This window comes from Dipodomys merriami, unplaced genomic scaffold, assembly GCF_024711535.1.
Source record: "Dipodomys merriami isolate MVZ:Mamm:240054 unplaced genomic scaffold, mDipMer1.0.p SCAF_211, whole genome shotgun sequence".
NCBI lineage: Eukaryota > Metazoa > Chordata > Mammalia > Rodentia > Heteromyidae > Dipodomys > Dipodomys merriami.
The window spans coordinates 234,571-306,659 of NW_027203505.1; the positions used below are offsets into that span (position 1 = coordinate 234,571).

The following is a 72,089-nucleotide window of genomic DNA, read 5'->3' on the forward strand; positions in this document are numbered from 1 at the left end:
ATTTTATATATATTTATTTATATATTATATATATTTATAAACCTATATTTATTTATATATTATATATTTTTATATGTAAATATATATATAGGAAATAAAAAGAAATATGATCTTTGCCTCCGGTTCATTGCTAGTATAATCCCTTCTCTTTCAAGATGGACTTTTTTCCATTAAGTCCATTCGCTTATATCTGACTTGCATGGAACCAGAATCATTCTTCTATTCTACTTTTTACAAATTTGCATGATTTGAAGTGTGATTTAGAAAGGGAATGGCCTCATACTTCATGTTCCACTTAGGAGAAATGCTTTCTCTATATCACTTCTGTAAATCTACATACTGAACTTGGATTCATTGTTTCAATGTTGTCTTATTTGTAGAGTCTTCTATATTGTATTGAACCCTTAAACACAGAACTTCTCTTTCTCCTATTATTGCTATTGTTTCTCTTATTGTTAACTCTTGTACACTTGGAAAATAATGCACAGCACATACACTCACAAAAAAATTATCTGAGAACCTTCTTCCCATTTAAAATTCACCTTAATTTACAGAGCACTTATGATGTTTGAACTCAATGTACTCATGGATAATGTATTTATAAGCAATTTAAATTTCATATTTTCTCTTTACCAAGTTGTCTCTGAAAAACTGCTACATGATGACCAAAGGTGTCCTTGTGCTATTTCAATGAAGCCAGCAAACATTCATTATACCTCAAGCAGCACCGTAAATTGTTATGGGAAATAACTATTACTGAAGGTGGAAACTGATCCCAGGAGAGGAATTGAATGTAAAGGTATGACAAAGTTCAAGTTAATTTGTGCTTTCCTTTTTACTGTACAAGAAAAGGATCCAAGGATTGAGGTAAACTCTGTCCCTGACTTTTCGAGTGTGTATTTTACTCATATAAAACTTGTTTGTAAACTTCTGGTCGAGAATATTACAAAAGGAAATAATGTGCCATTTGAGGGCCAGCATAGAACAAAAGGAAATAACGTTGTTTTAAAAGTGTTCTACTGCAAAGAAAAAAAGACATGGAGATTTTAAAGTGCTTTATGGATGGATATTTCACTCCTGAGATGATTCTCTTGTTGCAGGATTTAGTTATCCATTCCTTTAGTCTGGTCCTGAGTTCTCCATAGCAATAAGAATTCCACAAAAGCAGGATTCAGTGAGTATAATCAGCAAAAGCAGTCTCTTCTCAGACCAGTTCTCCTTTAAGGAGGGTCCCAAAGAAATACCTGTTTTTTTTTTGTTTGTTTGTTTGGTTGTTAGTTCAGTTTGTGCTGATTCTGGGGCTTGTTCGCAGAGGCTGGACCATGTCCCTGAAGAGATGTCTTTCCTGTCCACCTGCCCCCAAAGCTAGTACTTTACTGCTTGAGCCAAACCTCCACTTCTGGACTTTTTGGTGGTTAATTAGAGATGAGAGGTTGACAGACTCTCCTGCCTGGGTTTGCTTTGAACTGAGATAGTAAGAAAACCAAGTGATTTGGGCTGAGAAGGTGGCTCAGGAGTAGAGTGCTTGCCTTGAATGCATGAGGCCCTGGGTTCGATTCCTCAGCACCACAAGAGCAGAAAAAGCTGGATGTGGTGCTGTGTCTCACGTGGTAGAACACTAGCCTTGAGCTGAAGAGCTTAGGGACAGTGCCCAGGCCCAGAGTTCAGGCACCATGACTGGCAAAAAAATAAAGCCAAGTGACATCAACTGTATCAAGACTTCTGTTTTGAACCAAGAAATACTAAATGAAGTTTATTATAAAGCTAATATTTGACAATTTTTAAAAGAAGAGAATATGTCCAGCCAAGAAGCCATAACTTAAATAACTCAGCAAAAGTAAGTGCACTGTATTATTTTGGTATTATTTTTTTCTGCTTTGGAAGATTACTATTGACCTTGTCCTTCCTTTTGGGGAAACTTAAAGTCATATTTTCACTTTTTGTTGGTCCTGGGGCTTGAACTCTGATCCTGGGTGCTGTCCCTCAGCTATTCAGCTCAAGCTCAGTGCTCTACCACTTTAGCTATGTCACCACTTCTGAGGTTCTGGTTGTTAATTGAAGATAAGAGTCTCATGGACTTTGCAGAGCAGGCTGGCTTTGAACCACAATCCTGTGGTCTCAACCTCCTGATTAGCTAGGATTACAGGCTTAAGCCACCAGCACCCAGCTCATATTTCCATTTAGTGCACTTAATGACACTATGTAGACAAAGAATGGAAATTTGAATCAAATGATGACATGGCAGCTTTCAGAAAATTGAGGTAGCAATAAATAAGTCCTCCTATTCCATTTTGTTACATTAATGACTCATGAGCTATGGGACCCTTACATTAGCAACCCCTTGCCATCTGTGTAGGTGTATTTAGTATCAGGAAAGACTGTGATTTTTAGAAAGCAAAAGAGATCAGGTATGGAAAAACAGCATAGGAGGAGATACATTTATCACACAGAGATTAAGAACTAGCCTAAGATATTTAGAATGCTAAAGGCAATGAAGAATAAGCCTGGCTGATAACTAGTTCTTCAATAACCAAAAATGGTTCCCTAGAATGGTTTCTGGTATGCATTAGTTACTATCATTTGTTTCTTCCATCTAGAATTATTCCTTCTCTTGTCCCAACTGATAATTTGCCTCTGCCTTTTTGGTGCCATGAGTGACCAAAAAGATTTCCAAATCTCACTTAGACTATCCTTCTCATTGTGATTAGCAGTGACCACTCAAAAGCCTGGAATCTTTGAATTTCCAGAATTAATCTTCACCTGACATCTAAGCACATTCCTAGCATTAATTGCTGTGACTTAATGAACAAAACTTTTTTTTCAACACAGTATCCTAATATAGGTAAAGTACATGGATTAGGGAGTATTGTCAGGTATTAGTATGGAAGAAGCAATATATATTCCAAGTATGGATTATTTATTTTGCATTTACTAACTAAATTTTTTTATGTTTTTGGTTTTTTTTTTTTTTTTGCCAGTACTATAGTCCTGGGGCTCAAACTCAGGGCTAGGGAATTATTGCTGGGCTTTTTCTTTCTCTCATGGCTAGCACTCTACCACTTGAGGCACAGCACCACTTCCAGTGTTTCTTTTTCTGTTTATGTGGTACTGAGGAATTGAACTCAGGTTTTCATGCATGATAGGCAATCACCGTACCATGAAGCCACATTCCCAGAGTTCTAAATGACTTTCTTAAGATGGTATTATATTTTCATTCCATAACTATGCATCATAATTTTGGCCAGTTGCTAGAGAAGGACATAGAAAACAATACTAAGTCCAATAAGGCTGGATGGACAATAAGGCTGGACGGTCTAGCCAGGGCACAGAGGGGTTTACCTCATGGGGCTGGTTCAACAGGCTGAGTGAGACAGTTCCTGACCCACAGCCCACCTCCAGAATGAGAGGGCCACCTTAGGTTCCAGCCACATGGGGACACTGGGCCACCTCTTCAGCACCGATTCAACCAGTTCCTGTGAGAGAAAGAGAGAGAGAGAAAGAAAGCCAGAATTACAATTAAGCCGGGTGCCGGTGGTTCAGGACTATAATCCTAACTAAGAGGCTGAGATATGATGAACATGGTTCATAGCCAGCCCAGGTGGGAACGTCCATAAGACTCTTATATCCAAAGAACCACCAGAAAACTGGAAGTGGCACTGTGGCTCAAGTGGTAGAGTGCTAGTCTTGAGCTGAGGAGATCAAAGACAGCACCCAGGCCCAGAGTTCAAGCCCCACGACTGACAAGAAGTGGACTTCCCACCACAAGAAGTGTACTGAATACCACTCATTCTCCTAGGGACCATGGCAGAGAAGTCAGGTTGAGCTTTCTGTCAACTGGAGGTCATGAGTTGGTCACCTATCTTCTCCGTGCCTCATTTTCCCCAGCTACAAAACTGAACACAGTGAAGGATCTCCTTCCTCATGGGAATAGGATAAGGATGAAAGAGAACCATGTTTTGTTTCATAATCCTGTACATGTCACACGACTAATAACAGGCCCCATCTGAGCCCTTTCCCAGTTATCTTCCTGTCATATGCTCCCAGAATTGCCAAGAACCATATCTGACAGCCGCTCCCTCTGTGCCAGGCCCTGCTCCAGAGATCCCCCTATATTGATCCCTTGTTTCCTCACAACTGTCCCAGGAGGAGACTGAGGTACAATGGTGGAGGCCCAACCCAGAGCTTTACGGCTGCTGTAAACTAAGTTTAGGACAATCATCTAAACGGATGACTGAGCATGGCGCTATATGTCTACCATCCCAACTAAGGAGGACCAGGCCTCGTGGCACATGCCTGTCACAGATCGGAGGACCATGATCCAGCCCAGCCTGAGCACATATTGAGTGAGTCTCTATCTCGGAAATGCCCAAGACAGAAAGGCTTGGCTACCGTGGTAGAAGACCTGACTGGCAAGCCTAAGGCCTTGAGTTCAACCCTAATACACCAAAAAGAACGAGAGTCCCGGTGCCAGAGGATCATGCATATAATCCTAGCTACTCAGGAGGCTGAGATATGAAGATCACAGCAAAAGATTTAAAATAGGTTTGGCCTCACCCATCAGAAGTCAAGATGAGAAAACCCGGAGTCTGACATATGCTGGTGCACTCCATACCATCAGGGCTCACCTCCTTACTAAGTGCTGGCCATGCTCTCTGTCCCCCTTGGAAGCCAACCCCTGTGGGCCCCAGCCCCAGGTCCTCCCAAGCTCCAGCTGCCACCAACCAGGCCCAAAGGAGTAGAGAGCTCGAAGGCACACAGTTCCCTTGGTCTTATAATTTAATGTTGCTGAGTCCCCTTCAAGCATCTCACACTTCCAGGCCCCCAGACCTCAGCCACAAAGCCCATGCATCCCCCAAATGTATCAGGCACAAGTTACCAAAGGACCCAGCCACCTTATTACAACCCACTTCTACACACACACACACAAATCCAGACCAGTGACAGAAGACTCGTCCATGCAGCACCTGCAATTTTCCAAATGATCACTCACCTGAGCACAGTCAGGTTATACAAGGAGAAAGATGGTATCTCTCTCTCCCTCTCTCTCTCATGCACACACACAGACACAGACACACACAGACACACACAGACACACACACACACACATACACACACACATACACACACAAACAGACTCAGAGTAGTGCCTCTTCAGAGTTTGTTGGTTCCTCATCTGGCACAATGTACAAGCTAGTGCACGGGGCTTCCCTTGGAGGAATCAGGAGCTCCAACCCAAGGGGAGCACCACTCTAATGATGCAGCACCACCCTGCCTATCCCTTTCTCCAGGGCCAGACCCTTGACTCCCCATTCACCAAAACCCTAGTCCAGGACGCTGGGTGAAGGAGTCCCAAGACAAGCAGCTCCTCAGAGCCAGGAGAGGAAACAAGCAGGGGGTCATGGTGACCCCAGAGGGGTGTCTGACCCCAGGTGGGGGTGGTGTTGGGGAAATGGATCGGGTCCTAAAGGCTACATACATGGACTTACTCCCTACTTCCAGCCTACATGCTTCTGGGCCACATGGCAGATTCTTGGGAAGGACAAGGAGACCAGATAGACTGGGAGCACCAGCAGAAGCTGGCAGAGCTGGGAAATGTGATCACTCTGTGAGAACTGTTGACAGTTGGGGGGAAGGGACAGGCTGGGTGTATGTGTATGTGAGTTTGTGGGGGTGTTCCTCCCAGATATTCACATTCTGCTCTGACCCCCAGCACTGTCACTTCCCTACTGGGCTCTTCTGGGACCCTCTCTTCAGGTGAAAGGGTGACTGAGCACAGAGGACAAGGGCTCACACAGCAAGAGAGACCTATTTTCTGCATCCAACACCCCCAGCCCTCAGAAAAAAGGAAAAGACCCAAGAAGGCAGGTGTGGAGGTGCTGCTCCCCACCTCTGACTAAAGCCACCAGGTTCCCACCAGGAAGAGGAAGGGTGTAGATGCGTGGCTGTGTGGTTCCCACTGCTCCAAGCCAGGGTCTCTGTGGTGCCCCCTCCTCACCCATCCCTGCATTTCCCTGTTTCCTGGGACACTGGCAGCTAGGGATGGGCGTGGGATCCCCTGGTCAACACCCACTCCCACCCCCACCCCTGGGGCACATTTGTTGCAGCGCCCTGGTCAGACTGTAGGGCATAGGGGAGCCGGAGGTCCAGTCGGGAAGGGGGGGGGAATCGCATGGTGTGGGGGTCATAGGGTATGGGCCCAGGAGGAGGCCACTCACATGTGCTGCTGGGAGAAGCTGTTGGAGGCAGCTCCTGGTGGGTTCGAGCAGCGAAGGCAGTAGCATGGCAAATACTCAGGCCTAGAGCAGAGACAGGGGGGCCTTGACCAGGTCAGGGCCACAAGCCTGCCTGTGGTGTGCCATCACCTGAGGACTCCAAGAGGTACCATGGGTCCAAGCAAGCAGTGCTAGGTTTGAAATGCAGTGCCACGGAATGCTGAAGGGGACCGGGGCGTGGGCAGGTGTGTGGCAGGGCTGAGCAAGGCCTCTCCTCCTACAGCTTGAGTCTTGATGACCACTCAGCCACCTCTACCTTCCTCAACTGTTGGTAGTGTTGTCAACCAACAGAGTAATCCCAGTGCTATCAGGCAGCATGGAATGGGGTGTGACCACCATTCTTATATCCCATTGGTCAGAAAGAACCATGAAAGAATGGGAGTATGGCCGGAATCCAGTGATGCAGGCAGAATGGGCAGAGTGAAGATGACAGTGGCTCCCCAGCCCCTTTCCCAGGGAACTGTGTCTAATTCAGTTGGGGACAAGAGGGTGACCGGCTTTAGATCGTTGTGTATGTCTGTTTGTTGCCAGTCCTGGACCTTAAACTCAGGATCTGGGCATAGTCTGTAAGCTGCTTTTGCTCGAGACTAGCCCTCAACCTCTGGAGCCACACAGCTCTACTTCTGACTTTGTTGGCATTAAAATTGGACAGGGGTCTCAAGGACTTTCCTGCCTACGGTGACTTTGACCATTGTCCTCCTATCACAGCCTTGTAAGTATCAAGGAGGACTGCTGAGAGCCACTGGTGCCTGCCTAATCATTGGTCTTGCTGATGTTCTGGCACAGACCTGTGAGTTCCCTATCCTGGGGTTGAAGTGGTGGGAGCTGGAGCTCACAGTTGGAATCCTGGTCCTGCCACCTCCAAATGGCAGGGGAACCTAAGAAACTCATTCTTATCCATAAGATTACCAATGGAATGTGATCAATGTCAAGATTGAATGAGTAGTTCTTGAATGATTCTAGGATCAAATTATACACAATTATATCCTAGGACACCGATCAATTTTAGTTAATACTTCATTAAACATTTAAACAATCACATTCATTAAATGGAGGCAGAACGAAATACCTAAGAATTGGACCTCACATAGGTGTAATTTTTTCTGCCAAGATTGGGATTTGAACTCATTGTCTGGATAACTCTGTTGCACTGTGTGGAAGGGGAAGCTTGCCTCCTTGAAGTCAGGAAATTCAAGTCTGTTCCTTAGGCCTGAAATTGATCCCCAGCACTAAAAAACATCCTATTAATGTACATTTTAAATATATGATTTATATTCATATACAAATGTTCACTCCATATTACACTCAGTATAGTTATTCATTTTTGTTTTTCTTGTATTGACCATTTATTTTATTGACTATTATGACACATAGAACATTGATTACATAGAATTATAGGTCTGCATATGTATTTCACTTTATGCCTGACACCCAGGACTTTCACAGAAAAGGAAAAAAAAATGTGTCACCATCAGCTTCTTACTCCACGATTAATTGTTTGGGAGTGCTGACATCTGAACTCATGGCCTGCAAGACCAAATTCATGAATGAGTGAGTGTCAACAGGCCATCCTGGGGAAAATTGAGCTGACAGGCAGTTTCCAGGACCTGAGATCGAGCCCCAGGGGTTGACAAAATATGAACAGATTGACATGTGGATGACAGTACACTAATAAATATATATGTTTATAGAGTGCCAGAGATGTCTATACATTATTCAGTTATATAGACTCATTCCTACAAATTCTGGGGTATTTATTATGCCTCCATGTAATTAATGTTATTGTTTTCATCCTTAATAAACTATTAATTAAATCAGTGTCCTGAAATTATTGCATTCCTGTAAATAATAGTATTCTTTTAATGTTTCATAAATATTAAATAAAATCAATCAGCTTCCTGAAATCATCTTGTCTAATTTTATAGAAGAATCATTCACTATCAACTCATTCAACCGTGACATTGATAACATTCCTATGGATGGGAACGAGACTCTTAGTATCTCCTGCCATTGGTAGATGTCAGGACAGGGATTTGAAATCAGGGCCTATGTTGCCACGTAGTCCTATGGCTTCCCCGATAGTCCACCAGCCTTCAGCAATGGAAGGTAAAATACCCTTTGCAACAGTGTCATTCGGACTCAGGAAGGTCACCTCACAAAGGAAGAAAACATAAAAAGGCCATCTTGCCACATTTTTCCTGTGATTTTTTTTCCCCTTCAAGGCCTAGGGATCTAGGATCCCAGGATCAGCTGTGGGTCCAGTGGCTGCACTTCAGCCTAGGGTGATCGAAGCTGAAGCAGAGTTGCCACGACCCGAGTGCAAGCCCCACTCTGGGAAAAAATAAAATAAAATAAATTTAGCTCCCTGGCTTGCAATTCCCACCATTTATTCTGCCAGGTTTTGTATTTGAACTCAGGGTCTGGGTAAATCTGCAGTGGATTTGAAGATAAGAACTTCAGGCTTCTTGACTAGGACTGAATTCAAGCCCCAGCCTTTGAAAACATACTATTTATATAAAGACAGGCTTTGTACTTACCTATAGATGTTCAGTCCATACAAGTTTGGTGTGGTTTTTCCTTGTATTTATTGTTGTATTCATTTATTTACCATTGATTTTACTGTCTATGATGACACCCATTCCGTTTATTACATTAATTCTATCACATAGCATCTAGATTTGTAGACGTGTTCTCCATCATACCTGACACCCAGGACTCTCAGAGAAAAGGAAAACAAGTTTTACACTCAGCTTCTTACTCCATGATCCAATTGTTGGTAGTGCTGGAACCTGAACTCAGGCCCTAGCACGACTAATTGGCAAATAGGTCAATGTGAACACACCATCCTGTGAGCAACTAAGGAGGAAGGCCATTCCCAGGATATGACATTGATCCCCAGGGTGGGCCAAAATAGTTATAAATTCATTGTTTAAACATAGGATCTATATTTACATATATGTGTGGACAGCATCTCGTGTTCGGTCTACTTCTTATCCATGGAGGTATTGTGTATTTTACTGCGTATGGTTACAGATATAACAGTGTTTACATGGATGACAACATATTGCCATGTCTATAGGGTTACTTATGCATTCTCCATCCTAGTTGAGACCCAGGACATTCGCAAGACAGGAAAATATGTGAATCGATTGGCTTCTCACATCAGGATTCATATTTTGGCTGTGTTGGGGTTTGAACTCAGAGCCTAGCAGGCCCAATTGAGGAAAGGGTCAATGTGAGGACACAGGTCTGTGAGCAATGAAGGAGATAGGCCATTCCCAGGACCTGACATCGAGTGCCAGAGAGGGCCAGATAGTCATAAATTCATAATTTAAACATAGGATCTATATTTACATACATGTGTGGGCAGCATCTTGCATTCAGTGCACTTCTCCTTATTTTGTTCCTAATTCATGGAGGTACTGTGTATTTTATTGCTTATAGGTATAACTGTGCTGACATGGATGGCAAGCTGTTCCCATGGTTATAGGGTTGCCTATGAATTCATTCTCCACCCTAGTTGAGACCCAGGACTTTCACAGGAGAGGAAAATATTTGCAATGACTGGATTCTGACATCAGGATGAAACTTTTGTCAGTACTGGGATGTGAATTCAGGTCTGGGTAGCTCTGTTGAATTGTGGTGGAAAGGGAAGCTCACCATCCTTCAAGACTAGAATGTCAGGCCAGGTCCCAGGTCTGATTTGAAGCCCCAGCAATGGACAAAATAATAAGCCCACCTTTTTAAACATAGGATCTCTCTTTACCTACAGGTGTGTTATGCAACTTGCATTCAGTGTAGTTATTCTTTTTGTTTTGTGTCTTATTCATGATTATTGAGTATGATGACAGATATAACTGTGATGACATGGATGACAACCTATCCCCATGTCTATAGAGCTGACTATATAGTATTCTCCATCTGTGCTGAGACCCATGACATTCACAGGACAGGAAAACAGATGGATCAATTGGCTTCTCACATCAGGGTGAAGCTTTTGGCAGTACTGGGATTTGAACTCAAGGCTTAGCAGGCCCAATTGGTGAATGGGACATGGTGAGCACACCAGCCTGTGAGCTACTAAGGAGCTTTGCCGTTCCCAGGACCTGAGATCAAGCCCCCCAGGGTAGGGGCCAATATAGTCATAAATTCCCTATTTAAACAGAGGACCTCTATTTCCATACATGGGTGGGCAGTACCTTGCGTTCTGTATAGTCATTCTCATTATTTTACCTTATTCATTGATGTGGTGTGTATTTTCTTGAGTATAGAATGACAAATATAACTGTGTTGACCTGGATGACAACCTATTCACATAAGTAGAGAGTTGCCTATGCATTCTCCATCCTAGCTGAGACCTAGAACATGCACAGCACAGAAAAAAAGGTGCAAAGACTGGCTTCTCACATCAGGGTGAATTTTTGGCAGTGCTGGGATTTGAACTTGGGGCCTAGGAGGCCCAACTGTCCAATGGGTCCACGTGTGCACTCCAGCCTGTGATCCATGAAGGAACTAGGCAGTTCCCAGGAACTGAAATCGAGCCCCAGGGATGCCACAATAGACATCAATGCATCATTGAAACATGGGATGTACATTCACATCTGTGTGTGGACTGCATCGATCATTTAGTGTAGTTATTCTCTCTATTTTGTATGCTATTCATGGATGTAGTGTGTATTTTCTTGTGTATATGATGACAGGTATAACTGTGCTGACATGGATGACAACCAATTTCCATGGCCACAGGGTGACTCATGCATTCTCCATCCTAGCTGAGACCCAGAACTTGCACAGGAAAGGAAAACAGGTGCAACGATTGGCTTCTGACATCAGGATGAGTCTTTTGGCAGTGCTGGGGTCTGAACTCAGGGCCTAGCAGGCCCAAGAGGTGAATGGTCCACGTGAGCACACCAGCCTGTGAGCCACTAAGGAGCTAGGCCATTCTCAGGACCTGAGATTGAGCCCCCAGGTGGAGGGTAGGGGGAGGGTGCACAGCAGTCATCCATTTATAAGCTGAAGATAGTATGCAAATAAGTACATATTTGTATAGAGTAGGAGAGATGGCCACCTATGATGGAATCGAATCTGCTGTGTGACTACCGATTCTTGGATCTTTCCTGATGCCTCCATTTCACAACTGATGATTATTGTCATATTTCATCAAATCTTCATTGCAAATAAGCAATACCCCATGATTCTTGCCTGTCATTTCCTACTCCCATCACGCATGAACTACTGGTTCAAAGATGACATCAATCGCATTCCATGACTCTTCCTAGGTCCATAAACTAATATCTAGGGATCTCCCTCCATACCGTTTTAATATGGTGGCTGAATTCAAGCCTCAGGCCTGGAAAACATACTCCTTATATGCATTTTAAAGATAGCACTTATACTTCCATACAGATGTTCAGTCCATATCGTGTTTGGTGTGGTAGGATTTATACTTCCATATAGATGTTCAGTCCATACTGTGTTTTGTGTGATTATTCATTTTATTTTTTGTTTTATTCATTTATTTACCATTTATTTTATTGACTCTGATGACACCTATACCATTTATTATATTGTTTATATTCTATCACATAGTATCTAGATTTTTAGATGTGTTCTCCATCATGCCTGAAACGCAGGGCTCTCCCAGAAAAGGAAAACATGTGTCACACTCAGCTTCTTAATTCAAGATTAAATTTTCACAGTGCTAGGATATGAACTCAGTGCCTAGCAGGCTCAATTCATGAATGGGTGAGTGTGAGCCTGGCAGCCTCTAGCCAATGAAGCTGTCAGGTGGTTCCCAGGTGTTCATAATGAGCTCCAGGTTTGGCCAAAACAGTGATACATAGATAGGCAGATGGTGATATACAAATAAATATATATTGGTAAAAAGTGCCAGAGCCGACTATGTATTATTGAATGACATCTACTACTTTCCTACGAACTCTTAGGTATTTATTATATGTCCATTGAAGGAATATTATTCTTTTCATGCTTAATAAACTATTAATTAAGATCAATCAGAATCCTAGGATTCTTGCATCCAATTTTAGACTAAACCAATGCACGAACTACTTTTTCAATCTGTATTCCTATGCATAGGAACGAGTCTCTTGGGATCTCCGCCACTGGTAGGTAGGTGTCAGGACAGGGATTTGAACCTGGGGCCTATGTTGACAGGTGGGCCTATGGCTTACCTGATAGCCCGCCAGCCTTCAGCAATGGCAGGTCAGGTTCACTTTGCAGCTGTGTCATTCAGAACCAGTAGGGTCACCCTGCAAAGAAAAAAATTATAACCCCCCACAACCCTCTGCAGCTCACTACTTTTGGTGCTGTTCCACTTTTTTTTTCTTCCTGCAAGCCCTCTTGGCTTGGGATCCCAGGATTGGCTTTGGGTCAAGAGGCTGCAGCCCATCCTAGGGATATCAAAGCTCAGGCAGTGTTGCCATGATCTGAGTTCAAAACCCGTGGTTGGCAAAAAAAGAACAAACAAACAAATAAATAAATTATTTATTTATTTAACTAAATTTAAAAAATAAAGCTTCCTGATTTGGAATTTCTGCTAGTTTTATTTTCTATCCTGGGATTTGAACTCAGGGTCTTGGTAAATCCATACCAATGTGAGGCAAGGTGCAGAGTCACCACTACTTTAGTTCAAACCCTGTGCCAAGCCAAAATTTAAAATTAAGTCACTGATCTTGGCAGGGGGAGGTAGTTGTGGAAATGGGAGGGAAGGGATAGTAGGGGGAAAACAAAGGAAGAGGCAACAATGCTCAATAGGAAATGTACTCATTACTTTGCTCATATAACTGTAACCCCCTGTACATCATTTTTACAATAAAGATCATACAAAAAATAAACAATTTAGTGCTCAGAGAAGGACTTTGGGGGTAAGGGAAAGATGTCTGAATAGCTGTACAAAATTCTACACTGCTTTTTTTTGAAATGTTCAGTATGGAACTGAATAAACGTAAGTGCTTTCATCAAAAAAAAATTGTCACTGTCTTGGAAATGGGGCCAGTATTTCTGCCATTGCTGGGATTTGATCTCACATTCCAGGTAACTCTTTTGCACCATGGGTAAAGGCAAAGCTTACAGTCCTTGAGGAAAACAAATTCAGGCTATAGTTCCCAAGGCCTGCAGTAAGGCCCTGCAATGGAGCAATATTTATGATATATACTTACATATGTATGTTTATTACATATTATTATTATTGTCATTGTTTTTTATTTTTATTTTATTCATTTATTCGTTGTTTAATGTATTTAGTATTATTACATACATACATAATATTTATTACATTTTGTACATCTATTATAAAATTATACACAATAATTTAGGACATTGAGTCATTTTTCATTAATACTTTATTAAGTGTTGAAATATGATACATAATGAAATGGAGGCATTTGTCACAGTCATCACATGTTTACAATGTGTCCCCAGTATAAGCTTTGTCTTATTCATTTTTGGACAACTTCCTATAGGGATTTCTTTAGATGATTTATACTCAGAGGCTTTTTCTTGAGGATAGGCAAGTTGAGAGATAAAATAGTAAGAGTGAAGCTGGGAATGTGGCTTATAGGTAGAGAGCTTGCTCAGCATGCATGAATACCAGGGTTTAAATCCTCAGTGCCACATACTCAGAAAAAGCCAGAAGCTGTGGAATGGCTCAAGTGGTAGAGTGTTATCCTTGAGAAAAAGAAGCTCAGAGACAGTACCCCGGGACCTATGTTCAAGCCTCAGCACTGGCAAAAACAATAGGCCAGATGCCGGTGGCTCACACCTACAACCTTAGCTAATCAGGAGGCTGAGACCTCAAGACCACAGTCCAAAGACAGCCTAGCCAAGGAAAGCCTGTTAGACACTTACCTCCAATGAACCACCAAAAGACCCCACATGGAGCTGTGACTCAAGTGGTAGAGTGTTCACCTTGAGCTGAAGGGCTTAGGGATAGTGCCCAGGCTTGAGTTCGAGACACATATCTGGGAAAAAAAGTGAGGGTTAATCAAAGTACTTTTCCTATTTGTTAATTATGAGAACATTTTCTGGAAAATGAATGCTGGTGTACATCAGAATTGGAGTCAGAGCTCAATGTTCAAGTATAGCAGATTCATATGCTCAGGCTCTCTGTCTTTAGCATTATAACTTTGCTTTCTACAGGGTTCTGAAAGATCCAACGTTGAAAAGGTTAATATGCTCCCCAAGCCCTTTATGATGAGCAGTTGACTTGTATTTTCAATGTCATTACAGTTCTGAACTTAGCAGAGCAACAGAAGCTCATGCTTGTCAACCTCGCTTAGCAGTCTGAGGTCTGAGGATCACAGGGTGAAGACAGCCAGGGCAGGAATGTCTATGAGGCTCTGACTTCCACTTCACCACAGACAAAGCAGAAAGGGACTCATATGGCAGAGCGCTAGCCTTAAGCCAAAGGAGCCCAGGGACAGAGCCTAGATCCACAATTCAAGCCCAAAGACCTGCAAGACATTTAAAGCAAAGGACAGAAAAAGAAGGAAAAAGCCAGTAACTCCCTTTGGGTTTGATCAATCTATTTCTATCTTGGAAGCTCCTGAGGAGCTAGCAGGACAAGGACCAAAGAAGGAAATGGACTAGGAGAGCACGCCGAGTTCAAGGTTCAAGTGTAGCAGATCCATCTGCCCAGCCACTCACGTGAAGATTGTAATCATCTTGTGTCCTCCAGTGGGCTTCCGAAAGATCACATGTTCAAGAATTCCTGGGTTTCCCTTGGTGATGAGAAGTTACTTGCATTCTAAATGTTCTTAGAGTTCTCAAGCTATAAAAGCAGGAAAGAAACATCATTGACCCATCCTGCTAGCAGGAAGAACTCCAATGTAACTCTTTATTTGAAGGACAGGAAACAGTTTCAAAAAAACAGGCTAGGTGCAGAGACCTAGGCCTGCAGGATTAGAAGGCAGAATGTATACACTCAACAGGGAAGTGAGCTGCAAAACCACTTCATTCATTCCAGGCACAGCCAGCAATGGGGGGGAAACCTGAAATATTTGTTAGAGTCACACCAGGGTCAGGCTTTTCTCAGCCTCTTCAAACAATGACTAATTATCCTTCCTCCCTCAGGTGAAGGGAGCCTCAGGCTATCTTTAGGTTACCAATAGAGAGCCAGTTTAGTAGGGGAGAGGGGAGGAACAGAGTAGAAAAATACTGCTTTTGGTCTTAGGGAGTAGGTTCTTGACTCTCTATCTGTCAGATTTAAAGGCCCTTCTACCTCTGCCAGTCCATTCTCCTTCCTTCATTCTCCACATCATTAATGTACATCCCCAGTCCAAAGAGAGGCAGGGCCCTTTCTCTTCTGCCTCCAAGCATGTGAGCTAAAACTTGGCTCTGCCCTCTTGACTCTCGGGCCCTCCACTGCCTGAGAAGTGGGAGAGAGACAGTCTTCCTGCTCTGTGGTTATGGGAAGGCAATGCTGGTTTCCTGGCATACTGCAGAAGGCCTCATGGTGGGGAAGTGTTCCCTTCTTTCCTACTGACATCCAAGACCAGATTCACCTATCATCTGTCTATCTATCTGTCTCTCTGTCTCTCTGTCTCTCTGTCTCTGTCTCTCTCTGTCTGTCTGTCTCTCTCTCTCTCTCTCTCTCTCTGTCTATCTATCTATGTCTGTCTGTCTGTCTGTCTGTCTGTCTGTCTGTCTGTCTGTGTGTCTGTCTGTCTATGTGTCTGTCTGTCTGTCTACCTACCTACCTACCTACCTGGTATCTCTTTGGCAGTTCTTGGGCCAAACTCAAGGCCTGGGCACTGTCTCTAGCACTCTGCTACTTGAGTCACAGCACCAATTCTGGCTTTTTCTGTGTATGTGCTACTGAGGAATCAAACCCAGGGCTTCTTGCATGGTGGGCAAACACTCACTAATCCACATTCCCAGCCCCCTCATCTTTTTCTTAATGGTAGTTTTTACATAAGTATGCTACCATTTTTCGTCCCCAAGTTAATTTTTCTCAATGGCTGTAATAACTATGAACCCTGATCTCTTCCCCTGCCTGATTTGTGACTGTTCCTGTGTTGGCCTCATAATAAAATGTAAATAAAGGCTGCTGAGAGCTTAAGTGTGCATCATATAAGGATGCAGGCGGGGAGCCCCGGAAGAGAAAAGTGATGTGGGCCTGAAATGAAGAGAATGCTGCAGTATGCGCAATGAGCATATCTGAAAAATAAATCAGTAAGTAAAAGCAGAAGCATTGCATAGGGTCTGTTTGCACTCAGGGAAGTAATATACACACATAAGTTGGTAGGAGGACACTGATACATAACTTGGCCTTCTCTTTTTGAATTTTTTTGTGGGCATCCCAGGGCTTAAACACAGGGCCCAATGCATTCCTGAGCTGTTTTGCTCAAGGCTGAGGCTCTACCACCGCCACAGCTCCACTTCCAGCCATCAGGTTGATGATTGAACATAAGCGCATCCCAGGCTTTACTGCCTGCTCTGGACAGTATCTCCTGCTTGGCTTTATCTCTCAAAGCTGGAGCTCTACCCTCTGGGCCACTGCTCCACTTCTGGTTTTCTGGTGGTTTATTGGAGATAAGAGGCTCACAGACTTTCCTGCTCAGGCTGGCTTTGAATGGTGATCTCCTTAGGAGGATTAAGCGGCTTTCCTTAGGGATTCACTGAGAAGCCGCTCCACACAAACCTTTAGTCTAAATCTCAAGAGGTTCTAGAGAAAAACAGAAACAGGAAGATGCTTCTAGTGTGTTCTAGATACTTAAGGGTGTAGACAAAAAAAAATTCATAATTTTATAGACAAAAGGAGCAATGCAGACAGTATGAAAATCGCTCAAGTTTTCAGTCCTCTCGTCCTGAAACAGTAAGTTCACTGCAGCTCAATGCTAAGTGACTGAACTGGCATGGCCTGTGGACACTTGCTCCAAAATCCTGGGACACTCATTTCTCATTTTTGGCTTCAAACCTGTAGCCAGAGGGGAAGATAAGGAGAGAAAATCCTTCTCAGAGAAGGCAGCTATAAGAACATTGGGTAGTTTACTTATAAATTCAAACCATTGGAATGACCCTGTTAAGAAGTCAGATGTCCAGAGTAAAAAATGAAGAAGAAAAGAAAGGCAGGTGCCAGTGGCTGCTGACTGTAATTCCAGCTCCTCAGGAGGCTAAGATGTAGAGAACCTTAGTTTGAATCCAGCCAGTGTAGGAAATTTGACACTATTATATCTATGAAATCAGAGAAAAACCCAGAAATGGGGCTGTGAATTTTAATGCTAGGGTTAATGTCCAACCCCAGGACCTGCCCCCCACCAAAAAAGAAAAAGATGGTGTAGCTCTATGTATTTGTATATGGATGGATGTATCCCTATAGGTGAATCTCCAGAGTAGCTATGATGAATGGCACTGAACTAGGAAATTTGTTTTCAGTACAATGATTTCATAGCACAGACAGGGCTTTCAAGACATTGCATATTCCAGGGCTCCCGTCACTGTTCCCAGTGTAGCCTGAGGGTTTCTCTGCATCCCAGGCCTGTTGGAAGAAGTCTCTCATTGTCTGGACAGGCAGACAAAAAGCCTCACTCCTGTACAGCTGTGTAACAAACAACTCCATCTGGGCCAATTAGTGAGGATGAGTGTGGGTAGGCTCTGAAAGTCAGGGAAAAAAAGGCCTCTTTGTACCACAAGTTATCTCGCTCACCAGTGCTCTGTTTTGACAGGAAGCCTTCATTTATGCCACCACCCTTGGCAGGCCAAATTTCCTGCACTTATCTTGCCTTTGTGAGACTAAATTCCGGTGTTCAGATACATTGTTCAATATAATTCAGGAGTCCTTCTGGCGGACAACTAGGGCACTGAACCTATTGAAATGTTTAATTGCAGGCAATGATGGGCCTATGATGCCTCTCCTAAGTTTCTGGAACCTTGGGAAATCAAGCACATGTCGGATATCACAACGCTTCTTATCATCTAGGGCTGGTGAAACTCATCAGGTTTTGAAATATTTGACCTGTCCTAGTTGGGCTCTGGGTGGCTAGGTTTTGGGGTTGAACACAGGGACTGAGTGCTGAACATGAGCTCAGTGCAGAAACCCACTGCTCTACCATTTGGTGTCACAGCTTCACTTCTGGTGTGTGTGTGTGTGTGTGTGTGTGTGTGTGTGTGTGTGTGTGTGTGTGTGTGTGTGTGTGTGTGTGTGTGTGTGTGTGTGTGTGTGTGTGTGTTTCCATGTGCATTCGTGCATACACCAGTCCTGGAGATTGAACTTAGGACCTAAGCCATGTACCTAGTTTCTCTTGTACAAGGATATCTCTCTCCCACTTGAGCCACAGAGACACTTCAGGCTTTTTTCTAGTGATGTGGTCCTGAGAAATCATGCCTAGGGTTTCATATATGCAAAGCACTCTACCCCTAAGGCCCATTCCCAGCCCTCTGCTTCAGGTTTGTTAGTTTGTTTCTGTGTTTTTCTTGTTGTTGTTGTTGTCTGTTGTAGCAGTTAAAGTCTGGACCTGGGTGCTGTCCCTGAGCTCTTCAGCTCAAGTGTTGTGCTCTACCACTTGAGCCACAGCACCACTTCAGGTTTCCTTGTGGTTCGTTGGAGTTAAGTGTCTCAAGGACTTTCCTGCCCAGCCTAGCTTTGAACCATGATCCTCAGATCTCATCCTCCTGAGTAGCTAGGATGACAGGCATGAGCCACAAACACCAAACTTCACTTCAGGTTTCTTAGTGGTCAATGGAGATAATAGTCTTCTGGGACCTTTTGTGTCTGAGATAGTTTGGAACCCAGATCCTCAGATCTCAGCTTCCTGAGATGGCAGGATGACAGACCTCAGCTATAGACCCCTAGGCAGTGGCACTCTGCTGCAAGGGGTTCCTTGGCTCCATGTGGTGGAGGGCTATCCTGAGCCCAGAGGTAAGGGTCAGTGCCTAGGCCCCAAGTTCAAGGTTCATGACTGAGTAAAAATAGAACAAAACAATTGTCTGCATGAGACAACTCACTAGCCTTCAGTAATACATAATTTTGTCCATGCCATGGGGACACATCTGAGCCACAATATTCTTTTTTTAATCAAACTCCTGTTTTTCTTTATTGTGAAAATACCGTACAGAGGGGTCACAATTACATTGGCAAAGTATTGAACACAATTTTTAGTAAGCATTGTTGCCTCCTCCTTTGTTTCCCCTTCCTATCCTTTCCCCCTCACTCCCCACCCCCCAAGTTGTAAAGTTCGTTTTTAGACATAATGAATTGTACAACTCATTGTGGCAATGGGTCCACCTGTATCCCTATTTAAACAATTTGCTTTTTCCCTTCCCCTCCATTAATTATACCAACATCAAATACAGTGAAAACAGGGGTTATACTGTGGGGGAGAGACCTACAAAGCAACAAATAAATCATCTTATTAATATGTTAGAAACAACCACATGAAAGAAAAAAACATTTGAATCCTTATGGTGTGGTTCATTTCTCCTAAGAGCAACATATCTGACATTTTCTGCTTGTCTCAGGCATATACTAGTTATTGCAAATAAGGAAAACCATGGGACCTATGTTTCTTTGGGCCTGTCTTACTTCACTTAATATAATTTTTTCCAAGTCTTTCCATTTCCTAACAAATGTGGCAATGTCATTTTTTTCTTATGGAGGCATAGAATGTGATTATATATATCACATTTTTTGTCTGCAAAATCATCTCAGTTGTGGAGATCTTACAAGGACCAGATGAATGAATGTGCCCTATGAAGGACACAGCACGTGACAATCTTTGCATGACTCAACACACAGCACCCAATGCAGGACTCAGCACACTGCAACCTGTAAAGGACTCAGCACATAGCACCCTGTGCAAGACTCAGCACAGAGCACCCTATGAAGGGCTCAGCACATAGCTCTATTCCACAAATTGTCATTAGAATTAGGGTGGTTTCATCAGTATTACCCCTCTTTGAGGAACATTTCACAAACCACACAAGATCACATCTAATGGCTTAGAGGGGTGTTTTTTTTGTGGGGGGTTAACCATGGGGCTTGAACTCAAAGTATGTGGATACTGTTCTAATAACATTTGCTCAGGGCTAGAGCTCTGCCACTAGGGGCCACATTTTAAAGAGTCTAACAGACTTCCTACCAGGGCTGAGTTTTAAAGCTCCCAAACAGTTAGGATGATGGGGTTAAGCCAGCCATCAGCGTCTGGTTCCGTGCAGCTGGGTTGCAGCCGTTTACATATATCTAAGTCAGGTTAGGTGGCAGCTGTCAGCACCAGACTCCTAGCTTGCTCTGTGCTGATGTATTTGAAGTCCTGTCCTTATATCATTGCAGGTGGAACATTCTACCTTTTTTTGGCGGCAGTCCTGGGGCTTGAGTAAGGGCTTAGAAAATGTCCCTAAGTGTTGGTGCTCCAGGCTAGCATTTAATTGATTGAAAAACAGCAGAACTTCTGGATTTTCTGTTTATGTGGCACTGAGAAATCCAACCCAGGGCTTCTTGCTTACTAGGCGAGCACTCAACCACCGAGCCCCAGGAGTGAACGAGGTATAAATGGGTAGAGCTTCCTGTATATAAGTATTATATACACAAAAAGATAGATGTCTGTATATTATTGAATAATAGATAATATTACTACCAATTATTAGGTTTTAAATTATGTCTCCATTTAATGATGTGTCCCAGTTGAACAATTGATAAAGCATTAATAATTACTCAATATCCTGTTATTATTTATCATATATGTACATACATCCATACATATAATCACATATTTTATAAATGAGACAAATTAAATTATGCATCGTGTGTTACTACCCATTATTAGGTATTTAATTATGTCTCCATGTAATTTTTATTCTCTTAATGCTCAATAAAATATTAATTAAACTTAATCCAAGTCCTATATTTATTGCGTTGAATTTTATCCCAGAATGATTCACTACTAATTCAATCTGTTTTTCTTCCACCTATGTCATTTCTTACATTTATGACATCCTATTGCATAGCATATAGATTTGCATACAATTTATACAAGCTACCTGTCACCGAGCACTTTCAAAGAAGAGGAAAACGTGTCACACTTGGCTTCTCACTCCATGATTACATTTTTGGCAGAGCTGGTATCTAAACTCAGGGCCTAGAAGGCTCAGTTCATGAATGGGTGACTGCCAGCACAGCAGCCTCTAGCCAATTCAGCTGCCAGGCAGTTCCCAGGCCCTGAGATCGAGCCCTGTATGTTGACTCCATATTGCATTTAGTGTAGTTATTCATTTTATTTTTTGTTTTATTTTATTTATTTACCATTTATTTTTATTGACTGTTATTACACATGAAACATTTACTACATTTATTACATAAGATATAGATTTGTCTATGTATGAAACTTCACACCTGACACCCAGGACTTTCACAGAAAAGGAAAACATGTGTCACCATAGGCTTCTTACTCCACCATTCAATTTTTCTGAGGGCTGGCATCTGCACTCATAGCCTACATGGCCCAATTCATGAATGGGTGAGTGTCAGCACACCAGCCTGGGGCATATAGAGCTTACAAGAAGTTCCCAGCACCTGAGATCAAGCCCCAGGGATTGACAAAATAAGAACAGATTGACATGCAGATGGTACTACACAAATAAATATAGATCTTTAAAGAGTGCCAGAGATGTCTATACATTCTTCAGTTATATAAACTACATTCCTAGCAATTCTTGGGTATTTATTATGCCTCCATGTACTTAATATTTTCATTTCCATCCTTAATGAAATATTGATTAAATCAACTACTGTCCTGAATCTATTGTGTCCATGTAATTAATAGTATTCTTTTAATGTGTCAAAAAATATCCATTAAAATCCATTGGCCTCTTAAAATCACTCTGTTTAATTTTATAGTATTATCATTAAGGAACAACTAATTCAACCTTGACATTCATAACCTTCTATCGGTATTCCTATGTATAGGAACCAGACTCTTAGCATCTCCCTGCATTGGTAGGGGTCAGGACCAGGCTTCGAACACAGGGCCTATGTGGCCGTGTTGGCCTATGGCTTCCTTGGTAGCCTGCCAGACTTCAGCAATGCCAGGTTAGAAACACTTTTCAGCCATGTCATTCAGACCCAGTATGGTGACCTTGCAAAGAAAACAAATGTAAAACCGGCAGCCATCTGCAAGTTGCTGATTTGTTTTTTTGTTTTTTGTTCTTGTTTTGGTTTTTGTTTTGTAAAAATACTGTACAAAGGGTTACAATTACATGGGCAAGATAATGAGTACATTTCTTATCAAACATTGTTGCCTCCTCCTATGTTTTCCTTCCCATCTCTTCCCATACCTTCCCTTACCCCTTAACAGATCCTCCCCCCCCCCCAGCAATGTTGCAAAGTTCGTTTTTTGACATAATGACTTGTACATCTCATTGTTGCAATGGGTCCACCTGCATCCCTATTTAAACAAGACCCTCAGGTTATATTTTATTTTTCCATTTGGAGTGTGAATGCAGGCCCTGAGATCATAAGCAGCATCTTGAAGTGTATGGACAGCTGTATTGAGCTACAAGACTCACCTCAGAAAACAAGCAGAGGAAGTGGGATGCAAAATTGACTGAGAGTCAATTTCCACATTAAAGGCATGAATACAAGGGTGAGTCCATTTGAAGAGAGGTCTCCAACAATTTCATGGGACCCCATGGACAAGCCTGGCAGGAAGACACGTGTGTGTGTGTGTGTGTGTGTGTGTGTGTGTGTGTGTGTGTGTGTGTGTGCCTGAAGGCTGGGCAGGGGCTCAGGCTTCTCTACAGCTCCACTTCTGGCTTTTTTGGTAGTTGATTGGAGATGAGATTCTGATGGACTCTCCTACCAAGGCAGGCTTCGACTGTGATATTCAAATCCCAGCCTCATGAGTAGCTGGTATTAAAGAAGTGAGGCACTGGAACCTGTCAGGAATCCTCTTAAATACCAGAGCTATTCTTAGGGAGACAGGAAACACCTCAGTCCAAAAGATGGTGTTTTTTTCATGCTTTAAAGAAAAAATGCACTCAATACTAAAGTATGAAGTAATATTGAAGGAAAGAAGACAGCAAACTTTCATAAATCTGGCGTTGTGAAAGCCCATCAGACATGAGTCTTTCATATAGGAATCTATGTGGCAACATTGAGACTCACCCATGTGGTCATGTGAACTGGTTGAAGACCTATTCTCACACTGACATACCTTCAAAAGTCTGGGGTTCTGCTCTGTGGAAGATATTTCCCAGTCACACTTGTAAGTCTCTTAGTTTTTCACACTTCTCATCCCTCATTCTTAGTATTCACCAAGTATCTTTTCCATTGCTGCTCCAGAAGGTGTTTTCAATGTCACTGTAAGGATTAATCTAATAAGAGAAACATGTTTGAAGAACTTTAATACTTATATTAATAATATCATTACTAATAAAGAGTATTATTCAAGAACTACTTTAAGATAAATAAAACATGATTTGGAGCAGTTATGTAGTTTGGATATTAAATATGATAACACACATATATTCTTAGGCCATTACAAATCTGTAGTTACTGCAATCTTACAATACATATATTCTTAAGAAAGAAAAAGTGTTGATAAGATAAGCAACCCAGTAGTTGTTGAATGAGATAAATATAGTGAGGACTTCTGTTGAGCTAGTACACACTGGTTCTTGCTCTGAAAGCATCACCTATCTGTTCTGAGAGCCAGTCAGGCTTAAGTAGGACACATGCTTCCAGATGACAGACCTGCCTGGCATTCACTGCCTAAGTCCATTCAGGCCCACAGCCCATAGAAAATATAGAACAACCTTCAGAACAGTCATCCCGACTTTAAAGCTCAAGCCTAGCTCATCAGCAGACTGATGTCTGAGGATTGTGGTTCAAAGTCACCCTGGGCAGCAAAGTCTGGAAGACCCTTATCTCCAGTTAACCACAAAAAAGCAACAGTGGGAGGGATAAACTGAGAGCAAGGGAAGGGGTGTAATTATCCCCCAAAAATGTATTCATTACCTGACAACTGTTTAATTTAACTGACTTAACTGTTACCCCTCTGAACATCATATTCCTAATAATATTTTTTAAGAAAACGAAAATGAGGCTGGGAAGGTGGCTCAATGGTTGAGTGCTTGCCTTGCATTCATGAGGCCCTGAATTCAATTCCTCAGTACCATATAAGCAGAAAGAAAGCTGGAAGGGACGCTGTGGCTCAAGTGGTAGAGCACTAGCCTTGATCTGAAGAGATGAGGGACAGTGCCCAAGCCCAGAATTCATGCCCGTAACTGACAAAAAAAATAAAGAAAAGGAAATAAAAAAGGAAGAGTATTGCTGCCAGGCTCAGTGGCCAAGCCTGTACTCCTAGCTATTCATAAGGCTGAGGATCAGTGATTGAAGCCAACTTGGGTAGGAAAGCCTATACGAATTTTATCTCAAATTATGTACAAAAAAAATCTAGAAGTACAGTTGTGGCTCCAGTGGTAAAGCAGTAGACTTGAGGGGAAAAACAAACTACAGGTATAGTATCCATTTCCTGATTGCAAGCCCCAGAAAGGCACAGAATAAAAGAAGGAAAGACACTATGAACTTGGTTTATCTGTACCTGAGATGACTTTGTTAGAGACGATTATGGACTGAAACTCTGAACAGGGCATACTAGGTCTGGCATTTTTTCTACACAAACTGTGTGCACAACCATCTTAAGTCCTTCGCTATTTTATAGTTGCAGGTTACATTATCTTCTCACCATGGAAGAGGTCCAGTATTTACTTTCCCTAGGGTAGCTGCTTCCTTGTCTTCTGCTCTTTACTCATGGACAGCAGTATTTTAACTGAGAATGCAAGGAGGAGGATTGGCAATGCCTTGAAAAAGGGAATATTCTAGAAGTGGGTGAGATGGTGGTGATAATGCCCAGGACCAGGTGAGCATTTTGGTGATGATTGGGCATGGTGTGTCATTCTTTATCAATATGCTGAGGGGCCATGGACATGAAAAGGAGGCCTCAATGCCTCCTGGGGTCATTCAGACTACATAGATATAAGCCAGCTAATCTTCCTCTCACTTTCCCAGCATGGAGTTATGGGCCCTGGCTGGAAGGGGACTCATGCCCAAGTATGGACAGCTATCCATACAACATCCAGTTGTGTCCTCTACATTGTTACTACATTGAGAGCAGTGCAGCACAAATCACATGGAGCATGTCTAAATCATTAAAGGGATGGGAAAGTGGTTCTATGTTATATGGACCAAGACAGACAGAGAACACCATATAAATTCCCTTTCAGAGACCCCCCTTCTGTTCAATGGCCAAGAGAACATACAGGAAAACCTGCAGAAGGAGGAGCTATGTTCCTAACCTGGACCCTTCACTGCATGATTTCCCAAAGCTTATGGATACAATGAAACTAAATCTCTCCAAGATGAGGCACGAAGTCTCTCAGAGACCATTGCCCACATCTGTGAGGAGAGCATAGGAGGTAAAATGGACTGTCATGGGAGGGGAATAGCCACAGAGTGTCTCCATGACATCTCTGGCATCCAGTATTCAGATAATTAGGGAAAGGTTATGAAAGCCTATTTGGTGTGGATAGTGAATCATTGCAGCAGGTGGCACAGAGGATGGGAAAGCGAGTTTAGGAGTACATGGGTCACATCAAGTCTCAAGATGTGCAGATCTACCATCAAGAGAGCTGGACATTATGTTGGATATGTTACATGATAGCCTTTGCTAATGCCATCTTAGACACATGTTATACTACAGTGACTCTGCTGTCTACTACCACAAATGCATGGAAGAGAGATAGAAACTTCATACAGTTGCTGACATCACCAAGATCATCCTAAGGAAGAACTTCATAGACATTATCATCTGATTGTGTGTGGGGTCTGGGGTTGGGGGGGTGTATGTGTGGACACTAGGGATTCAACTTTGGGCCTGGACAGTGCCCCTGAGCCTCTTTTGCTCAAGGCTTGTACTATAGCTCTTAAGCCACAGATCCACTTTCAGCTTTTTTGATATTTTATTGGAGTCTCATAAGTATTTACTTACAAGATAAACTTTAATTATGAGGTGATATGATTTTAAGGATGATATACTACTATGCAAATGCAATAAATAAAAATGGGAGGTAAAAAGACACTCTAAGGAGTATATAGGAAGTTTTATGAAATCCATGAAAGTATATCTTAAAAAAGTGTTATTAGTGACTTAAACAGCAGTGCTAAATTTTTTGTCCTGGATAAATGAATGCAGTCAGTTATTTCTGTTTAAATGTATAATGTTATTTTTATCTTTTTACTGTTTGTAATCTATACTATTAATATTAATAGGTGTAGGAGACTCGAGCTGAGCTGTTGAACCTGGAAAAGGTTTGAGAGGTTGGAACACCACCTCAATAGTACTCAGAAAGCTGAGAGCTGACCATGCAAAGGTTAAAACACAGCTCTGTGAAGTAAGCCAGGCCCAAAGTTATTTGAAATAACTAGTATATGTCTGAGACAAACAGAAACTGTCAGACAAGTTGATGTTAGGTGAAATGAACCCCAAGATAAGGATTCAAAGTTTTTTTCTTTCTTGAGATTGTTTCCAACATACTTATAAAATGATTTCTTTGTTGCTTTATATGTACCTCCCCCATGGTATTAGCCCTGCTTTCACTGTATTTGATGTTGGTATAATTTGTGGAAAGGAAGGGAAGAAAAACAATTTGTTTAAATAGGGATACTGGTGGACCCATTGCAACAATGAGATGTACAACACATTATGTCGAAAAGCGAACTTTACAACTTTGGGGTGGGGTAGGAAGAGCGGGAGGGAGGGGTGTGGGGAGGGATGGGGGGAGGGATGGGAGATGGAAAGGGATAGGAAGGGAAAACAAAGGAGGAGGCAACAATGCTTAATAAGAAATGTACTCATTATCTTGCCCATGCAATTGTAACTCCTCTGTATGGTATTTTCACAATAAAAAAATCAATCAATCAATAAATATATAAATAGGGTTACAGGTGACCCCATTACAACAATGAAATGTATAAGATGTTATGTTGAAAAACGAACTTTACAACTTCGGTGGGGGGTGGAGGGAGAGAAGGGGGGTTGAGAAGGGAAGGGATGGTAAGGGGAAACAAAGGAGGAGGTAAGAATGCTTGATAAGAAATGTACTCACTATCTTGCCAATGTAATTGTACTCCTCTGTATGGTATTTTCACAATTTTACAAAAAAGCACAGCTCTGGAGAGGGTTAAGTTATTGCCCCCTTCCATAGTGCTTTAAAGGCCTTGAAGCCTGGGAGGTAAAAGAATTGACAACTTAACCTAGGAAGCTAGATAAAATAGACCAAATGTCTGGATTTTCTCTGGGTTGCATTCTCCTTTCTCAAAACAAAAAGGGAACCAGTGTTTCTCACTCACTGTGGTGGCTCTGATTGCAATATAGAAGCTTCATTTTTGCATGTATCCATGGTAACATTCCCAGCGTGAATTCAAATAAATATGATTGCTTGTGTGACCTGGGGCCCAGGTGCCAGTAAGCCTTGGTACCCAAGGTCCTCATTGATTTTTTTTTCTTTTTCTCTATACCTGTCTGGTATTTTCTAATTTTCTTCAGCTTGGTATCCTATTGCACTGCCTTGGGTTGCAATTAGCAACAAATATGAATATTCTTGAGTTGTAAAACATAAAAGACTTACAAACTTTCTTATCCCAGATGGCTTCAAACCACAATCCTCAGATCTAAGCCTTCTGAGTAGTATTACAGGCATAAGCCACTGGCAACCAGCATGCATCTGAAGAATTGATATCAGTGAGATCTTTCTTGGGGAATGTCTGCACATCTCAGTCCTCCTCAGCTCTGTTCCTTCCTGTTGCCCAAACAGAATCAAACACTTTCACTCCTTTATGTTCAAAATCCTTGAAGTTAGTGAACTGACTTGCCTGCCATGTACCTCCTTTCTATAAATACAATAGTGGGTTTTACTTCTTACCATCGATTAACTAAATTAACTGGGATCCACACAGAGGTGACATGTCCTTTTCTGGATTTCACACCGTACACCTATGTTTTACTTTATCTAATAAAGTTAACATAACTTACCTTGTTTGAGGTTTCTTAGTTCCCATATTTCTTCCTTCTCATCCCTCTTTCCCTTGCACAGAAGGAAGAACAATTTGGAATTGTGAAGAGTGAGTTTTTAGTCATTTTCTGAAAAGCTTTGCCAATGGATCCTGATTTCCAAGTCCTGAGTAACTGGCCTGTAAAGCCTTGTTCTTTAATCTCTCCTCAGCTGACACAAATGACCATATATATCTTAAAAAGGCTTTGGGAAATGAGTTCAGGTTATCAGTTAGGAATCCTAATTACCTGGTCACTGCGCATAAGTTGTTTTTGTTTTTTGTTTTGTTTTGTTTTGTTTGAATAGTGTACAATTAGTACCAGAATTAGACTTCCAAGTATTTTTTTTAAATTCAAAGCTAGCAGGATTTCTTATTTGAACCACAGATCAACTTCTGCCCCACTCTCTTTATCTTTTGGTGGTAAATAGGACAGAAGTGTCCCACAGGAATTCAAGGGCACTACACAGTATCCTCAAATCTGAGGACTGTGGTTCACAGCCAGCCTGGGCAGGAAAGTCAATGAGCCTCCTATTCCCAACTAATCAGCAAAAAGAAGTGGAACTGTGGCTGAAGTGGTAGAGCAGCAACCTTGAGCCTAAAAAAAGCTAAGATAAAGCTAAGAAAAAAAAGTTTTAAAAAAAGGTAAGTGAAAAACAGATCTAGCACTAAGACAACCACAAAATAAATTTTTAAAAAAGTACAAGAGAGCACAAAGAGTCTTAGAAATGATAAAAATTAACAAGAAACTGGTGGCTCACACTTGAAATTCTAGCTACTCAAAACACTGAAATCGAGCATTACTATTCCAAGCCAGCCAGGACAGGAAAGCCCATTGTGTGTGTGTGTGTGTGTGTGTGTGTGTGTGTGTGTGTGTGTGTGTGTGTGTGTGTGTGTGTGTGTGTGTGTGTAAAAAGCCCATTGTGTGTGTGTGTGTGTGTGTGTGTGTGTATGAGTGTGTGTGTGTTCCTTTCTGGGATATGATCTACAAGTTTTTGCTTGACCATTTCCAATCTTTTGGAGGTTAATTTGAGATAAGAATTTCATGAACTTTCCTTGTCCTCTGACAATGAACCGCAATCAGTATAATTCAGGACCTTGTGGGAGTGTCTATACTTCCCTCCTACTAACCACCAAAACCAAAAAATGAACCAAATTGTAACTGTTACTAAACTTTTAGAGCATTCTATCCTTCAGCAAGATTGGTGAGGCCCTAAAAACAAGAGAGAGAACCAACAAATAAATGTATGTGAAGAAGAAAAGAGCCAATTAGTTTTTTATAATATAGACTCATATCTTTAATCCAAGCTGAAATGTAAAGATTACAGTTCGAATCCAGCCTGGGCAGGAAAGTCCAACTAACTTCTTTTTGAGTGTGCTAGACATGGGCTTGAACTTGAGGGTTTTTACTCAAGTTTAAAAATACTACTTCCTGTCTCATCTGGTTAATTGGAGATGAGTCTGATGGACTTTCTAGCCCAGGCTGGCTTTAAACTGTAATCCTTAGATTTTAGGATACTGTGTAGTGCCTTGGTTCCCATGGGACTCTTATCTACTATTAACCACTAAAAGAAAAATAGAGGCGGAAGTTGAGCTGAGGCTCAAGTAGTAGAGCCTGCTAGCTTTGAAATGAAAAACAAAATACCCAAAATAAAACAAAACAACCCTCATAGTCACTAGGCCTTGAATTCAAGCCTCCCCTCCCCCCCAAAAGAACCCTCAGGAGTTGAGTTTTTGTTCCTGCTAGCTTTGAGCAAAAAACAAAAGGCCAAAAATCTCATGGACAGTGAAGTAGTGTGGCCTAAATGTAGAGCCTGCTAGTTTTGATCTAAAAAAAACAAGCCAGGTGCCTCTGGCTCATGCCTGTAATCCTTGCTACTCAGGAAGCTTAGATCTGAGAATCACATTTGGAAGCCAGCCTCGGCTAAAAAGTCCCCTGGTGACTGTTTTTTTTCCAACTAAGTAGAAGTGGCACTGTGTCTGAAAATAGTAGTGTACCTGCTGTGTCCCTGACAGACAGTTCCTAGGCATTGAGTTCAAGCCCCCAACTGACAATATCAATAAATTAATTAATTAAATACTGAGCATAAATGAGTAGGCCCTAATAATAAAGGACATAAACTTTGAAAAAGGGGAAAGGGACAATCAAATAAATGAAAAGGTGGAAAAGGAGCTATTAAGGCTTTCTAAATCAAAACTGTAAGTCTACCTGCTCAGATTACTGAAAACTGAGGACTGTGGTTCAAAGCCAGCCCAGGCAGGAAAGTACAGGAGACATATTTTACTGTGTTCAGTATGGGGGCTTGAACTTGCTATGTTTTGCTCATGGCTACAGGTCTACTTCTTCCAACCTCTTGGTGGTTATTAGAGATAATTGTCTCATTGACTTTCTTGCCCAAGACTGGCATTGAACCATGATTCTCAGATTTCAGTCCTTTCTGTAATGCTCTTGACTTTCTATTGATATTCTAATCTCCTATTAACCACAAAAAATGCAAAAGTTGAGCTGTGGCTCAAGTAGTGAAACCAGCTACTATTAAGGTAAAAATAAATAAACCTCAAGGAAAGTCATCTTGACTTAATTTCAAGACCTAAGAACCACCACTCAATTAAAAAAAATAGAACTTCATCACTGTGACCTGAGTTTAAGCCCTAGAAAAAGAGCTGCAAAAAAGAAAAACAGCCTGTAGTTTACCTGTGGTCAAAGTTGTAGGGCATGGTAGTTTCAAGGGAAACAAAAAAACAGCATAAGAGCTAGCGCCTAATAACAAATGTCAAAAGGAAAGAAAGAAAGAATAAATAACTGAAAAGGTGAAAGAAGAGGTAATTAAAGATTTGTAAATGTTGACTCACACTTATAATTCTGAATGCTAAGGAAACGGAAATCTGTAGGTCATGGTTCAAAGCCATACTGGACAGGAAAGTCCATGAAACTTGCTTCAGTGTGTTCAGTTGAGGGACTTAAAATTGAAGTGTTTTGCTCAAGGCTACAGCTCTACTATCTTCCACCTATTAGGTTGACTGGAGATAAGAGTCTCATTGACTTTTCTGCCCAGGCTGACTTTGAACTCTGATCATCAGATTTCAAGCCTTCCTGTACTGCCCTGGACTACCCATGGAATTCTTGCCTCATATTAATCACTTAAAGAAGGCAGAAGTTTAGCTGTGGCTCAAGTAGTAGAGCCACCTACCCTTCAGTTAACTAAGTAAATCAATAAAACCTCAGAAAGAGAGGAGAGGAATGAGAGTGAAAGACAGAACGTCTTACAATAAGCAAAAGGAAAGAAATGTATATATCACCTGGAAGAAATAATTGTATTGTCGAAGCTTATAGAATTGTATTGTCAAAGCTTATAGAATTCACAAACTTTAACAACCATAATAATGACAATTTGCATTGTGAAGGTTAAAATATGTTTGTGACTTCAACTAAATATCACTATTCCACAATATTCTGAAATAGAAATTTAGGTAATCACCTAATCTCAATAATAGTAAAAATCTCAAAAAGAGTCACCAGGCCTTAATTTCAAGCTCTAACACCAACGTGCCTAACTCTGGCCAAACACACACACACACATACACACACACACACACACACACACACACACACACACACACACACAAACAGAGAGCAGGAGCTGAGTTCTCATGCTTAGAGCAAAAGCCAAATGAAACAAAAAGTAGACTGTAGTAGACCTATGGCTTAAGTAATAAAGCAAGCTGCTTTTAAGAGAAAAGAAAAGAAAACCTGAGTATGAAGGCAAGGCCCTAAGCCCCTGACTCTTCCCAGAATGGAAATCAGTCATGGAATCCAACAGTTTGTGCTTGTTCTTGGGATCACAGCTGAACGTGCCCCTTCAGTTCTAGGCCCTCCTATCAAAAATAGAAGGTAGGCTTGTTCTTGGCTTCTGGCACAAGTACCTTGTGTAAAGGAAGCCCCTCCTCATGCTTCCTGGATCCCAGGGTTCAGCCTCTCTTGTGAGTCAGGGTGGGACGTGGATGGCAGTGTGACAAGAGGTTCCAAATAGAGTGGCAGCTGTGCTAATTGACTTGAGGCTGACAGCTGGATGCCAGGGCTAAGTGATAACAGGTAGCTATCTCTGATTACCCAGCAGTAGGAAGAATGAGCTGGAGCACCTACTGGCTCTGCCTATCAAGTCCACCCCATCTCCTCTGCCCCTGTAACAACCAGAGGTTTAAATGGGGATCTGAGTTGGCTGTGTCAGATTCCTTCTCCCCAGCCCTACCTGTTTGCTTCTGTGTACACCACTGCTGAGGACACGCATCCAACTGCTCTGCAGCCCTACACCGTGAGGGAGATCATGTACATACAGGCAAGCCACTGTGGCAACCAGATTGGCGCAAAGGGGAGCATGACACTGGCCTAGGATCCCAGTCTCAAATTTAGGGGGATGAGGAGGAAGAGGATGGGGTTGGAGGTTGCAGGTGGTGGTGGTCATGTCTAGGCTGAGGTAGGTGGGGCTCCCTAGTAGTCCCTAACCTCCTGGAAATCAAGTCCCCCAGATAGTTTCCCCAATTTCCCTAATTTGTGTGGCCCAGGTGGGTGTGGTTTTTTAAGCAAGGCTTGCATGTCTTTGTCTTACCTGAGACTCAAGTCATTGTACTTAGTTTCCTGGGAATAGACTAATGCATTTTTGGTCTGATTTGAATGAAAGGAGTGCAGTGTCTTTGAGCTGACAAATACAGAGGATTCCCTTTTTGTCAACTGATGAGTATCAGATAATTGAGAACAGTTCGTCCACCTTAATGCAAATTTCTCTGAGTTTTCATGCCTTAACTCAGTTCCCTTAAGTTGGGTGTTTTCTAAATCAGTGGTTGTCTAAATCAGTGTATGCTCTGAGGACCCTTGGGGTTCTGGAGACCCTTCTAGCTGAGTCTTCAAGTTACTGCTTTGGCAACTTAATGTCCATATAAGACCAGGTTCTGGTCATAGAATCCAAACAGAATATGGTATCCCATAAGATAGAATACTCATAGGAGAACCCAGATGTCTTCTATTCAGCAAGATAGCAAAGAGATTAACAAAACTAAAATACTATCAATTTTTGTGCTTTTTTAATTTAAAAAATCTAATTTTTTTACAAAAATAGTTGTGTCAACAGGACTTGGGTTTCTTATAGTTATTTTAAAATCCATTGTTTGGACAGTTAACATTCTAGGCCATAATACACTTCTATTTCCATCTCAGTTTTGGGAAATGCTAAGCAATGAGCACAACATTGACTGCACTGGAAACTACTATGTAGACAGCAGCTTACAGCTGCAGAGAATCGAGGTGTATTACAATGAGGCAGCTAGTGAGTGTCTCCCAACTGGCTTCCAATACCGTGGCAGAATAGGTCCCTAGGAATACTAATGACAAGGAAGGAGTTCCTGCCTTTCTTAGGGTGGTATTGTAGTTCGAATTTGGGGCCTCCATCTTGTAAGTCAAGTGCTGTATCCACCTGAGCCACTCCACCATATATTTTGTTTTAATTTTTGAGTATACACTTGTGAATTCCTCAGGAAAGCCTTTTACTGAATTCCCCCTACCTGTACTTGCTGACTAGCCACACCTGGATTTTTTTTTCTTGTCATGGGGTTTCAACTCTGGGCATAGGCATTGTCCTTCATCTCTTCAATCTTTCTTTTCCTTTTATTATCAGGGGTTCCTTTTTTTAGAACTCTCTGGGCTTCTGGGATAACTCCTTCTAGCTTAGTTTAATTCATTAATTCTGCTTGTTGTAACATATTTGGAAATTTTAAGTTTTTATGTTTACTATGCGTGAGCTGCAAAACCGCTTGTGACGTTGTAGGAGTTTTTGGAGGCAGCGTCACATCAGATGATAGATTGATTGGGGCATCGCCCACATTTAATCTTTGGTCCTAGTCTTTATTATTTAGAGAAGTCATCTCCATTGGACTGGAAAGAAACAACATGCTCTGTTCACGGATCAATAGAAAAATAGCCAAAACGAGAATAAAAGCAACGAATGTACAGCCAAGAAGAATATAGTAAGAATAAAGGTAGAGGCTTATAAAGGTGCAGCCAAGTGTATGGGATGCCTTGAACCAACACCCTCTTCCTGCAGGCATGCTTCCTTAAAGCTCTTTGTCTAACACGATCTCATGCAGAGGTGGCATAGGAGGTGGCATGGCACCAACTATTTCAGGTAGTTTCTTGGAGATAAGAGTCTCCCAGAATTTCCTGCCCCAGCTGGCTTCAATCTGCGATCCTAAGATCTCAGACTTTTGAGTAGCTAGAATTTCACCCTTCAGCAACCAGAGCCCAGTTGCATTGCCCTCTTTAAAATACAGATTAAATTTCTAAAAAGAAAATTTTTGAAATTGAAAATTTTAAAATTTTAAAGAGGGATGTTCAGTCACTAATATATATGTGAATAGTCCAAATCACAAAGCATAAATAAAGTGTCTCACCCTGAAATCTATAACACTTCTGGACTTCAGCATTTTGAATATGAATACTTAGCCAACAATAAATTCTTTTTAAGGTTTTTAAAGTAAAAAACGTTGTTGTGATGTAGAAAAACCCAATAATAATGTGTAAACACTGCTTTTAAATGATTCATATTGTCTTTCCTAATACAAACAACCTTACTGAAGTCTACAGAGTAGATTTTCAGTTTTTGTAAATGTCAATGTGAAATTCATTTAATTTTATATAAAGAGTTTCCATTCTACATTATTGTATACAAACAGAATCGTAGATAATTGGTTTTCCTGTGTAATAAACCAATGAAAAAGTGCAAACAAAAGGACAGAGCTATTTAATGTATTTGAGTTTTATGGATCTACATTTGGGGATGTCCTCACCTTGGTATTTTGTGTTGATATTGCTTAAGTAAGATATAAGACTTTAATCTTGTGGTTCCTTGGTTGAGAGTTGTGTGGGATTGTGTCACTCCTATAAACAGTATTTTATGTTGTGTCTTTATTAGATCCTGCATATCAGGCAGGATGGCCAGTTTTCTTCATGTGATTGTTTAGGAAGGGGGCAATCTCAAACTCATGTTTATATCATTTTAACTGATATCCCTTTTGAAAAATCAGGTTAAATGGCAAATTGCAAGTAATCGCCCAAGGTTGCTCTGAGTATTTGAATACAGGGAAATGTGCTATTTGATAACAATTATTGAAACATTATAACACAAGAAATACGTATTTTATGTATTTTCCCCAGGAAAGCATTATACTTGAATTCCTCTACATTTACTTGCTGAAGAGCCACACCTGGCTCTTTTGTTTTGTTTGTTTTTTTGTCGGCAGTGGCGCTTAAACTCTGGGCCTATGCACTGTGCCCCAACTCTTCTGTTCAAAACAAGCAGCCATACCACTTAAGCCACAGTGCCATTTCTGGTTTTCTATTAGTTTATTGGAGATAAGAGTCTCACAGACTTTCCTGCCGAGGCTGGCTTTGAACAGCCATCCTCTGATCTCCAAATCCACAGTTGCTAAGATTATAGGCATGAGCCAATGGTGCTCTGCACCTAGCTACTTTTAATTGGGGAAGGAAAGGGAGAACAACAAAGGAGTGGGTAACAATGTTCAACAATAAATGTTCTCATTTCCTTACTCATGTAACTGTAACTCCTCTATACAGCACCTTTACAATAAAAATAAAATTAACAAAAAAAGAGAAAGGTTCTTGCTGATAGGCAATGATGACTCACACCAGTAATCCTAGCTACTCAGGAGGCTGAGAAATGAGAATCATGGTTCAAATTCAGCCTGGGCAGGAAAGCCCCTGAGACCCTTATCTACAATAAACAACTCAGAAAACTGAAAGTGGGACTGTGGCTCAAGTGATAGAGTGCTAGCCTTGAGCTGAAGAGCTGAGGGACTCAGCCCAGGCTCAGAGTTCAAGCCCCACCATGAACAACAACAACAAGAAAAGGTGTTGTCATCTTTCTTTTGCCCCATTAGACTCAAAGCCTGATGCTCATCTTTGCCTTCTGAGTAGCTGAGATTTCAGCCACCATGCCCAAAGCAAAGGAATGAAATGCATGGAAATAGACAACTGCAAACGTCCTTAAAGTTGCTGAAGCCTCTTGCATGGTGATTCATTCTCAAGATATCTTTTCTGTTTCCATGTCTGAAATGCTGTAATTTCTGTAATGAATGCTGAGAGCCACTTAGAATCATAAGCTCTGCCCCTAAGTTCCTTGTCAAGTATAGGCCTAAGTCAACTCTTGTTCCCACAGGCAACAAATATGTTCCTCGGGCCATCATGGTGGACGTAGAGCCTGGCACCTTAGACTCAGTAAGATTGGAACCATAGAGTTTCAGACCAGACACTTCATATTTAGTAGGTCAGCATGGTCCATGGAAGATGGCTAATAGGCACCCCTCCTTCCTAACATGCAGGCACACTCCAGTTCCCAGAGCTGAGCTGAGCCTTTATCCATCTAGATATCATCCTCACCTAACCTACCTATTTCAGTCCATGGGAGTCATGTCCCTGGCCACTCAATCAGCACAGATAAATGCCAGTCTGCAAACAGCCTCTGAAGGGAATGAACAGCGAGCAGGGAATGCCTCCAACAAGGTTTCAGCACTGCTGGCCATTTCAAATACCTGGCAATAACAGGGAACCACTTCAGGACACCAGAAATCAAAGCACAGCTATGTATGAGCAAGGTGCAGACAAGTGCCTGCAGCTTAGCTTCCCTCTTACCATTCTGTTCTCCTGTTCCTCCTGTGAAAGTAAGTACTTTTCCATTATTGAGGCAGGCTCTGTTCATTTTTTTTTTTGGTCGGTCGTGGGGCTTGAACTCTGGGCCTGAGCACTGTACCTCAGCTCTTCAGCTCAAGGCAAGCACTCTACCGCTTGAACCACAGCATCTCTTCTGGCTTTTTCTGTTTATGTGGTGTTGAGGAATCGATCCCACGGCATTGTGCATGTGAGGCAAGCACTCTACCACTGAGACCCCTTCCCATCCCCAGGCTCTGCTCATTTTTAGAAGTACGCACGTGGTTTGGGTTAAAATGTATCTTCCTCCACATTGTCTTTACTTTCTTTAGAACCTGGGTGATTTGTAGGGTCCCAGACACATTGAAAACATTTCCTGAGGGCTAGGAAGGTGGCTCAGCAGTACAGTGCTTGCCTTGCATGCATGAGGCCCTGGGTTCGATTCCTCAGCACCATATAAGCAGGAAAAAAAAAGCCAGAAGTGGTGCTGTGGCTTAAGTGGTAGAGCACTAGCCTTGAGCTGAAGAGCTGAGGGACAGCGCCCAGGCCCAGAGTTCAGGCCCATGACTGGACCCAAAAAAAGAAAACATTTCCTTTATTTCACCAAAGTGTATCTAAAATAATAGCCAAAGTTGCTCAGAGGAGCCTATAGTCTTCACAATGCATATAACACAGTCATTATTCCTGGAGTATGTGTCTCATCATGTCTTTGTGTCTGATAGGCCAGAACAGGGCAGGCAATAACTGGGCCAAGGGCCACTACACAGAGGGAGCCGCGCTGGTGGAGTCAGTGTTGGAAGTGGTGAGCAGAAAGGTGTGGCTGTCTCCAGGGTTTCTAGCTGCACTACTCCCTGGGAGGTGGCACCAGGTCAGGCATGGGCACCCTGATTCTCAATAAGATCCGAGAGGAGTTCCCAGACAGCATCATGAACACCTTCAGTGTCATGCCCTTGCCCAAGATGTTGGACACTGGCACCTTAGACTCAGTGAGATCGGAACCATTTGGCCAGAGTTTCAGACCAGACAACTTCATATTTGATATGTCATCATAGTCCATAGGAGATGGCTAACAGGCACCCCTCCTCCCTAACATCCAGACACTAGTTCCCAGTGCTGGGCTGAGCCTTTATCCACCTAACCCTATCATCCTCACCTAACCCTACAACACCATCTTATCTGTCCACCAGTTGGTGGAATATGCAGATGAAACATTCTACATTGACAACGAGGCCCTGTATGACATCTGCTTTTGCACCCTGAAGCTGCCCATGCCCACCTATGGAGACCTGAACCACCTGGTGTTGGCTACCATGAGCAAGGTCACCATCTGCCTGTGCTTCCCTGCCCAGCTGAATGCAGACCTGCGCAAGCTGGCTGTGAACATGGTGTCCTTCCCCTGCCTGAACTTCTTCATGCCTGGCCTTGCACCCTGTCCAGCCATGCCAGCCAGCAGTACAATGCTCTTTCAGGGCCCAAGCTCACCCAGCAGATGTTTGACACCAAGAACACGATGGTAACCTGTGATCCCCACCATGGCTGCTACCTGATAGCGGCTGCCATCTTCCGAGGCCGCATGTCCATGAAGGAGGTGGATGAGCAGATGCTCAACTTGCAGAACAAATAAGCAGCTACTTTGCAGAATGGATCCCCAACAACGTGAAGACACTTGTGTGTGACATCCCCCCACATGGCCTCACGATGTTGGCCACATTCATTGGTAACAACACAGCCATCCAGGAACCCTTCAAGCACACCTCAGAGCAGTTCAGTGCCATGTTGCAGCACAAGGCATTCTTGCACTGGTATACAGGCAAGGGTATGGATGAGACGGAGTTCACTGAGGCTGAGAGCAACATCAACAATCCGGTGTCCAAGTACCAGCAATGCAAAGATGCCACTGCTGATGAACAGGGGGAATTTGAAGAAGTCTTGTGGAAGAAGAGGTTTAAGACTTCCCATTGCTAGCAGTGCAACAGGAATGCCAGAGCCTGCCTATGGCTTCTCAAATAAATGGTGCTTTCCTGAGCTACTGTTGTCCTGCAGTGGGACCTTGCTATGTATCATCATGCTCAGCCTTCTCTGTCAGGAACTCACTGACGGTGAATGTAAAAATGCAGATTTCTTTTAAATATGATTGTTTTAAAACCCTATTTGTATAAATAAAGAAGTATACATTTTATACCCTGAGCCCTTATTCTTCTTTAGAATCCTTTTTATTCTTTCAGTGTATTTGAAATATAAATTTGGCCAGAAGGATTTAATCTTAACAATATAGGACTGGTACTCAAGAGGAGTATTAAATTCATGGTTTTTCTGCTATTTTGAAGAGGAGGATGACAAGTGCCAATGTTGTTGTTTTTCCCCCTGGCCCAGTTTTATAGTTTTCAATCTCTCAAAAGCATGCAAGTAGCAAAAAAGCAGTTTGAAGAGAAAGAAAACTAGATCCAGATGCTACTTCTCCTTCAGACAACCACAGGTTCTTGTCTCATGTCCCATCAGAGGGATTTCAGTCACATTCCCCAGAAACTGTATCAGGAACACTGATCCCTGTGTTTAGAGTTCAATTGGCAATGAAGCAGCACTCACAGGATGAGTGCAAGTTCCTGGTTTCCAGGGTAGTTTCTCAAGGTGTCTGGAGCTTTAAGTACAGAAGTGACTCTAGCTGTTTGAGGGAGTGAGAGGCTGAGAAGCTGACTAGTCCCATAGTGTATCCAGAACTGCTTGACACAGTACTTCCAAGTCAAGGAGAGGAGGGGAGACATGGCCTGTCCCAATGACCCATTCTCACGTTCATTTTTCCAGCAGTCAAAGCTGTCTGAGGCCCACAGGGTGTTGTAAGGATATAAGGGATGGATGGATCTAGCCTGTTGGGTATGTTTACTTTACGTGAGTGAAACAGAAATCTCAATTGCTTAGAACCTACAATAGCCAGGAAAAAGGTAAACACTTCTGTTTTCACTGGAGGCCAAATCAGTCACTGGTTCTTTTTGCCAGAATCTTTCACTCTTCTTTCAGTGAGGCTCCAGGCAGGTTGTCTGTGCCAAGCATTCCTCCATGGCCACCAATATCCTGTAAGAGCACCTTTTTCTTCAGAAACAGGGCTATGGGAATATGGCAAATTATAGAAAGCTCTAAGGAAAAGGTACTTCTGGGTGAGGTGCAAGTCCCTTGTTGCTAGTAAAGTTGGGAGATGGTAAGTTCCGTAAGTTTTCCTCTACCAGGCCTGAGGTTGGGGTAGGGTAGGGAGGGGTGGGATAGAGATCTTTAAGCCAAGCTGGTCTCACTCATTAGAAAGTAAAACTGTCCCAGAGAGTGATCTATGACTAGAAGGAGGTTTTGTGTCCTTGCCCCAGGGAGATCAAAGTGCAAATAGCTTCCATTGTGGGAGTCCTAGGGAGTAAGTGTTGACTCCCCTAGGACTCTAGTCCTAGAACTGACCAGGTTGGATGACCCCAAATCTTCTAAGGTTGCTGGGTCAGAACTGAAGGCAGGCCTGGCCAAGGCACTCTCATTCCTCAGTGGGTTAAGGATTGAGGCCAAGCTGTGATGGAGGCACCACCCATCCTATCTACCAGTGTTTGACTAAGAACATTATTGTTTTCTCTTAAGTACTCATTTATGAGTCTTTTCATGAGTCTTTTCTGGTGGCTTTGGCTTGTTTCTTTACACTTTTGAAGAAGTAGTTCTTGGTTCATAATTAATGACTCATGCCTCACTCCTTAGAAAACTCCTGTTGATAATTTTACCAGTAGACCACCATGTATTTTTCAGGCATGACTTTTGTTTTCTCCTAGCCAGAGCTCTGCATTCATTGCCACACAAGCTAATGTGGAGGTGATTCCTATAGATAGGTGATTTTTTGTCCAATTGCTAAGTGTAGCATCTCCCTTATTCTCATGTACCTTAGTAATTGTATCAAATACTTAATAGAGTTCTTGACAAGTATGATAAACAAAGTTCAGAGGTGAAGATGCAGCTCAGTGGTAGAGTACATCCCTGGCAAACACATGACTCTCAGTTCAGTCCCCAGCACCAAAAGGAGGAAAGGCAACAAATGTTAGGCTCAGGAGAGGATACATTAGGACTCATAGAAAAGCAGCACCCAGATTGGCAATGAGGAGTTGTGAAATGAGGGAACATTGGTAGAATATTTGTAGGGGGGAAGAAGAAAGCCCCTTGATGTGTGTACCCTTTTAGAAAGCAGAATTAACCTCTGGTAGTCAGCCTAGGCCGTGGAAGGAAGAAGCCATGACATTTATGTTACTATAATGGGACCAGAGTGTAAAGTGGCACCACCATACCAGGCCATGGCCTGACAAGAACAGACATTCTTGCATTGGAGAGATGTCTTTTGACCACTTTGGCCATGTTAATGATATTTCCTTATGCTGTTTCCTTTTTCCTTCCAACTTGTCATACCTATAGCAGATCCTGTCCAGGAGACCCATTCTCTCTAATCTTATTCTCTAAAAGTCTCCTAGTTTATAGCTGCACATATCCTAGACCAAAAAAGTAGGGGGTAGATACTCTGTCAGACATAGATTGAAACTGAAAGGTATCTTTAAAGTAGACTTTGACAAGGTTCTGGTATTGACAGTCTTGTGTTGATATGTGCTGTGATTGCAACCAGCTTCTGGTCTAATTCTGAGATGACAGTGGGAGAGAAATGGTGATAGGACATTATGGACCACTATGGTTTCAAACCCTTCACAGGTACATCTCCATTCATGGATGTGCTATCAGCCAACATACAGATGTCTGTTAAAGGGGTGATGGCTGGGAAAAGGAAATTTATTGGCCACAGATGAGACCAGCCTTTGGACAAGTGGTTGCATTTCAGTGTGAGGCAAAGAGTGCCTACCTATACAGAGATATTTTTCAGGAAGCAAGATGATTCACTCACATCTTCTTATCCACAAAATAATCTGAGAATAACTCTGGAATCCCAGAGGTGAGAGTCATGTGCTTTGCGTTTCTACACGACTGCTTTGCTTCATGGCTCTTTATGCTCTTCTGAAACCTCCTTCTGAGCTGGCCCACAATGTGCCCAGGAGGCAGGAATCAAAGGGGACTTGGAAGCTTGGCTGCTAATCACTCTGGCCACACTGACTTGGGGCTGTAGGCATGTGCTGGGCATCTGCTCTATTCTAATGGTATGGGCTCCAGTGGGAGCTTTGGTTCTTACCAGGAGAAGGTAACAGTGCCTCTGTTTTTGAGCCATCTCCCAGGTCAGGATGTCTTTATCTGCAAAGGCTTGAGCTTTGCCATATCTCTCATCATGACAGGTTTCTTTCTTTCTTTCTTTCTTTCTTTCTTTCTTTCTTTCTTTCTTTCTTTCTTTCTTTTTTTCTTTCTTTCTTTCTTTCTTTCTTTCTTTTTTCCTTCCTTCTTTCTTTTTCTTTATTTTGTTGGTCATGGGACTTGAACTCTAGGCCTAGGGGCTGTCTCTCTGTTCTTCAGCTCAAGTATAGCTCTCTATCACTTGAGCCACAGTGCCACTTCCAGTTTTCTGGTGGTTTCTTGGAGATAAGTGTCTCAAGGCCTATCCTTCCCAAGCTGGTTTTTTACTGGCATACTCAGATCTCTGCCTCCTGAGTAGCTGGGTTTATAGTCAAGGGCCACTGGCGCCCAGTTTGACAGGTTAATTGTTTGCTAAACATAACAATGGCTGCATTCTGTCCTGGGAAAAGTTTCCCTATCATCCTACAACACTGATGGTCTTAGTGTTGTGGCAGAGCACACAGCAAGGGGGCTTTCTATGTATGCATATTGACTAATACCTGAAAAGGCAGCTTGCAAAGGCCAAGGAGATTGTTGTTGAAGAGATTGTTTTTCAAAAGCCCCTAGTGCTAGGAAGGCTCTGGAAATGCATACATCTCAACTTGCACTGGGCATTTCCAAATTTTAAGTTCTAGTGTTGTTTCTTTTCCTTTGTACACAGCTTGAGTAGGTTGTTCCAGACAAGGAAAGCTACCTACAGAAGGTCTGTGTGCTAGCTACACTCATACAGAACAAGCAGTTCAGGGCTTGATTTTTGGTACATTTTTAGACTGCAATCTCTTCACTGGTGAGGTTTTTTAATGTTTCCAAGATCATTTTAAATGATTTTTTGCCCTCTCACCATATCATTTAGGTTTCTATCCTAAGCTAAATTAGCAACAACAATAACAAAAACAACAGACTGGACTCACTTGTAAAGTAGTTTAAAGTGCCACCTGCTGTTCAAACTGCAGAAATACCCATTTCTTGTAACCTTCAGAGAAACAAAGGCTTTCTTTTTATTATTATGATTATTATTGTGAAAATACCATACAGAGGGGTCTTTAAAATGCTTATAGTAGTCTGTACCCAAAGTGGTCCTTATCATTGGAACTTATGGTGACTTCCTGGTGATAAAAGAAGTCTTGAGTGCCCTGAAAACAGCCACTGCCAATGACAGCAGGTCTATCTCAGTGCACCCGGCAGCATCTTCTATTGTGGCCTGGACTTAATTTACTTCATAGACCATCTCACCGATGATAGAAAGAGAAAAGGCACCAAGATGGCAGATGCAATCAGGTTTGCAGAGCCAATGTGTTTGCATCGGGGTTGGGGTTAGTTTTCCAAGTACTAGAACTGAAGATCACAGCCCTGCATAGGCTTCAATGTCAGTCATTTAAGTCAATTGACTCAATTAACTCATCTGCTCTTTCTATGAGTCTGACATTAATGACTGCTTATCAGAGGCCAACAACTGAAACCCAGCAAGTGCTCGGCATGTTGGCTAAGAGTGCTGTATAGATAATGTACAGCTGCATGGTACTTGTGCTGTACACTTCTCCTATGCTTCCCCGAATTCTAAATATTTCTAGTAGAGAGGAAAAAAGCTGAATCAGCTAATGAACACATCTTACATCTGTTGGGTTGTTTTAATAGTATTATGGTTTGATTGGACTCAAAGCCTCATACATGCTAGGCATGCATTCTACCACACCTCCTGCCCCCATCTTGCTTTAAGTATTTTAAGTAATTTTTGGGCTTTGCTCTTCCCTCACATACACCTCCCACAGAGCTGGGATTTCAGGAATGAACCACCTAGCCAGAATAATTTGTTGAGATAAGGTCTGCTTGCTAAAACTTTGCCTAGACTAGCCTTGGATCTCAGTCCCCCCCATCTCTGTTATTCCCCAAAATAACATACCTATGGTTTGAAATATTATAATCCCATTATTATTCTGAGTTCTCAGATGTGGTGCTAGAAGGCATTGCCTTCTTACTTGACTTGAAATTATAAACCTTCATCAGTGGACATAATTCTGCTCTAGACTATCAGAACCTCATATCAAAGTGTAGACACTGCTCATTGTTAAATCATAGTTCAGGATATGTTGCATGTCTTTAAGCCTCACTTTTTACACACACACACACACACACACACACATATGCACACACATACACACAAACACACACACATACCATTGTCTTCAGTGGTGACTTTGTACATCTTCTGTGAGACCACCTGAGTCCTCTCTTATGTATCTTAGAGCTTTTCTTACCAATCTTGCTGCTCTCCAGTCTTCTCCCTCCTCAGGTGTCCAGTCTCGGCCCTTGACAGTGGCTGAGGCTTGTAGTACTGGGATTAGAGAAAGAGAAAAGATAGATACAGATATTTAAGTAGAAACCTCATCTCATGCACTTTTAGGTGATTTTAGATGATTGTTTTCATCAGATCCTCACTCCTATTACTTCTCCCAGCCTCCCTATGCCATGTCCTTCTCCTAGATCCCACAGAAGGCTCAGCTGATATTATAGGAAACTGAAACATTGTGCTTCTGTGAAACCTGCATTGCTGCTGCTTTGAGTAAACGTATTTTTATCAGCGATAATTTTGCTTAATGGAATATGGGAGAATCAGAAAAAACTACTTATTTAAAGCAGTTTCACTTAACCTTTCTCTTACTCAGTTTATTTAAATTAACTTTATATGCCTATGAGGGACATAACACAAAACAATATTTCTATGTATTGTATTTTTGCTTGTTTCTGTGGTATCATGACTCAAATTCCTTAAACTTTTTGAGGCAAAGATCTTCATTGTGGCAAATATTCAGAATGGAAGGAAAGGGAAGTGATAATGGAGATCAATTAACATCTTACATCATCCACTGTCCAGGGCTGCTATTTCCACTATTGGAATTGATGATACCCAGTTTGCAGATTCATTGTCATCAAATGGCCCTTACATCATTGATAAAACTGAGTATCTTGGGTTCCCTTTATAGCATTGGACTTTTGATGTCTGCATACTATGTGTCTGAAGGACCCAAGAGCAAGCTTATCTCCACAGAAGTGAGGTCTCCTCTCATGATAGAGTGAGATAATGTGCAGACTTTCCAAAGGAAGAGGCTATTACTCAGCACTCCTATATTACAGGATTTGGAGAGAGAACAAACCCGTAAACTGGCCCTAGAACTTGACCTCTTCCTACTCATTCCTTTCTTCTTCAGATAATAAAGCTGAGTAAGCTGAGGAAGGAAGCACACTACCTCCTAATTCAAATTTTGTTGCCTGGTTTCCCCAGACAATTCCTACACCCTTCCTTGAGGGTTTGACCTAATATCTGATCTTGTCAAGTGTCTTCTCAGAAGGAATTCTATTGAATAATAATGTCTTCAAAAACTAACTTTGTGGAAAATCTTTCCTTCCCTTCCATATCTAAGACAGCCTTTAACTCAGTTCACAGATAATCCAGTGGGAACAAATACAAATTGAGTATGCTGCATTGTACACCTATTAATGTTTATGGGCTTTAATATTAAGTTTTAAAAGATAAGTATAAAAACCAGGGGCCTGCTGGTTCATGCCTGTAATCCTAGCTACTCAGGGGGATGAAATCTGAGGATTGCAGTTTGAAGCCAGCTGAGACAAGAAAGTCCATGAGACTCTTATCTCCAATAAACTACTAAGAAAAAGCTGGAAGTGGTGTTGGGATTTAGTTGGTAGAACACTAGCCTTGAGCACAAAGAGGCTCAGAGACAGTGCACAGGCCCTATGTTCAAGCCCAATGGCTACCAAACACAACCGCATGTATACTTAACAAAACTGTACACATTTCCTCTTTAGGTCCATCATGATCTCCTACCACTAGCCACACTGCCGCTGGATTTTTGTAGTTCATGATCATACAGCTTTGTGGACTGGAGAGGTCTCTCCTGACAGGTCATTTCTACAAAGATTTGGTGGGTGGCTGTTTTAACAAACTGAGTTTCTGTTCAACTCATGTTTACAAATGAGTTTACACATCATCATTGCACCCTTCCTCTGAGCAGGGCTGCTGATGAATTTAGCATGGACCTCTGAAATAGAGACATAATTTTATTTGACATTATTATCATTCCAGGCAAAAATTGAAATTCCAGTTATAAAACAATGTATCAATCCTATTGAAATCCTGGTATTGATTTTCCTCAAAGACTTTGAAACCAGAATTTTTTTTAATCTTGAAAATGTAGTACAGAGGGGTTACAATTACACGAGCAAGGTAATGAGTACATTTCTTTTTTTGGGGGGTGGGGAGTCCGGTCATGGGCCTGAACTCTGGGCCTGGTCGCTGTCCCTCAGCTCTTCACCTCAAGGCTAGCGCTCAACCACTTGAGCCACAGCACCACTTCCAGCTTTTTATTTCTGCTTCTGTGGTGTTGAGGAATCAAACCCAGAGTCTCATGCATGCAAGGCAATCTCTGTACCACTGAGCCACCTTCCCAGCCCAAATGAGTACATTTCTTATCAAGCATTGTTCCCTCCTCCTTTGTTTCCCCTTACCATCCCTTCCCATCTCCCTCCCCATACCATGCCAGAGTTGTAAAATTCATTTTTTGACATAACGTCTTGTACATCTCATTGTTGCAATGGGTCCACCTGTATCCCTGTTTAAACAATTTGTTTTTTCCCTTCCCCTCCACAAATTATAGCAACATCAAATACAGTGAAAACAGGGATTATACTGAGGAGGAGGGACATAAAAAACCACAAAACAATCATCTTATAAATATGTTTAAAACAATAGCAAGAAAGAAAAAATATGAGTCCTTATCTTGGGATTCATTTCACCTAACATCAACTCCTCTGAACATTTCTGCTTGTCTCAGACATATACTAGTCATTGCAAATAAGGGAAACCATGGGACCTGTGTTTCTTTGGGCTTGAGATGAGAATTTTTTATGTATGTACAAATATATCATGGGAGAAGCATGGAATCATGGACAGTTTTTTTATTCTTATGTTTTCATGTACCACAGCTTTATTGTTAAACTCCATTGTGAGCTTTCGAATAATGCCTTGGGCCATCTCATTTAGAAACCTTAGATATTAGTGTGGCTTATTCTTTTAAAGGATCAATTCTTGCATAATGCAAAACATTACTTACCTTGGGGGCAATTGGCAAGGCTGAGATGAGGTTGGCCTCACCTAATGGACTACACCTCACACCAGTTGCTGGAATCTGCTGCATCTGCAAGCCCTGTTCTCCTGTGTTCCTTACAAACCTCCCAACCTCCCTCCTTACAATATAATCTAGCTGGAAGCAGTGACTCACATCTGTAATTCTAGCTACTCAAAAGTCTGAGATACATCCAGAGGATTTGTGTTAAGACCAGATCAATTAGAAAAGTCTGTTAAAGTTGAGCCTCCAATGATTAGTACAAACAGGACTGAAAGTGTGATTCAAGTATTCAAGTGCCAGCCAACTAAGCAGAAGACCCTGAATTCAACTGCAGGACTTGCACAGGGGTGGGGGGGGGGAAGGGAGGGGGAAGGGAGATGCAGCACTATATTCCATCTTGATAGTATTCAGAGGATGAGGAACTAGTAGGAAGTGCCTCAATAGCTGTTGTCAGTCAAGCTCTGGCTTAGAACTCTGTATATGAAAAGTTTTAGTTATTCTTCAAAGGTCAGGCTCAAACTACCTATAAAGAATCCCTTTATATGTATGTAGGTATAAGTTTATGCTTTGATCTACTCTGTGAAATCAGAACAAGAGACTACCTCTGAAAACAGAATCAGCTGTATGGTGGGGAGGAAGAAGCAGATTCCCTATATAGTATAGCATCAACCTCCCTGGAACTACAAAGCCTATAAAACAAACTCCAGCACAGCATTGGTTGTGTTTTATGGCAAGGTCTTGTCCCCTGCAAAGGCCTCCCTCTCCCATGTCTGCTTTGCTCTCCAATTTCCTGTGGCAGTAGCATCCAACAACACATAATGGGATACAGGCATTGAGATGCTTGCTGATCTTTATTTCCAACCTTATGTCTTAAATTAGCTTATCTCCATGTCCATAAGTTAATTTAGTCCAGTTTATAAGACCTTAGAAAATACGTGTTTCCAATTCAATGTGTAAAGTCTCCTTGCAGGGGCAGGTTATATCCCTTAGTCAATAACCCTTCAGTCAGTACCAGACAATCTTAGTGCCAAGTTCACTCTGAATTTTCCCTTTTCTTGGATACAAGAACTCCCTAAAGTCAGTATGATCCTTGGGTCTTCAAAGAGAGAAAGTTGGAAATGCTATATGCAATAGTCAGAGTGGCCAAGAGCCACTGTAAATATGAAAGCCCTTCTGGCTATGTCACCTACAACTGGTGGTAGCAGCGACACCTGTGTAATATCCAGGCTGTAGGTAAGCCTTTACAATCTGCAGCAGGTAGATCCACAATCTACCTTTTCTAGGAGGAGGCTTTTTAAGAAATCTTAATTTTTATGATTTGCATAGTTTCTGCTTGGCAACTTCCAATCTAGAATAGATTTTTGTCATCTGCTCACATATGCAATGTTTTTACTTGTTCCCTCTGTACTTTTTTAACTTTAGAAACTTAGTGAATACTTTCATCCAGTTTAAGAAGCCTAATTTTGTAGCAGTAAAAGGCCCAGCCATTGGACTAGGAGCATCCACATGGCCTCTTTGTGATGTGGTTTGGACCAAGGAAAAGGCTTGGTTCCAAACACCTTGTACCCCCGTAGGACAGAATCCAGATGGCTGCTCTACTGATATCTTTCCCAAGGATATGGGAGGCACATCTGTGAGCACCTTGGTTAAAAACTTATTTTAGACAATGTCCTAAGAACCTGTGCTTTGGGTGTTGTTTCACTCAGGGTATCTTGTGTGTTCTCTGGGGACATTTCATCAAACCCACTTGGTTCATGTAGTGCTGTAATACTTCCCAGGAGAAGGCCTTTCCTCCCATGAGGAGCCTCCAGATTTACCTAAATCACACTGATACCCAGTTTTCAATCAAGAATTTTCTTTTACTTCACTTTAAAAGCTGCCCTTTTAAAGTGGCAGTGGGATGCCATGCACTAGTGGCTCACACACTAGCCTTTTGGGAGGCTGATACCAGAATTGCAGTTTGAAGCCATTGTAGGCAGAGAAACCCAAGAGATTCTTATTGCAATTAGCCTGGAAAAAGCCACTAGGGATCAGTGGCTGGAATGGTAGAGTGCCAGCTTTGAACAAAAAAGAGCTAGGTTAAGAGCCAAAGGCCCTGAGTTCAAGTCCTATTATACACAATATCCCCCGCACCCGTACCCACACACCTTCCCCAACAAACACACAAAAGCAATTAGGGAGCAAACTTGCACAAATAAAAGAAGCAGGGAGAGGGGTTCAGTATAATTTTGTGGTTCATTTTTTCAATATTTAAATTGGTCCATTCATGATGAGAGATTGTGTTTGTGTTTTCTCAATTACATATACCTTGTTCCTTAGTTCTAGAGACAGACTGAGAGTGTTGGCAGAGAGGAGAATCCACAAAGATTGAATTCTGTTGAAGAGAGGGACTGGATGTCAGATTGTATAGGGGACAAGTGCAACTCCTCCAGCTCCACCACTGAGTGTCCCATAGTTTGACCTGGCCAATTGGCATGATGCTGTCTTTGTACCCATCAGTGTGGGGAGTGCAGGAAGACAATTGTGTCATGGAAAATGACTGTAGCTGAGGGAGTTGCAGAAGGAACTGACAGCCCACAGCTGAAGTAACAGGATCTCCCTTTGGGGTTCACAGCTAAGTTTACCTCCTCATGTAGAAATATCCAGTATCCAAGGGTATCACTTCCTTGGGGAGCCTACAATGAGGGGAGATAGTACAATTTCAGGCAATCTTTGGAGCAATTAGAGTACAATGAAGAAGAAAATGTGTGTCTCCTCTCTGAAATTCCAGAGGGTAAGAGTAACTGAGGAGAGGAAGCTGTCAGTCACTGCTGAATTGGTAGGGTTGAGAAGGAAGGCACATTGGAGCTGGGAGTCACATGTGTAATCCTAACTATTTAAGATGCTAAGATTTGGATGATCATTATTCAGGGCCAGCCCAAGTCAAAAACTGGGTGACATCTCCTCTTAAGCTATCAATTAATATCAACTTCACTACAACAGGAAGCTTAAAATAGGTGAGTCCAGGCCCAGGCATGTACCTGGATAGGAAGCAAGACCATAACTAAAAAATGACCAGCACAAAATAGGAATATAGCTCACCTACCTAGCAAGTACAATACTCTGAGTTCTAACACGAGTACCATGAACAAGGTTAAGCATGGTGACCTCGGTGCCCCAGTGTGATTCACTGAGATGGCTGCCGCATCTGTTGCTCTGTAGGCTCCTGCCAAAGAGGAACAGTCCATCGACATCCCTCAATCTATGCTTACCAAGACAGCAAATGCTGAGCAGAACCCCTCACAATGGCCAAGGATGGAGGTTTAGTTGGAACTTTGGCCTCTCAAAGGAGAGGAGAGCAACGATCTGCAGGACCAGATGGACTCCTGAGTGAGAGAAGGGCAGAAGGAGGCAATGTTGAGGTTGGTACGGGGTTTGTGTTTAATGACTACTATGGCTTCAGTGGAAATGTTCTGACTTTGATTAACATGTTTTATGACATGTGAATCAAGGGAGAGCTAGGGCAGTGAGGGAAACACACTTGTGTAAATTTTCCCTAGGTTGAAACTTACTCTAAAGTCTAAGTTGTTTTTGAAAACTGAAATGTGGAGAAGTTGATAAAAGAGCACAGCTGCCCAGTACTGGCACTGTTCTCTGTAGATTTACCTGCCCTATCCATCCCTCTACTGGTGGGTACTTGTCCCCAGGGTGCCTCATACCCCATCCCAGTGTGCTGCTCAATCCAGAACAGCTGCTGTTGGGCAGGGAGGATCAGGAAGCCCTGATGCACTCATGTGTCAACAGTGCCTCCTTCCCTTGGAGGCACAACACAATCCAGAGCTCTGCAGCACCCTATCATTGCTATGAATTGGAGTCTCCAACACTTGGGCTTTGCCTGCATTATTCCCCCACACCTCCAGACCAGCCTTTTGGGGACTTCTGAGACCTGGAGGATAAGAAAGGGAGGCCTGGAGGCAGCTTCTCTTCCCATTGGAGCACTGAGTTTGCCACAAAGACCTAACAGGCTGAGAATCTTGGGAATGAACAATGCAGGGTGGCTAAACTTTGATACTCTCTGCTAACATGTCAGGCATTTACTGACATTTATATTCTAGCCCTCTGTGTCCACCAAACCATGGCCATTTGGGGTGTGTGTGTATGTCTGATAAGTCAGAAAGTGATTGCTAGCAAACAAGAATGACCAGTGCTAATGGGTTCATATGGTTGACTGTACTGGCCCTTTATGAGAGATCTCTGGTAGATCTGAATGTGATGTTGCAGTTGACAATTCTTTCCATCAACCCATCCCTCTATTTATCATTCATTTCACATCCTACTCCCTACTTTTCCAGCTCTCTGACCAGCAGTCCAGGTTAACACTCAGTACTGTTCAGCCCCAATACTTTGACATCAAGTAGATGACCAGTGCAGTCCCATTTGGGGTTATTTTCCTCTTCTTGTCACTATAGGATGATACTGTAAGGAAGTGGCCAGTCCCCTCCTTGGCTTGCATACCCACACTGTCTGACCACAACAAATCAATTTCTATAAGCTCATAAGTTCTTAGTAAGTATGAAGGTGTATTCTCAGAAATTGCATGCCACGTTTTAGGCTCCTGTCTTTCTTCACCTGTAGCCTAGCATACCTTCCTTGGGCAGATTACTGAGTTTTTCTGAAACTTTGCCAGCAATTTGAGAAGAGTAAGGGTTGGACTCAGGTCTCAGCCTCCTACTTTCCTGATATCCAGGAGTCCCACACGTACAAGAGAGTATTCTGCCCTCACCTGGGATGTCCATGTTTAGCACATGATGGTATCGCATCAGGTCCCATAGTGGTCCACCTGGCATTGAAATGCTTTTTTGTCCATTTTACTATGCTGTGTCCACCTATCCCTACCTGATTAAGGGTAGATCTTTAAGCTCATTGTGAGTTATTACTGAAGAAGCTGACTTGCTAGCAATTAAATGCTAATTCTACCACTAAAGAATCCTTATTTCCAGGAAAATGTTAAGATCATTGTAAACAATAATCTGGGGGAATGTGTGGAGGTGCAATGGTATGGGAGGATGAGGGTCAACTAGAGGAAAGACTAAGTAAATATGGATAGGTAAACACCATCTAACCAAATGGCATTTTGGAAGTGGAATCTTTGTAATGAATGTTGACAGTGGTAGAATTCTTGATGGTTCATTGTGTTTGGAAAGATAAAAATTAGTTTGAAGTCTCTGCAACATAAGCACGTGCAACTTAATATTATCAGTGTACACAACAAGTGCATGAGTACGTGAAGTTGTACACATACACACACATACACAAAGTTGGAATTGAAGAGATGTTATTAGTACAGACCTGGGACTAAAGGACCTGTGCTACAAGCAGCACAAGGTGACCTATACTATGACAGCTCTTGCTCATATTGTATGCTCACCGTAAGCCATACTTCCAGACCTTCTTTTGCGATTATTTTGAAGGTGGGATCTCAAGACTTTTCTGCTTAGGCTGGTCTCAGAGCCACCATCCTCCAGATTTAAGCCTACCTATTAGCTAAGATCACAGGTATGAGCCACAAATCCTGGCCCACTGCTTGTGTGTTTAAGTGGAAAATGGTTAACAGGGGGCTGGGAAGGTGGTTCAGTGGTAGAGTGCTTGCCTTGCATGCATGAGGCCCTGGGTTCGATTCCCCAGCACCACATAAGCAAAAAGAAAAAAGCCAGAAGTGGCTCTGTGGCTCAAATGGTAGAGCACTAGCCTTGAGCTGAAGAGCTGAGCGACAGCGCCCAGGCCCAGAGTTCAGGCCCTACAACCGGACCAAAAAAAAAAAAAGAAAGAAAGAAAAGAAAAGAAAAGAAAATGGTTAACAGCCTTGAATCAGTCATGTCATTCACACTCTTGGCAAAATTCAGGAACTCCTTTTATTGTCTTGCACATCCAGTCATTTGGAAAAGTGAAAAGCACAAGTCAGGAAAGACTCCCTAGTAAAAAACAGATGTGTATGGAGCTAGCTGGGAAGATGGACCACCATGACAGTGTGCTGGCTAGAGACAGATGGCTCCAGTTAGACCAGATGGAGAGAACCAGATAAGGGCATGAATAGAATGTAATGGAAGAGAACGATGTTAGAGCTATTGGCTGACTTTCAAAGGGCAGAAAACAAAAAGAAGTAATGAGACTAGGCATGGTGGTACATGCCTATGATCTGCATACAAAGGTAGCTTAGCCCAAAGTCCTACTTAGATTAGACCCTATCTCAAAAAAGAGAAGTTACTGAGAGAACAGAGTGGAACCACTATCACTGAGTTATCTGGACCTGAACATATTGGCATATACTATTGAGAATATACTTCTATTGGCTAGCAGGACTAGGCTGTGGCTTCCCTACTATATGTTGAGAAAGAAAATGATGCTCTAAGATGGGAAAATGCAGTGGTCCTAGGGCCCTTCTCCTTTATCCACTCTCACTTGTCTGCCTTGAAGAACTGACTTAATATAAAGAACAAGGTTTAGTGAGATTTCTGATAAATGTTTACTTATAGTAGATCCTTTTCCCCCAAGGACAGGCTGCTTAGTCAACCTGTGGATTAGCAGAACATTCCACACTCTTCAGATGCTTATGATCTGTCCAAGACTGTGCTCAAATGCCAGCCTCACTTAGGGTGATGTTCAGAACCTTGCAAGGCTTTCTGCTGAGGAACAGGTCCCCTGCCACTGTGTTCATCCTTCTTGCCTCTCTTGAAGGGTGGTGAGTCAGCCATACCTGTGCCCTCCAGCATTAGTTCGTGTGCTATGTGCACTGCGTGGAAGTAAAAAAGCAGTGGAAACTGTAGTGTCCTGTGGGCAATTTTCATGAAGATTTAATCTCTTGAGAAGGGAGACTCTACCCACTGCTTGTTTACCTGAAGCCCAGAAGCTCTGGGTCTGATTTTCAGCACTGCCAGGGAAACACAGAAGGAAGTCATCATTTCGACCCATTCTCCCCTCCTCACCCTGCATGAGCATCTGGGAGCCTGTTGTTGGAATGGTAAATCCAGACACTTTCCTCTGAAACCAAAATGAAAACCTGGGACAAAATTAAAGTCAGTGTAAAGTGATGTATCGATTTATACACTATTACATGTTGTAAAAACAAAAGGATGTTCACTTCCTTCATGCAGTCATTCGAAGTCATGTGTCAGACTCACTCAGCATGGCAATAATTTTGGGAACATCAAAGTCCTGGCTGCTTTGTCTCTTATAGTTATATCCACATGGTGAAATTTGATATCCAGCAGTAATAGCTCAGCCATTAGAACATGGGCTCTGTCTCAGGAACAAGTCACTTTTTGTAACTCAGAGAGGAAAAGAAACCCCAGACAGCCATTCTATGCCTGGCTCACTTCCATAAGATTAACAATTACTTGGCCTTATTTATGGCTCATTTTCTTGCATATGAAGAGTTCACACATGGGAGCTGACTTTAGAGGACAGAGTGCAGATAAAGGAAGTTAAAACAATAACCTCAAACACAAAGTAGACCTTTTCTAGTTCACATTTTTGGAGTCCATATGATTCTGAATGAGGTTATGTCTTTCTCATAATAGCTCAACCCATCTGCCCATTGGATCATGACTCTACACAATTCATAATTAGTGTCTACTAGCACATGTGCCACAGGATCTGGGGTTTGTGAGTAACCATCCTCATTGTTGACATTGGGGGATGAGGCTTCCTCTGTCTGCTTGCATCATGTTTCACATCTCAACACTCTCCTTCCTTTCAGGCCAATGAAATGATGCTCAGTGGTTGGAAGCTGACCTCACAGGAGACTTGTGGCAAAGGCCTGGTCTCCCAGGTTTCTGGCCAGGGAAGTCATGGTTCTAGTCATGGAGCTTGCCTCCTGTAATACAGTTGCTCATGTAGTTGTTTCTTTTACATGTTAGTTTTTTAAAAAATAAAATATTGGGTTGGGAAGGTGGCCTAGTGGTAGAGTGCTTGCCTAGCATGCATGAAGCCCTGAGTTTGATTCTTCAGTAACCACATATCCAGAAAAAGCTGGAAGTGTTGCAGTGGCTCAAGTGTTAGTATGCTAGCTTTAAGCAAAAAATGCTTAGGGACAGTGCACAGGCACTGAGTTCAGGCCCCAGGAATTGCAAAAGTGAACAAATTGTCGATCAGCTTTTACCACTTCAGGCCATAAAAAAGGGTAACAAGGCTCAGGACTGTTGCTACAAGAGTTCATGTCTTCCCACAAACAGAGGGATAAGGCTCCTGTCTCTCACTTTCCAGTACCCAGAAAACCCTAAAATGGTGAATGGATCAATAAAATGTGGTATACATGTATGAGGTTACATATATATATATATATATATATATATATATATATATATATGTATGTATGTATGAGGTTACATACATACATATATATATGTATGTATGTATGAGGTTACATACATGTATACCACATTTTATATACATATATGTATATATAGATATAAATATATATACATATATGTGTGTATATGTACATATATACATATATACATATATAAATGTATGTATGAACACACACACACACACACACACACACACACACACACACACACACACACAAACAGAGAGAAATCCCACTCATCCGTCAGAGAGCATGATAGACTACCATTTGTAATAATGTGTAAAGACTGGGAAAGAATTATATTATGGGAAGTAATCCAGACCCAGAGAACACAAGCTGCATGGTTTCCCTTATTTGTGGCTGCTAGAATGTTCCAATAAACCCAAAAGCAAATACATTCAGTTGTATGCTAATAGTTACAGATGAAGTAACTGAAGTATAGTAGACTCTATGAAGAGCAGAAATAGTGTGGTATTTTTTCCTCTAAAGAAATGTTTAATGGTCTGCCAAGAAAACAAAAACTCTCAAAGTTTGTCTGGCAATCCATTCACTTGTTAATAACTTAGTAATTAAGGATGCTCTCACCAGAGTGGGCAAGAGTAAACGTAGTAGTCAAACACATTTTAGTGACTAAAATTCCAAAGCTTACCTACATCACAAATAAATGTATCATGTTTAAAATTTTAATCTATTTCTATTTCCTGACTTGCCACACCAAGAATTATTGTCTTACAAGGGAATATGAAAATAAAAACATCCATTTGTGGAAATGAACATGAGATTAGTTGTTCTTTCTTAGAAGTTTGTCTCAATGAAAACAAAGAATTAAACTTAAATGCTGAGGAAAATAAATGTTATTACTTCATTATACCATAAAAGAATGTAAACTGTGAGCAAGGTAAATATGACAGGCAAAAATAAGGCAAATAATAGAGTTTCAGTGAAGTAAATTTCTTTTTTCTCATTGCTATCTAAAACTCTCCATCTCTGTGTTCTTCTAGTACACAGCTGAGAATCTTGCAGACCTCTTAAGGACCAGAGCAGAATGGACAATCTCCACACAGGCCAGATGAACACAGTGAGTTGACAAGTACCCAAGGAGTGGGTGTTTCAATATGGGAAACTGTTGGAATAATTATTGTTTCCTCATAATCCAGACAAATGTTCACGCCAAGGTCCAAAAATGTCGAAATCAGGCTTATAAAGGCCACAGGTGAAAAAGAAATAATCTAACATGAAAGTTAAATGTTTCAAACAGGAATGTGGTAATGCATGACTGTTATCCTAGAACTCCGGAATGTGAGGCAGGAGGATCTTCACTTTTAGTCCAGCTAGGCAATAAAGTCAGGTCCTGCCTTAGGAAGCTCAGGTTTCCTACTATCACTTGCCAAAGAATAACTACTTGCACTAGAAGCACCATCTGAAATTTCCATGGCACCCTCTCCATCTTCACATTCATTGCCTTTACTGGTTTCTTCTCTGTCACTGTCCATTTTCTAGTCAATCAACTGCAGTTCATCTCCCTTGGCCCTATCTTCTTTCTGTACACAAATTGTTCCTGCCAATAGTGCCAATCCCATTGTTTCTCTGTATTTTAAACAGTGTCCTATCTTCATCTGATTGATCATTTTCACTGGATCTCCATGGTATACTTGTGAGCTCAATTACTAGATGTGGTTGTTTCTTTGGTCTTGGAGATAATTCAATATTTCAATAATTCAATATTTCAGATGTCCTGAAATCCCTCTCCAAACTTGAGCCATGCTTCAGAGAGGGAAGCATCAACTGTGCCCACTCTCCTAAGACTTGTTCTTCTGACCTGTGGTGGACTCTTTTGGAAAGGATGGGTACTCTATGTCCCACTTCCCTTTCCACTTGGATCTGCTGGTGCCATCACCAGAGACATAGTATCAGCCTATGATAATAGACTTGTTTTGAGAGAATAAGACAAAAACCAATAAAGGAATCACAAGGAAAGTATATTGTGTTCAGTGTGAAAATAGAAAATTCATAGTGAAGCAAAACTTATGCAGGTCATACCTCCATTTTCAGAGGCCATGAAGGTCAAGCCATCATACTAGTTCTTCATGTCTGTGTGTAACATATATCCTCATGCTCTTCTGTGGTCATGTAGATCATACTGACCACCAGGAGTCACTGGAAGTACAGGACACATTGGTGCAGGGGTGGAGGGGTTCTCCTGGAGGCCTTTTTTGGCACTGACAGGCCAGCGATGAGGGCAAGAAGGAGGCAGCAGTAGTTGCAGGGATTACTGCCAATTATTAGATATTAAATTATGTCTCCATTTAATGATGCGTCCCAGTTGAACAATTAATAAAGCATTAATTAATAATTACTCAATATCCCATTATTGTTTATCATATATGTACATATACACATATATATTTACATATTTTATAGAATGAGACAGATGTCTTATATAATTAAATTATGCATCATGTGTCACTACCTATAATTCGATATTTAATTATGTCTCCATGTAATTTTTATTCTGGTAATGCTTAATAAAATATTAATAAAACTTAATACACTTCCTATAATTGTTGCATCTAATTTAATCTAGAATGATTCACTAATTCAACCCTTTATCATTTATTGTAGTGACAATTATTCCACCTATGACATTTATTACATTTATGACATCCTATTACATAGCATATAGATTTGCATCCAAATTATACATCCTACCTGACACTGAGCACTTTCAAAGAAAAAGAAAACATGTCATGCTTAGCTTCTCACTCCAAGATTATACTTTTGGCAGTGCTGGGATCTAAATTCAGGGTCTAGAAGTTCATGAATGGGTGATAGTAAGCACAGCAGCCAATTCAGCTCCTAGCCAGTTTCCAGGCCCTGAAATAGAGCCCCATCTGTTGACTCAATATTGTGCTTAGTGTAGCTATTCATTAAATTTTTTGTTTCATTCATCTATTTGCCATTTATTTTATTGACTGTTATTACACATGGAATATTTATTACATTTATTACAGAGGATATAGATTTGCCTATGTATGAAACTTCACATCTGACATCCAGGACTTTCACAGAAAAGGAAAACATGTGTCATCATGGGCTTCTTACTCCACGATTCAATTTTTGTGAGTGCTGGCATCTGAACTCACAGCCTACAAGGCCCAATTCATGAATGGGTGAGTGTCAGCATGCCAGCCTGGTGCATATTGAGCCCACAAGTAGTTTCCCTCACCTGAGATCGAGCCCCAGGGTTTGAAAAATAAGAACAGATTAACATGTAGATGGTAGTGCACAAATAAATATAGATCTTTATAGAGTGCCAGAGATGTCTATACAATATTCAGTTATATATGCTACATTCCTACCAATTCTTGGGTACTTATTATGCCTCCATGTAATTAATATTGTTTTCATCCTTATTGAATTATTAATTAAATCAACCACTGTCCCAAAATAATTGCATCCATGTAATTAATAGTATTCTTTTAGTGTGCCAAAAATATTCATTAAACTCCATTGGCCTCCTAAAATCACTCTAACCTTGACATTCATAACCTTCCATCAGTATTCCTATGAATAGGAACGAGACTTTTAGGATCTCCCACCATTGGTAAGGGTCAGGACCGGGCTTCCCACCCAGGGCCTATGTTGCCATGTTGGCCTATGGCTTCCCTGATAGCCCGCCAGCCTTCAGCAATGCTAGGTTACCAACACTTTTCAACTGTGTCATTCAGACCCAGGAAGGTCACCTTGCAAAGAAAACAAATGTAAAACTTGCAGCCATATGCAAGTTGCCGAGTTTTTTTTTTTTCTAGTGTTTTTTTTTTTTTTTTTTTTTTCTGTCAGCCTTTGGGGCCTAGGAACCCAGGTTGGGCTGTGGGTCCAGTGGCTGCACCCTAGCCTAGAGTGATTGAAGCTGAGGCAGAGTTGCTGCGACCTGAGTTCAAGCCCTGTGCTTGACAAAATAAAAATGCATACATATATACATACATACATACATACATACATACATACATACATACATACATATATGCATACATACATACATTAAAAATATCTAAAATATTTTTTGAGGCTCCTTGGCTTGGAATTCATGCCATTTTTTTCTGCCAGGCCTGGGATTTGAACTCAGGGTCTGGGTAAATCTGCAGCATTGTGGGGGAAGGGGGAGGTCATCATGCTGGAAGACAAGAAAATCAGGCCTGTCTCCAGAGCCTGAATTCAAGTCCTAGCACTCGTATACATTTTAAATACATGATTTATATTTACATACACATGTTTACTGCATATTGCAGTTAGTGTAGTTATTCATTTTATTTTGTTTTATTTATTATATATTTTAGTGAGTATGATTACACATATAATATTTTTTACATCCTATTACATAGGACATAAATTTGCCTGTGTATTAGACATCATTCCTGAGACCCCGGATTTTCACCAATTAGGAAATCAAGTGGGACAATTGGCTTCTTCCATCAGGATTAAGTTTTTGGCAGTTCTGTGGTTTGAACTCTGGGCCTAAAAGGCCCACTTTATGAATGGGTCAATATTAGCACACCAGTCTGATGCAAGTGAAGTTATCGGGCAACATTGAGGACCTGAGATCAAGCCCTAGGAGTGGCCACTATATAAACACATAGATGTGTAGATTTCAGTGTATGTGTGTATTTACGTATGTATATGCATCCATAAATGTATGCAGAGACAGATAGACATTTATGTAGATTCTAGTGTATAACTCTATATAAAGTGATGTCTATATTTTACTTTTATATATTCTACTACTACCAATTATTTGGTCTAAAATTATGCCTCCATTAATTAATCACAGTACAAGACTTAATAAATATTAATCAATGACCTGTATTTATTGCATACAAACTTATAGAATGACTAGCTAATCAGTAATTCAATTAGTACATTTCAAACATCCTATTAGTGTTCCTATACATGGAACAATTTTCCTAGGATCTTCAGCAGTGTGTAGGTGCAAGTCCCAGAATCCAACTCAGGGCCTAGGTGTGTGAGTTGAGCTTCACTAACAGCCCACCAGCCTTCAGCCATGCAAGGTCACGTTCAATTTTCAAGCCAAGTCATTGAGACCCAGGATGGTCACAGTGCAAAGGAAACAAGGTAAAACAGTTATGTAAAACCTCCTGGTTTTTTCCTCCTAAATTTGTGTTGGTTTGATTTTTTTTTTTTACCAGTGCTGGGAGTTGAACTTGGGTCCTAGGATCCCTGGATCATCTGTGGGTGTAAAAGCTGCACCCCAACCTAGAGTAATCATGGTTTAAGGCACAATAAAATGCTTCCTTGAGCAAAAAGAGCTCAGAGAAAATGTCTAGGTTCACAGTTCAAGCCTCAAGACCTGCAACTCAAAAAAGAGCCAGTAACTCCATGTGTCTGTGTATGAATGCATGTATTTCTATTGGTGAACATCCAGATTCTCTATGAAGAAAAGCACCCAGCTAGGAAATTTGCTTTGAATAGAATGATTTCATAGCACAGAGAGGGCTTTCAAAACAGTGCATGTGCCGGGGCTCCCCTCACTGTTCCCAGTGTAGCCTGAATGTTTCTGTGCACCCCAGGCTGCTGGAGGAAGTCTGCCTCATTGTTGGAACAGGCAGACAAAAAGCCTCACTCCTGTACAGCTTTGTAACAATTCATCTGGGGGCAATTGGTGAGGATGAATGTGGGTGGGCTCTGAAGTCCAGGAGAAAAAGGTCTCTTTGTACCCCAAGGTCTTTCTCTCCCCAGTGCTGTGTTTTGACAGGAAGCTTTCATTTGTGCCACCTCCCATGGCAGGCCTGGGTGATGTCTCTGAGCTCTTCAGCTCAAGCTCTACCACTTGAGCTACAGCACTCCTTCAGGCTTTCTGGTGGTTCACTGGAGATAACCATCTCAAGGAATTTCCTGCCCAGGCTGGTTTGGAATGTGATCCTCAGCTCTCTGCCTCCTGAGTAGCTAGGATGACAGGCACGAGTCAGCAGTGCTGGCTTCCACTTCAAGTTGCTAAGTGGTGAGTAGGAGATAATAGTCTCATGGGACCTTTTGTGTCCAGGATAGTTTTGAACCCAGATCCTCAGATCTCAGCTTCCTGAGTAGGCAGGATGACAGACCTCAGCTACAGATACCTAGGGTCCTTGGCTCTACATGATAGGGCACTACCCATGAGCCCAATAGGGAAGGGTCAGTGCCTAGACCCTGAGTTCAACATTCACAACCGAGAAAAATAATCCAGGAGAAAACTCATTAGAGTTCAATACATACATAATTTTGGCCCTGACATGGGGACATATTTGAGCCTCAACTTTCTCATGTGCACAATCATCTTACTTGTGGAGCTCTTACAAGGACCAGATGAAAGAATGCACCCCATGAAGGACTCAGCACAAAACACATCATGAAGGTCTCATCACATAGCTGTATCCCATAAGCTGTCATTAGAATTAGGGTGTTTTCATCAGTATCACCATTCTTTCAGAAACATGTCACAAACTGCACAAAGTTCACATCTAATGGTTTAAAGTGGTGGGGATTTTTGTGGGGGGGGGGAGTTAGCCATGGGGATTGCACTCAAAGTTGGGGCTACTGTCCTAAGATCTTTAGCTCAAGGCTAGAGCTCTAACACTTTGAGCCACAGCTCAGAGTTTCTCAGACTTCCTGCCAGGGCTGGGTTTTAAACCCACCAGTGTCAGATCTCAGACCCCGGGTATCTTAGATGACAGGAGTGAATGAGCCAGTAGCATCTGGTTCCATGGAGCTGGGTTGCAGTGGTTTATCTCTGGCTAAGTCAGGTTAGATGGCAGCTCTCAACACCAGACTGCCAGCTTGCTCTGTGGTGAGGTATTTGCAGTCCTATCCTTATATCATTGTGCTCAGAACATTCTTTTCTTTGGTGCCAGTCTTGGGTCTTGAGTAAGTGTCTAGACACAGTCCCTAAGCTTTTATGCTCAAAGCTAGTGCTCAACTGCTTGAGCGACAGCACGACTTCTGAATTTTTCTGTGCATGTGGTAGTGAGGAATAGAAACCAGGGCTTTGTATGTACTAGGGAGCACTCTACCACTGAGCCCCAGGAGTGACAAGTGTATAAACAAATAAATGTGTAGATTGGTAGATAGATAGATAGATAGATAGATAGATAGATAGATAGATAGATAGATGTATATGTATAAAACAAGAGTGATGCCTGTATATTATGAAATTGCATATATGATATTACTACTAACTATTGGCAACTAAATTATTCCTTCCTTTTTTAAGTATCATGATTGAATACATAATAAAGTAGTAATTGAAAATTAGTTAATGTAGTATAATTGTGTATAATCTTATAATATGAAAATCATACACTAACTTCTAATTTAATTGTTGCTTTTATAACATTCCATTTGTACGGATGTATCATCAGAATGTATTTCTTTGAACCTCCCACCATTCATTAGTGGCAGTCCTGGGATTTGACCTCCAGGCCTAGGTTGCCAGTTTTGGCTATGGCTTCCCTAATAGCCCGCCAAACATCAGCAATGCAAGGTCATGCGCACTTTCTGGGCCTTGTCATTTAGACCCAGGATGGTCACAACACAAAGGAAAAAAATTAGTAAAACCTCCTCCTTGAACTTCTCAGTTTTATCCTTCTCCTTATTTTTTTTTTTTTTTGCCAGCCTCAGATTTGAACTCGGGTCCTAGGATCCCAGGGTCAGCTGTGGCAGAGGTGCCAAGACCTAAGTGCTTGGCCAAAAAAATAAAATAAATAAATAAATAAATAAATAAATAAATAAATAAATAAATAATAAGGCCCTGGCTTGGAATTTACACCATTTTTCTGGCAGGCCTGGGATTTTCACTCAGGGCCTGGGTAACTCTGTGGCATTGTCCTTGAAGATAAGAAATTCAAATCAGGTCCCAGGGCCTGAATTCAAGCCTCAGCACTGGAAAAAATAATATTCATATGTGAGATCTATTTACATACATGGGTTTACTGCGTATGACGTTTACTACCCTTATTTATTTAGTATTGTTACACATATAACACTTCATTTATTACATCATATCACCTAGATTATATTTGCATATGGATTATATATTATACTGAGACCCAGGACTTTGACACAAAAGGAAAAAAAATGTGTCAAAGTTGACTTCTTACTCCACGAATAAATATTTGGCCATGCTGGGATTTCAACTCATGGCCTACAATGCCCAATCCATAAATGGGGTCACAGTCTTAGCACACCAGCCTCCAGAAAACCGAGCTGCCAGGAAGTTCTGAAGACCTTTGATCAAGCCACAGTAGTGCCCAATATATACATTAATAGATATGTATATGTATATATGTGTGTGTGTGTATATGTATGTATATAGATATAGATATATACTGAGAGAGAGGGAATGTGATGATATTAAATTATATATATAATTATCGATTATTAGTTATTACATTATGCCACCATTTAATGAAGTATCATGGTTGAATACTTATATACACATTACTTAAAAATTAGTCAAAATCCTTCAATTAGGGGAATCATACCATGGTGCTAGAATGGAAGATATAAATCCAATAATATTTGTGTGGCATTCTAAAATAGAATCATGAATTAACTGCAAATTTAATTATTACTTTTATAATATTTCATTAGCATTCACACGAATAGGAATGAGTTTGTCAGGATCTCCCTCCATTTGTGGGTGGCAATCCTAGCAATCGAACTCCAGGGTTGTTTACATCGTATGCAAACCATTGGAATGACACGGTGAAGATTTCATATTGTCATGGTTAAAAAAGAACAAGAAAAGAAAGCTAGGTGTCAGCGGCTTCTGCCTGTAATCCTAGCTCCTCAGGAGGCTGAGATGTAGAGAATGCCAACTTGAATTCAGCCAGGGCAGGAAAGTAGGTGACACTTACTTCTAAGAGATCACAGGGAAAAAAAAAACATGAGTGGGATCGTGACTGAAGTTGCAGAGTACTGCCCTTGAGCAAAAGGAACTCAGGGACAGGGCCTAGGTTCATAGTTCAACCCCAGACCTGCCCCCTGTCCAAAAAAAGGCAGCAGTAACGCCATGTCTCTGTGTATGGATGGATGATGGGCATTCAGCAGGTTGTCCATGCTCAGCCCACCCAACTTGGGCAAGCTGGGACAAGCCCTCAGAGTTCCTAGGCTGTAGGAATGGTCGAAGGTTCTGGATCTATATTCTCTATCCTTCTGTAGTATGTGAGCCTAGAACTGTGGGGCCTGGTGGCTCTCATTCATTCATCATTGCTCATTGCCGAGTCACAGACTGGTCCCAAATCTCGGCAAAGATATGAAATAGTCAGCGATTTCTATGCCAAATGGGGTAAGCCAATAAATCCCACCCTCATAACTCCTGTTACAATTCAGCCTTGGGCTGCGAATGTGGCTTAGCGGTAGAGTGCTTACCTAGCATGCACAAAGCTCTGGGTTCGATTTCTCAGTACCACAGAAACAAAGAAAGACAAAAGTGGCACTGAGGCTAGCCTTGAGCAAAAGAAGCTCAGGAGCATGCCCAGACCCTGAGTTCAAGCCTGATGACAGGCAAAAAAAAAAAAAAAAGTGAGCCTGGTGAGACATATTCTTCTGGGACCCAAGTGGTAGAGTGCTAGCCTTGAATGAAAAAAACTGAGGGACAGAGCCCAGGACCTGAGTTCAAGCCCTAGTACCAAGATGCACCCCCACACACAGGAAGGTGGTAATGATGAGCTGAGTCAGAACTGGGGGAAGTCCTGAGGCATAGTCATAGTAAACTCTCAAGCCAGATCATGTGGTTTCTCCCTAAGTCTTTCTTGGGCTGAGGGGTCTGGGCCAAGGCAGTAAGTTCCAGGGAACCCGCCCCTCCATCCATGCATGGGGCCACAGGACCAAGGAAAAGAACACTTCAAATGCTCCTTTGTAGTTGGCCCATGATTGCAGACCTTCATTTGCCCCCAAACACTGGTGAGGAAAGAAGGGCTCTGAGTCCTGGGACTCCAGGTTGCTGCTAGAAGTAGCAGCTAGCTGGCTGTGGATTTGTAAGCACACAAGTCTTTCATGAGCCCAACTCAATATCCCCTCCCCCGAGGTGTGCCTGACAGATTTGCACAATTGTGATCCCTGCATGAGCGGGGCATTACCTGCCGTGCCATCTTGCAGCTTTTGCCCCTCCTGGCCCAGATCTCAGCCTCCTGAATAGCTAGGAAAATGAGAGCTTGAGCTATCACTATCCTTCTTGGCAAAAGACAGAGTACCTCTCTACCAGCCTAGCACCCATCTACAGTTATCACTCCTACTCCACCCCTACTCCTCCAGGCTGCAGAGGAGTCATATCCTTCCCTGAGGTCGAAGAAATATGATCAGGTTTGAGCTTTATGCTCTCCACATAGTCAGGGGCTTCTGGGAGCTGAAGTGTACTGTAGTTCAAGTGGTAGAGCACCAATCTAATGTAAACAAGCTAAAGGATACCACCTAGGCTCTGAGTTCAAGCCCCGGTAAATTCACACACACACACACACACACACACACACACACACACACACACACACAAAGCACACACAAAAACATCCTTAGTAGGTCCCAATGTCTTATACCAGCAATCCTAGCTACGTAAGAAGCTGAGCTCTTAGGATGGCAGCTTGAAGCCAGCCCAGGCAGGAAAGTCTGTGAGACTCTTCTCTCCACTAAACTACTAAAAAAGATGAAAGGTGAGCTGTGGTTCAAGTGGTAGAGTGTTAGCTTTGAGCAATGGAAGCTCAAGGACAGTGCCTAGGCCCTGAGTTCCAGCTCTAAGATTTTTTTAAGACACCCTTTGCCCCCACTCCACCCCCAATCAGGCCATAAATCCAGATTTTGGGCACCCTGGATCTCACTTCCACTCCTGCCACTTTCACAGCACTGCCACAAGTGGTCGGTGTGGGGCCAGCACTGGATTAAGAAGTGAACTTAGCATTACAAAGAATTCTAAGAGGGGGGACACAACCTGAAGAAAGCAACCAGGAACTGGGGCCTGCCCCAAACAGGCGTTACTCAAAGTCTAACTGAGCAACCACAGGAGGAAAGGAAAGAAGAAAAACTTAGGAAAACGGAATGGCAGGGACAACAATGCATCTCTCTATACTTTCTCTTAATATAAATGGGCTGAATTCGCCAATTAAAAGAAAACGAACTGAGGACTGGATCAGAAAACAAGACCCATCCATCTGTTGCCTTCAGGAGACCCACCTCTCAGCCAAACATACAAACAAACTCAGAGTGAAGGGGTGGAAAAGGATCTACCAATCAAACGCCCCCAGTAAGAAAGCAGGTGTAGCTATCCTGATATCTGACAAAATAAACTTTTCATTAAAATCAGTACAGAAAGACAAGGATGGACACTACATATTAATAAAGGGAACAATCCAAGAGGAGGATATAACCATCATCAACTTATATGCCCCAAATATTGGTGCACCCAGATATGTAAAACAAATGCTCTCAAACTTACAGAATAAAATAGATCCCAATACGATAATACTAGGAGACTTTAACACACCACTCTCACCAAAGGACAGGTCTACCAAACAGAGGATTGGCAAAGAAGCCACCGAATGAAGAGAGGCCATACTCTAAGCGGAATTAACTGACACCTACCAAGTATTTCACCCTAAAACAACACAGTACACATTCTTCTCAGCAGCTCACAGAACTTTCTCCAAAATAGACCATATCATAGTTCATGCAAGGAACTTTAAGCAAATACAAAGGGATCGACATAATCCCCTGTATCCTATCTGACCACAGTGGAATCAAGCTAGCTCTCAATAACAAAGCATACCGCAGAAATTTCTCCAATACATGGAAATTGAACAGCACACTCCTTTACAATGCCTGGATAACAGAAGAGATCACAGAAGAAATAAAGCATTTCCTACAACTCAATGAAAATGAAAACACCTCACAAAGAAACTTGTGGGACACAGCAAAAGCAGTCCTGAGGGGCAAATTTATTGCCCTCAGTGCCCACATCAAGAGAATGGAGACCAACCAAGTAAATAATCTCATGTTGCAATTAAAACAGCTAGAAAAACAAGAAAAAATGGGACCTAAAGCTACTAGACGAAGCCAGATAACCAAATTAAAAGCAGAGATTAACCAATTAGAAAATCAGAAAACCATAACCAAAATAAACAAAACAAAAAGCTGGTTCTTTGAAAAAATAAACAAAATTGATGGCCCATTGGCTAGATTAATTTAAAAAAGAAGAGAGGAAACCCATATTAATAGGATTAGGGATGGCACGAGAAACATCACAACACGTACCCAAGATATCCAAACAATTCTAACAGACTACTTTCAAAAGCTATACTCTCTAAAGGAAGAAAATCGGGCAGAAATGGATGCATTTTTAGAGAAATACAAGTTGCCCAAACTGAGCAAAGAAGAAGTTAACCAATTAAATAAGCCAATATCCTATAATGAGATACAGGAAGCTATCAAAAGTCTTCCAACAAAAACAAGCCCAGGACCAGATGGATTCACAGCAGAATTCTATAAGACCTTTAAACAAGAACTAATACCCATACTCCTCAAGCTCTTCAGAGAAATAGAGAAGGAGGGAGCTATCCCAAACTCATTCTACGAAGCCAATATCACACTCATCCCCAAACCAGGCAAAGACCCAACCAAAAAGGAGAATTACAGGCCAATCTCCTTGATGAACACAGATGCAAAGATCCTTAACAAGATTCTAGCTAACAGAATCCAGAAACACATAAAAAAAAATAATTCACTATGACCAGGTAGGCTTCATCCCAGAGACACAGGGATGGTTTATCATACGTAAGTCAATAAATGTAATTCAACATATCAACAGAGCCAAGGTCAAGAATCACATGATTATCGCCACAGATGCAGAAAAGGCCTTTGACAAAATTCAACATACATTCATGCTAAAATCTCTGGAGAAAATAGGAATAGAAGGAACACTTCTAAAAACAATAAAAGCCATTTATGACAGACCAATAGCCAATATTATACTTAATGGGGAAAAGCTACAACCAATTCTCCTAAAATCAGGAACAAGGCAAGGATGCCCACTGTCTCCACTCCTCTTCAATATAGTCCTAGAACCCTTAGCCAGGGCAATAAGGCAAGAAAAAGACATTAAAGGGATCCGCATAGGGAAAGAAGAAGTTAAACTATCCCTTTTTGCAGGCGACATGATACTATACCTCCACGATCCCAAAAACTCCATCCCCAAACTCTTAGAAATCATAAATCACTTCGGCAAAATAGCAGGATACAAAATAAACCCACAAAAATCAGTTGCCTTCCTATACACTGATAATGTACAGGAAGAGAGGGAAATAAAGGGAGCAACCCCATTCACGATAACCTCCCAAAAAATAAAATATTTAGGAATTAACCTGACCAAAGATGTAAAAGAACTCTTTAATGAGAACTATAAAAAGTTAAAGAAAGAAATTTCAGAAGACACTAGGAAATGGAAAGACCTCCCATGCTCCTGGATAGGCCGACTTAATATAGTAAAGATGGTAATACTTCCAAAACTAATATACAAATTCAACGCAATTCCTATTAAAATCCCAATGACGTGCATCACTGAAATACAGAAAACAGTCCAAAAATTCATATGGAACAACAAAAGACCTAGAATAGCCAAAACAATTCTAGGGCATAAAGACAATATGGGAGGGCTATCCATGCCGAACTTCAAACTCTACTACAGAGCTATAATAACAAAGATAGCATGGTACTGGCACAAAAACAGACCCGAAGACCAATGGAACAGAATAGAAGATCCAGAAATAAATCCACAGGCCTACAGCCAGCTGATATTTGACAAAGGAGCCAAAGACATACAATGGAAGAAACACAGCCTCTTCAACCGCTGGTGCTGGGAAAACTGGGCAGCCACATGCAGAAAACTAAAAGTGGACCCCAGCCTATCACCATGCACCAACATCAACTCAAAATGGATTAAAGACCTTAACATTAAACCTGAATCTCTGAAACTACTGCAGGACAGAGTAGGAGGGACACTTGAACTAATAGGCACAGGAAGGAACTTCCTGAACAGAGTCCCAGGGTCACAACAAGTTGGAGAGAGACTCGACAAATGGGACTACCTTAAAATAAAAAGCTTCTGCACAGATAAAGCTATCGCAACCAAGCTAGAAAGACAACCAACTAATTGGGAAAAATATTTACCAGCAACATATCAGACAAGGGGTTAACATCCTGTATATAAAGGGAACTCAAGAAACGAATCCCTCCCAAACCTAACAAACCAATTACTAAATGGGCAAGGGAACTAAAGAGGGACTTCTCAAATGAAGAAATAAAAATGGCAAAGAAACACATGAGGAAATGTTCATCATCCCTGGTGGTGAAGGAAATGCAAATAAAGACAACCCTGAGATACCACCTTACCCCAGTCAGAATGTCCCACATCCACAAATCAGCCAACGACAAATGCTGGAGGGGATGTGGAGAATGAGGAACGCTATTACACTGCTGGTGGGAATGTACACTCATACAACCACTTTGGAAAGCAGTCTGGAGGGTCCTTAGAAAGCTAAAGATTGACCTCCCTTATGACCCAGTCATACCACTTCTAGGCATCTACCCTGAACAACAGGAACCAATATACAAGGACACGTGCACCTCCATGTTTATTGCAGCACTGTTCGCAATAGCTAGGATATGGAAACAACCTAGATGCCCCACCACAGATGAATGGATCCAAAAATTGTGGTATCTATACACAATGGAATATTATGCAGCCATTGGAAATGACAAAATAATGGCATTTGCCGGGAAATAGATGGAGCTAGAAGGAATCATGTTGAGCGAGGTAAGCCAAGAACGAAGAGACAAACAGTACATGGTCTTCCTGATAAGTGGATGCTAAATCCAAAATGTTAGGTGATATGACAAAACTAACAGGACTTAAGAAACAAATAACTCCCACTCAACTGGTTGAACCCCAACCAAATATCCCCATGCTGCTGATCACATATATGGTATATAACATGTGAGCACCGTTATATATTACACACTGTGATAGACAATTTGCTCCAGGAAAGTTAGAATGAACTTGTGACTTTAAATGAGCATCATTATTCCACAATACTGTGAATTTCCGGAAATTATGTCATCACTTAATCACAATCCAAAAAAAAAAAAAAAAAAGAACCTCGGGGAAGGGAGGGAGGGAAGGGATGGTAGGGGGAAAATAATAGAGGGGGTAACAATGTTCAAGAGGAAGTGTACTCATTACCTCACTCATGTAACTGTAACCCTCTGTATAGTATCTTTACAATAAAAAAATTAAAAAAAAAAAGGAGTGAACGTACAACAAGGGGGGCATAGCCAGGTCAAGGCTAATGACCCAGAACATTGAGGTATTGGCCATACTAGTCTCTCATGCCCCAGTTCCCTGGACCTAGAATCTAAATGTGTGCATCTGTATTCTGGGCATCTAGAATTCTCTAGAAGGACTTGAGCAGCCAAGCTGTGGGGAGGGGGGGGGGGAATAGACTTTCCTGTGACAAGGTATGTTGACATTTCCTAGACACTGACGGATACTTCCAAGCCACCTTGGCCTCACCTCACATGTAGCCCCGGATCCTCCTTGCTTGGATGGCCTTCAGTCAGCTATCAAGCTCGAGTTGGCCAGAGCCACTGGAAAACTTCCATCCCCCACTCTACTGCCAGCGTGCAGGGAGGGACGTGCAGCCAGAGACCCAGCTGAGGAAAAGGCAAGACATCGCATGACTGAGGCCTCCCAGAGGCAGGAGAGACCCTATGCTAGCTGGCCATGCTGATCCAGAATCCAGAATCCCCTGGAGGTGCCCAAAGATTTGGACAGGCCGGACTTGGGCCCCAAAGAAAAACTGGAATGCAGGCCTCTGGCAATTTAGGACTCATTGTAGACCCTGATAGGGGGCTAAAGGGCAAGGTCAGTGTGGAGGAGGGGCACCATTCAAGGTCAGAAAGAGGCAGACAGGCACCCAGGAAGGAGACAGAGAGAGACGAAGGAAAAATACACACACAAACACACACACAGCCCAAGGCCTCAGCAGTCCCTGAGCACCCTGAACATCCCACACCCAAGAAGATGGCACTACCATCCTCAGACCAAGTGTAGACAAAACTCAGGACATCTCACACATCTGGAATGGCTCATAACACATCTTGGTATTTCCTAAATGTACATACCACTATGCAGAAAACTCAGCTACATTATTTTTGGTTGTCAGTCATGGGGTTTGAACTCTGG

The 72,089-nt window shown here is 41.9% G+C and overlaps 2 pseudogenes; both read left to right on the plus strand.

The window, feature by feature from the left end:
* Positions 1–22,855: 22,855 nt before the first annotated feature.
* LOC138834305 (tubulin beta-2A chain-like) lies at positions 22,856–39,010 on the plus strand (annotated as a pseudogene).
* Positions 39,011–41,772: 2,762 nt separating this feature from the next.
* On the plus strand, positions 41,773–56,886 carry LOC138834307 (chromodomain Y-like protein; annotated as a pseudogene).
* Positions 56,887–72,089: the final 15,203 nt, after the last annotated feature.